Genomic DNA, 70,756 nt, shown 5'->3' on the forward strand with positions numbered 1-70,756 from the left:
CGTTATAATTATAAAAAATATTACATCAGTAGCTGGTATGACAAGGACATGTTATAATGACATCTGTGCTTGCTTCATATCCTGCACATAATAGATCCAAACAATTACAAGGAAAGTTGGGCAGAAGTTCAGTTATCATGTTCACTGCACAGGCCAGTGAGACTTCAAGTATGTCTATACAGTAATGTTAAGTTAGAATATAATACACAGATAATATAATAGCACAGATGAACATGGACACAGCATGGGCTAAAAATGAGATTATAAACCCTCCAAGACTGCTGGATTGGTCAGTGGTTGATATTTTGTGATGTGTCCCCACTGATATTAATTTGCTTTACTTCAATTAGTTATCGTGGACGACCTAGCTGTGCTACACTTGCTTCCTCAAAGTGCAGTGTATGCATATTTTTTTCTGTAAGTCATGTTTTATATCCAGCACTTTATTTTGCTTACTTTCACGTCTTCCACTTAGACGTGGGTATTATACAAGGATTTATAGGGCCAGAATTATGCCTTGGCCTGTGTATTGGTAAGAATAAACAAGTTGTAAATCTAATGCAAGACTTTTCAGGTTCTTGGCAATTGGGTGTACATGACATCAGTCCCATTTACACTAAGGCCAGTTGTCAGATCAGATGTATAATTTTACACCACAGTGGAAAATTGTCCTGGAGGCCAGATGTGTCTTGCAAGCCGTCAGCTGGGCAGGCTTTGTTTCATGCATTAGTATTTGTAACTCCATTTTACATTACAAATGATAGTATTTACATTCAATTCCTCTGAGAATTTATCTCATCTCACTTTGTGTTTGCGAGCACCAGATACAATTCCAAGGTGATATAAGTGATTTCTTTAAAATAGGACATACGAGCAGGTCATATTGACTGAACATTTTTATTTTAAATACCCAGAGTGTTTCAAAAAGATGGACCAAATTTCAAGTCACAGTAATTTCAAATTATATTTAGTTATTGAGGCAGTAAAACTTTGAGACTAATGCAGAGAACTGTTACGAAAAGAAGTAAATTTAATCTTTTGGATGGTATTTTAAAATTATTTTTATTCTGCCTTGAAAAGAATAAAATAGAAAATTTCAGTTGTAAGGGCCCTATGGTGATCACCTAGTCCAACTGCCTGACCACAGGCATTTTCTAAATCACCTTTACCTATCTTACTCAGCTCTAAGATGTTTAGAGGTATTCAGTCAACTTTGTTTTACAGTTCTGCCTTATGTGTTTCTAAGTTGGCATCAGTCAAAAAGCTGTATGCCCAGAGCTCCTCACTGTTGCACGTTCATGTAACGTCAATAAAATGATGTGATGATAACCTGTGGCTTGTTCTATTTCTCTGCATTTCCAGTCAGCATCTCTGAGAGGAGGGGAACAGCACTAAAAACTTGACGAGACACAGGTTTGAGAACTTGGCTTCATCATGATTCTCCTTTGACATCGAACAAATTGCTTATATTTCAGTGTTTGTGTTGTGGATAATTGCACTGTGGAGTAGTCAGCTGCTATGAAAGCAAGGGGGATGTTCTGGGAGACATGGCATTTCTGTTCCTCCTGTGCCAAGCAGGCAAGTTTGTAGAGCAGGATGCAGAAGACACAGTGCAGACTGTCTTCTGTACGTCTCCCATGTTCCCCTTTGCTGTTGATCAGCTACAAAACAGCTTTCAGTATGGAAAGTACTTATTTTGCAGTGAGGTACAACCTAGCTGGGAGTCAGTGCCACAGATCCAGGCTGCTCTTGAAGCCCCCTGCACGCCTTGTGCAGGCACAAATCCAGTCTTGGTCCTTAACCCCTGTTAGGGAAGTTTCTTTTCCCTAGGTTTCCCATAGCAGAGACTCGGGTTTGGATTCCAGAAGCTCTTCTTAAATAAATAATTGCAAGGTAAGTGAGTCAGTCGGGGCCAAGTGCAAAATCAGAGCCTGGCATCTCCCTGTTCTTCATCAGATCTCTTAATTTTTATCAGGGAGGCTGTCAAAGTTCTAACCTTCAGCTGCTATTTTACACCTGCAGAAAATAAGTTCTCAGCAACAGCCAAAACTTTCTTCTATTAGGTGCTGTTCTGCTCCTTGACTTATCTCCAGGGACAAAGCCCCCTTATCCTCTAGCTTGAGGACTCTGAGGCCTTTTTTACTTAACAAAGTAGAAACTTCAAAGGTTTGCAACTTGCAGAAGTTACACTAAGGAAACTTATGCTAAGCAAATTCTATATCAGCAGTTTCTAAAGAAGTTCTATAAGAATCAGTATACCAAATCATTCAACGGGGTAAGGCAGACTATTCTATAATCCGCCTGCCCTCTGCACTGCTCAGTGTCCAAGAGCTTTGTCACAGCAGCCATGGCACTTGCTTGCCCTCTCTGACCCATCAAGTCAAGGTGCTTTTCATCTGTGTGAGCGACTGATCAACCCGGCTGTGGGTGCCGTGGCACCTTCTGAGGGAGCAGGAACGGTGACCAACACCTGTGCCCTTGGCTGGGGCCACCAGTTACCTCAGTGAACAGCAACACCTGGGGCAACCCTGAGGATGGCACTAAAACCACGGCACGCACACACTTTGGCATTCGCAAGGTTTCAGGTTTTCCTTCCTGTATAAGCAGAGTGACCTCTATTAATCATAGAATCATTTTGGTTGGGAGACACCCTCAGGATCATCAAGTCCAACCATAACCTAACTCTGGCACTAAACCATGTCTCTAAGAACCTTGTCTAAATGACTTTTAAACACCTCCAAGGATGGTGACTCCACCACTTCCCTGGGCAGCCTGTTCCAATGCCTCACAACCCTTTCCAGAAAGATTTTTTTTCCTAATATCCAATCTAAACCTCCCCTGGTGCAACTTGAGGCCATTTCCTATCACTTGTTACTTGGGAGAAGAGACCAACCCCCTCCATGCTACAACCTCCTTTCAGTTATTTGTAGACAGCAGCAAGGTCTCCCCTCAGCCTCCTTTTCTCCAGGCGGAACAGCCCCAGTTCCCTAAACCGCTCCTCACAAGACTTGTGCTCCAGACCCCTCAGCAGCTTCGTTGCCTTTCTCTGAACTTTCTCCAGCACCTCAATGACTTTCCTGTAGCGAGAGGCAGAAAACAGAACTCTGGATTCGATTAATTACCAGTGCTTCCTACCCGAGGTGAGTAGCAGTGTTAATCGCTGCGCGGGGACTGGGGAACCCCCAGAAGCCCTCCGCTCTCAGCGGGCCCCCTCTCTGCGGCCGGGAAGCTGAGGAGCCGGCAGGCAGGACCGGGCGGGAAGCGCCTGCCAGGCTGCCACACGGACTATCAGCCTCAGCCCGCAGCTCTGGGGGCGGTGCCAGAGTTTGGCTCCGCCCCAAAGGGGCGGGACCCCCCGTGCCTGGTGCCAACAGGGGAGCAGCAGCGAATGCGTTTTTTCCCGCTCCCGGAAGCGGAGGAGCGCAAGCGTGGGGCGAGCTTCCGGCGGCCGTTGCCAGGGTGACGCGGTTACCAGGGAGGCCGCGCCGGGCCCGCCGTCGTGAGGAGCGGTGCGGGTTGGCCTCCCTCGCCCGCCGGTCCTCCAGGATGTTAATCTACCTGTACAAGAAGGTGCTCCTGGGACGTGGAGAAAAGTCGGGGTGGCGGAGGACAGGCAGCCCTCGGGGCAGCGGAGGGCAGAGGCTTCGGGGCGCTGAGGGGGACTCTCGGGCTGGATTTAATGGTGCGGCCGTGGGCTTGGGCCCTGCCCGGAGTGCTGCCCTGCCCCCTCCTGCCTGCTCCCTCTCGACCTAGGCTTGAGGGTTTGGTTTTCCTTCGGCCTTCAGCTGTCTCCTCAGCCACTGCTCGCCCCGGAGAGTCCGGACGTGGCTCTTCAGCTGGAGACCAGCTCGTAGCAAAGACCTGCGCACTGTGATTCCTCTCACCTGTTTTGTTGCTCATGTCACCTTCTTTGTGCATCTTTGAAGATGTCCCGTTATTATTATTTACCGCATATATATTAATTTCCCTTTTCTCAAGTGCTGCATTGGAGTTTCACTAAAGCTTGTAATGCTAATTGTCTGCTGTGTCTTTTTGCATGTACTGATCTGTCAATAGAAATCAGTTTATTTTGTTTCTTAGCACAGCTGTCTTTGAGATGTTCAAATAGAATACTTTAAAATAAAATATGAGCCTTACAACTATGTAGAAATACAAAATATTTCTTTTTCAGATTGCAATTCCTGGTAATGTTCGATTAAGATCTATTGCCTGGAGTAAGGACCAAGGTTTCATAGCCTGTGGTGGGGACGATGGGTTACTGAAAGTTTTAAAATTAGAAACACAGACAGGTAAATGAATATTTTATTTATTTATTTATTTATTTATTTTTCATTTTAAGAACAAAATCCACCACACTTGAGAATTCTGAAAGCATAACTCCTTCTTCAGGTTTCTTGACAATATTGCTAATGTTTTCAATCTGTACATATTTGTGTATTTGCATAAACATCAAATATGCTCTCACTTTTTTTTTTTAACACTCTTTTCCTCCAGCTTCTCTTATGTGGCACACATGGAATTTAACTACTTATTATTATCTGCTGAAGTTATCTTCTTATTTTGGGGGGGGGCATATGTTTCATTGTTATTCTTTTTGTATAGGCTTCCAGTTTATTTTGGAACTTATTTCATTATTTCTTGATTTTGTTTGTTCTACCGTCTTAATAATTTTAGGGAGAAAGCTGTGTAACTTTGTTTTTAATGAACATGTTTCAAGAAAAGGAAAATCTAACATGTTTTTAAAATCTTTTAAACCTTTGTTATTATAACAATGTGATACCCATGATTTTTGTTGTTATGAGGTTTTTTGTTTGTTTCACTGGTATTTTTTCCTGAAAAACTGCTAGATCATAAAGATTATATGAATTTGGATGCCAGAGACAATGCAAACACATTGAACTGAGCGGTGGAAAATTCATCCTGCAGTTACATTTTACATACTTTTAGGTGAATAGTTTGTTGTATTGAAACAGTGATTAGAGCTGCAGTATTGATAGAGACATAGTAATATGTATACTTAATTAGGTTTATTTTATAGCTATTTTTGTTATTTTTAGATGAAGCAAAAATAAAGGGAATTACAGCTCCTAGCAATCTTTCTGTGAATCAGCATCTTGATGGTCATAGTGGTAAGTATCATTGGGCATTTAATGAACATTTAATTAGAATTCAAAAAATAGAAGATTTTGTGAAGGTGGTAGCATAATTTTGCTGTAACTTTTTGTTATGAGCCTGAAATAAAGATTCTCAGTATTGAACTCAGGTATATAACAGCTTGGCTATCTATTTTTACCAAGTTAGCTGATGAAAGACCTACAGTCACTCTTTTATATCTGTGAGTGAATTACTGGGTGGAGAATCAAACTGATTTAGCCTTACCTCAGTTCTCCTGGCTGATACCGTGTGTGTGACACAGAATGCACGCTACACAAACCAAGCTCTGCTCTACCTGTTACAATTTAAAGTTTGCTTATGATTTTTGCAAGGTTGAGTCTGTGAACTTTGACATTACAGCCTCACTTGTGTTTTGTATTATCCAGGCTTTGCTTTTTCCAAATTATTTGATCCACACTGATTATCCTGAGAAGGAAGTATTGATTTCTATTTAAGTAGATGCTGCTATTTTCCTTCCCTTCCCTTCCCTTCCCTTCCCTTCCCTTCCCTTCCCTTCCCTTCCCTTCCCTTCCCTTCCCTTCCCTTCCCTTCCCTTCCCTTCCCTTCCCTTCCCTTCCCTTCCCTTCCCTTCCCTTCCCTTCCCTTCCCTTCCCTTCCCTTCCCTTCCCTTCCCTTCCCTTCCTTTTTTTTCATCATGCAGTGCTTCTGGAATAGTGCTTGCTAACTCTGACTTCAGAATGGTTAGTCTGGACATTTTAATCTGTTGTGTGGGACTGGGATATATTTTTAGGTATTTACATAAAATATCATAATTCATTTGCTCCCACACATTTGTTCACATACTGCCTTGGTAGATCACAGATAAAGAATTCTTTATAGCAGAAGAGAAAAACTAAACTGATGGGCAGTTGACGCTGGAATTGCTGAGTTAACCAAACAAAGATGTTCTACTGCGTTTAAAAAAAGAAAAGGAGAACAATTTTATTTTACACTGTACTTATAAAGTTTTAAACTCAGTACGATAAGATAAAATGAGAAACGAGACTAAAAGCTTTCTTAAGCATTTTTTCTAGTGACACATATGTGGATAAGACTGTGTTGTTTTTTGTGGGTTTTTTTGTTGTTGTTGTTGGCTTTATTTTTTTTTTTTTTTTTGATAGTGTCTTTGAAATTTGCTTATATGTTATGGTGGCCTTACATTTTCTTCTGCAGAAATAGAAGTGAGTTTGGTAAACTTGATCTCTGTTAAAAAAGTCTTTCTTTTCCCTTTATTGGCAAATTACAGAATGTGTACTAAGTAGGCTGCAGTATGGTATAGAGATGAAGTTTAGAGAGGTTAGAAAACAGGCTATAAAAGAATAGTCTGTGAAAGTAAAAACTGAATGCAGGGAAATTAGACAGTGAGGAATTAAACTCTTGCGTGGGAAATGCTAAATGTTTATCGTCTGTGGACAGCAGGATATGAAGAGGATGCTAAAATCCTTACATTATTTGAAGAAAGGGTCTTTTTATGAGGATTTGCAATTGAAACCTGATAACAGCCTCATTATTTTAGGAGCCTAGTTAAATATGATTGAAAGAATGAATTGTGAGGAATTGAGGTAGTGGATATTTTGAATTAATGTGTGCAGTTCTGAAAAAAAGATTACTGTTGCCTTAAAAAAATCCCTGACATTTGGGATAGTTTCAGTTGCATTTGTTGATAAAGTTTGTGACTGAAATGCAGAAAAATTGAAAGAATACAGAGGAAAAGGATGACCAGTGGTGAGGGCATGAAAGAGTGTGATGCTTGAGGTGGCCAAGTTCATATCCAGTGTTGAACTGATGAAATAAGATGCTGCTTAGAAATGGTTTGAAGATGATTCAAGTCAAGTCAAATATTTATGAGTAGGATCCCACATGAGACTCGAAGGTCTGAAGGAATTGTGTGTAGAGTGCTTTTTTGGGTAATTGTGAGGGAGATTTTGTTTTCAAAGTGCAGCACTACTGAAGATCAAACTACTAAGAGGAAGAAAATGCAAAACTTCTTGCTACAGTAGTTTTGTCAGCTTCCAAAGCTAACAGGTCAGAGGTGATGAGAAACTGTAAAACTGTGATTTGAGTTTTGTGTACTGAAGCAATATTTGGAGAGGATGTTACTCAAGTGGGTGATTACAGAAGCAAAAGGAACTATTTAGCAGAATTTTGGAAGAGGAAATGAGTGATACTGAAAGAATACCTAATATGAAATCAAAGTCAGCAGCGTATATTTCTGAAAAGCTCCAGGTTAATTAAGTTGGAAGTGGTGGGTTTTATTGACTTGTTTAAATAATGTAAATTTAAAAAATATGTGTATAATTTTCTAGGTTCTGTGAAAGTGGTGGCATGGAATGAACAGTATCAAAAACTGACTACCAGTGATGAAAATGGACTCATCATTGTGTGGCTGCTATATAAAGGTATTCTACAGGACAAATTAGAAATGAGATAATATCCCATGTTGTGAGAAATGTTATTTCTTTTTTTCCCAGCAATTTTTACACAATAATTATGTCTGAGTAGTCTGGGGGACACTGTAGCATAATCTTGCTAGAGTTTTACTGAAAAGGCAGAACAACTTTCTGTTTAATTCCTTTCCAAAACTTACTGCTTCTGCAGCTTTTTGTTGTATAGTATGTTGCAGAGTCATATGTAACCTACTGTTTCATGTTTAGTTATCAGCAGACCGTTCTCAGGTTTCTCCATTTCATTGAACACCTATTTGATTGCTTGGTAATTTTTATAAACATTTTATTTTATTTTATTTTATTTTATTTTATTTTATTTTATTTTATTTTATTTTATTTTATTTTATTTTATTTTATTTTATTTTATTTTATTTTATTTTATTCTTATTTACAACTTCAGAAATTCATATTGCTAGGAAATGTCATTATTATCCTATTTGCACATAATTTTACTATTTGAATTCAGTGTCTTGCATGTACCTTGTATCCACTAGAGGTTTATCAAATCAGAATATAACTCAGATTTTGTTCACTACTAATAGGTGCTTGGTATGAAGAGATGATTAACAACAGAAATAAATCTGTTGTTCGAAGCATAAGCTGGAATGCTGATGGACAAAAGATTTGTATTGTATATGAAGATGGAGCTGTGATTGTTGGATCAGTGGAAGGTGAAATTTAAGCTCTACTAATTGTTGTATTAGATAGCTTTTGTTTTCAACATTATGTACATAGTGGCTCTGTTTCTCTAGATAAATACAACTAATAGTTATTTTCTAATTGTTGCTTTTACTTCCTTTAGCTGTTTTTGTTTTCACATTGGTGGCTTGCATCCTATTTTAAATTTTGTGGTATGTTTACTAAGTTAAATCAATATTCTGTTACAGGCAATCGCATTTGGGGAAAAGACTTGAAAGGTATCCACCTGTCCCACGTGGCCTGGTCCTCTGATAGCAAAGTTTTACTTTTTGGGATAGCAAATGGAGACATTCACATTTATGACAGTCAAGGAAATTTTATTGTAAGTTCATGATGGTATAATAAAGGTATTATCTTCAACAGGCATAAAAACTTACTTCCTCTTAATTCATTTCTTGTTTGTTTGTTTCATTGGTGGACTTCAGTACTGAGAACTGGACAAGGTCTTGTACACAAAGTTTGTATTCAAGATTTATACAACTGCAGTTTTATAATGTAAATATTTATTTCTTTATAGCTGACAGAATATCACATCAACTAATACCTTTTTGCCTTGCAATAGTTATTGAAAATGTACAAATATTTATGGTAGCACTAACTGAGCCCTCCTTGCTGTGATCCAGGTGCACTCTTATCTTTCAGAAAAAGCTCTTACCTGTGTTACCAGATGTACAGGGCTAATTATTACAGAAGTAAACTTATTTAAATAGTATTCTAATTTGAACGCTTATTTTTTCAAATTACTTTTATATATTATTCTAGAGACTTTTATCAATAAAAAACAGACAGAGGGTTTCTTTTTTAAAAAAATCTCATGGCCAGGAGTGGTCTGAACTTACTTCTATTTTTTGCAAAGTTTCGGTAAGGTTCCTTGTGTGTTTTCTTTGTTTTTAAGTTACTTTTCAAAGAATGAAAATGCCAACATTAAAGTACTTCTTCGTAGTTAAAATATATGTTTACATATGTCTCATCCGTCATTGTATAAGGGAAGTTTTTCAAATTCTTAAAATGTTGAGAATGTGATAATTTTTCTTGACTCAGGAAAAAAAAATGCATAGACATCTGGTCTTCTGCAAGGTATCAGTAGGAATCTAAATTGTTCTTCTAAATAGCATGTTGTATGTGACTTTAAATAATTAACCCTTCTTTTCTAGGTGAAAATGAAAGTGAGTTGTTTGGTTAACGTAACCGGACCATTCGAGATCGCTGGGATACACTGGTATCATGGCACAGAAGGTTACATTGAACCAGATTGTCCTTGTCTTGCTGTCTGTTACCAGAATGGAAGATGCCAGATAATGAGAGATGAGAATGACCAGAGTAAGTACAATATGAGGGCTGCAGGTTACTGAGCTACTCTCAACCCAAAATGTGTACTCATGTTTATATTCTTCATGTTTATTCCTTAAAAACTAGATCCTGTTTTGATTGACACCGGTATGAGTGTAGTATGTATTCAGTGGAACCATTGTGGAAGTGTGTTGGCGGTGGCAGGCTCCATAAAAGCAACTCCTCAAGATGTAAACATTGTGCAGTTCTATAATCCGTTTGGTGAGGTAAAAATGTTTAATACACTTAAATAACTTAAATGTTTTTTTTTTTTTTTATCTTGGTATCACATACTGTGATACTGTGATATGTTTTGTCTACATGGTCATTACTGGTGGAATTTGGATGCCAAAATGTAGGTGTTTAGTGTGTTTAATGCGCTCTAAGGTATCTAGGATATCCACCTGAATCTGGAAAGATGACACAGGACCAGATTCCCTTCTAGAACAGCAAGTTAGTGCCCAGCTCGAAAAACTGAGTGCATCTCATAAAACACTAAATAATGAGATATGCCTAGTGTCTAACTTTGAACACCTAACTCAGATACCTGAGTTCAGACTGTAGTCAATGAGCGATTTGGAATGTTTAGGCAGCAGTTAAGATGCTAATTTAACATCTGGGTATCAAATCTGGAAGTACTTGTCTCTCTCTACTGGCTGTGTAGGAGACACAGGAATCTCTAGATTAGGAGTTTAAAATAAGGCAGTGAATGCTGCCCTCTATTTTTATGGAGTCACTAAAACTGAGAAAGCGGCATCTGGTATCAATAAAAGCAATGACTCAAAAACCTCTGAAAAGGTAAGCTGTTTCTAATCTTTGTTTGTCTGTTGGGGATAGATATTGTTTTGAATTTTTTTTTGTAGCACTTCCTGTCTTTTTTACAAGATGTTAAATATTAAACAGTCGAGGGGCAACTTTCCTATATATTTTTGTTCATGGTGCTACTTGTGCCTTACAAAGTAATTTTGGGTAATTTTACTTTCCTTACCAGTAATGTGTCTGGGAATCTGTAAGTTAATGTTGGGTATCAGCGTGAGGAAGTTTGTTTCTTGTACAGAGGAAGAAGTCACCAGTCCTGAGGTAACTGTGGTAATGACAGAACTGTGAGCTGTGCTGGGAAATGGGTTCAGATCCAATGTCATCTCTGGGGGTTTCCTTAGTTGGAAGCATTAAATGGAACCAAAGGTTTTGACAGTTACGTTGTTACATCTCTGGTTGCTGATGTCCTTCAGATTAACTGAAACAAGTGTTCCAGATTCTGTATCTAGTGTTTAGAAGTAAATTATTTAGATTTTTAGAATTGCTTTGTACTATTTCTGGTATTCAGGTGCTGACTTAACTTTTTGGAAGATGGTATCTTCTGTGAACAATGTGTGATGAGTATTTGGATTTAGTATTTGCATCTGATCAAAGATATGTAATAGGTACTAAACTGTTTAAGTTCATTGGTAAGAGTTTATTTTGGCACAAAGTTATGCCCTCAAAAGGAAAGTTGGATCTAAGCATAAGTATGAGTGTTCTGCTCAGTAAAATGTTTTATTATATATATGTCTTTACTGATGATTTAGATGAGGGGATTGAGACCATCATCAGCAAATTTGCTGATGACACCAAGTTGGGAGGGAGTGTCGACCTGCTGGAAGGCAGGAGGGCTCTGCAGAGGGATCTGGATAGACTGGAAAAAGGGGCTGATTCCAATGGGATGAAGTTCAATAAGGCCAAATGCCGGGTGCTGCACTTTGGTCACAACAACCCCCTGCAGTGCTACAGACTGGGCGCAGAGTGGCTGGAGAGCAGTCAGACAGAAAGGGACCTGGGGGGACTAATTGACAGGAAGCTCAACATGAGCCAACAGTGTGCCCAGGTGGCCAAGAAGGCCAACGGTATCCTGTCCTGTATCAAAAACAGCGTGGTCAGCAGGACAAGGGAAGTGATCCTTCCCCTGTACTCTGCATTGGTGAGGCCACACCTGGAGTATTGTGTTCAGTTCTGGGCCCCTCAGTTCAGGAAAGACATTGAAGTGTTGGAGCGGGTCCAGAGAAGAGCAACACGACTGGTGAAGGGACTTGAACATAAGACCTGTGGGGAGAGGCTGAGGGAGCTGGGCTTGTTTAGTCTAGAGAAGAGGAGGCTTAGAGGTGACCTCATCACTCTCTATAACTACCTGAAGGGAAGTTATAGCCAGGTGGGGATTGGTCTCTTCTCCCAGGCAGTCAGCAATAGGACAAGGGGGCATGGGCTTAAACTCTGCCAGGGGAAATTTAGGCTGGATATTAGAAAGAAATTCTTTACAGAGAGAGTGGTCAGGCATTGGAATGGCTGCCCAGGGAGGTGCTGGACTCGCCGTCCCTGGAGGTTTTTAAACTGAGATTGGACATGGCACTTAGTGCCATGATCTAGTAAATGGACTAGAGTTGGACCAAGGGTTGGACTCGATGATCTCTGAGGTTTTTTCCAACCCAGTCGATTCTGTGTTTCTGTGAGTCTGTGATTATTTAAAAGCCTAAGGTTATGCTAAATCTTACAGTAAATAGTAGATGAATATATCATTTATTATATACATCTATATTATTTGCAAACAAAAAGCTTCCCACAAATAAGTGCTCTGTGGGGCTAAGTTTATAGTTTTTGAAAACATTTTATTTCAGTTGTTTCCTTCATGCAGCTTCAAATTCTACAGCAAAATAAAGGTATAAAAAAGAAAGAAAGTGTATTTCTTTGCTAGCTCTTCAATTGTAAAGGGATATCTAACTGCCCTTCTTAGACTTTTTTTGAAAGGGAATAGAGCAAAGGAGAAAGTCCATTGCCTCACTGCAAATGGTGTGCCTCTGCAGCTGATTCATTATGCGCTTTTGACATAGATGGAGTTATACGTCTTCATTTGTTTAAACTATCAGCTGTAGTTTTAAGGGTGTTGTACATCAGCTGGCTGATATACTTCGAGCATAAGTGAAACTTCTGAGGCATGTCAGGTGTCAGTACAGTTGTAGAGTTTATTTTAGTAGTGACTGAATTTATAAAGGTGATTCGAATCACCAACCAAAGGAAAAAAATGTTTATGCTGTCATTCTGTATCTCTTATTTATTTTTTTATGTTTGAACTATCACTGGGTCATTTTTTCTTTCTCTCTGACAAAAAAAGAATTGAGGCAAAAGAACACTTTATGGTAATCTATGTTAAATATCTCATTCACATGTGTATTGTAATTTGGGAGGCATCATGGGGTAAAGAAGATTTATGTTTGGTTTTCATCAGTTATCAAAACTATTGTTATGTATTTTAGAGTAGTTTTCCTATGATAAATTCAGAATATTTGTCTTTCCTTTTTTTAAACAAGCATTTGCGCACACTGAAAGTTCCTGGCAAACAGATATCAGCCTTGTCTTGGGAGGGAAGTGGACTGAAAATTGCATTAGCTGTCGATTCTTACATATATTTTGCAAACATTCGTCCAGATTACAAGGTATGTAGTAATGTGGCACCGTAGCAATAAGTTTCCTGTTATTTATTCTCTTTCTGGATGGGTAGAAAAAGCAGCTTTCTCTAATACATAAATCAATGCTTAACTTATGGTTATTGCTTGATCAACACTACAGACTTGAAGTTTTAGTGGAATGTGTTTGTCTTGCTGATGGAATGAATTAGCCATTGCATTTTTGATGATTTTGTGATTTTATTTTCATTATAAGGAAACATGCTTCGTTAATATTAACAGAATTGGGCATGATTCTAAATGTGGTAGTAATTAGAGCTGTCATGTTGTCACACAACATGGACTCCAATGTTTGCATTGCTGTTTGGTTAAACTGAGTGGGCTGAGACAATGGCACTTATTTGAGCCTTAATTTTACTGTCATTTTTTTTGGTGGTGAACTACTAGTTTGAACAAGGAAAATTGTATAGAAACCTAAACAGCAGAAATGAACGCAACCTGATAAGTGTACTTTCTACTTGTATTTGAATTCCCAATGCATTTCTTACAAGTGTGTATTCAGCTAATTTTAAATAATGTTTATATCTTGCCTACCATATGGGGTGTTTTGTTTGTTTTTAAAGAATTAGGACTATTTCATTTAAATTTACAGTTTAACAAAAATAGTGATTATTGCCCAGTCTACACTATTGTGTACTTTTTTTTTTCCCCAACACAAGATATGTTCTTTAATCATCAATGTGTAACCACTGTGATTAAAGAGACAGAGAGTGCAATGTCAGGAACATGCTGCAGTTGTGTTGAAATGTATTGTTCCACTCATATGTGAAAAATCATTGGTCAGGGAGTTATAAACACAAGTCTGCTAGGAAGCAAACTCAAATAGTTTGTTGTAAATCTGCTGGAAAAGACTTCGGAAATTTGAGCCGAAAATTAATCTTGCAGGAAATGCTACCTAATGTTTATTCTGGGAAATGTGCAACAGCTGGAACACAGGCTTATTGCTTTTCCTTAAACTCATCAGTATCTAAGAGACTATGTGTATTTCAAGATCTGGCATAGTTTGCAAATGAATAATATTTTTGAAACCTTAGTTTTAGCAACTGCATGTGTAAGCTCTGACTTTTTTTTCCTTTTGCGTATTTAAAGTGGAAAAGGATGCGGTCAAATTAATTTATTTCTGCAGCACATAAACTCTTAACCTGTTGGTAGTATATTCAGTTTCAATGTTAAATATTTTTATGGTGAATGATACCTGTTGTCCTTCAATAAATAATACACATTACTACCTCTATCTTCTTTCTGATTATATCAGTAACTCCCTTTTAGGAACTGGATATTTTAAAAGGTGACACTCATTAAATGGTAGCAATTCAAAGCTGTCATTAGTTTAGCCTGGATTGGAATTAATGACCTGGAGATTAAGTGTTAGTATCACATTAACAATCTGCTGAATATTCCAGTTTCCTGTATTTTTCAAGTGTTATCATAATAAGAAAAAGGAGGTTCTAAAATAATATGACAGTAAAAACTATGAATTGAGCTGATCTTCTTTAAACTATTCATAGTTTGCATCTTATCTTTTTGGAGTTTTAGTACTAATTTAGGGTCTATAGCTCTAGTTACATTTCTTCAGGTATATATTACCTTGTTCAAATCTACATTGGATTTCACTTTATATCCTCATCTTCTGGCATCCTTTGCTACTTCTTGAAATCAGTTTTAGATTTGACAAACATGATTTACAGTTTACTGACTTGTTACCTCATAACTTACTCCTTTCATATAAATTTTGAATACTCAGAATAGTATAAGCTCCAGTTTGCATCTCTGGGAAGGATCCTGTGGGTAGTGTGCTCTTGGTTGTCCAGAAACTACCTTTATTCCAATCCTTTTATTTATTTTCCTGTATCCAACACGAGCTTGATTTTCTTGAAAATCCAAGTAGGTCATATTAGTTGGGTCATCTTCATTAGCATGCCTTTTGCCTCTCTGATAGATGATAAAAATAAATGAATGAGGTACAACTTCCAAGGCTAAAAGCATGATGACTGTCCAGTGTGTTGTATTTATCTATGTCCATCTAACCTTCGGGTTCTGACAATTGATTATCTTTCAGCTTATAAATCCGCCCTGAAAGTTCTTTTGCTGATACTTTAGTTTATTGCCTTAGTTTCATTCCTGGTAGAGTGAGGTAACCCTTCTGCCTAACTCTCTAACAAGCTTTCTTTTCTCATTAGTAAATGCTAATACAGAAAATTCTATTAGTTTTTCTACAATTACATCATCATCCTTAAGTGATTTGCTTTATATCTCAGTCGTTTGTCAGCTTCACCTCCTTTCTGACATATTTTCTGATTCTGCTGTGTTAGAAAGGGTTTTCGTTATTAATTTCTATAATTTAAGTCAGTTGAATGCAATAAAGTAGTACCTTCATGGTTTTTACAGTATATGGATATTCTATTTCTTCTTTTGCCTTTTTGCCCTTTCTCTGACTTGTTATGTGAATAATTATGTTCTGCTGGGGGAAGGGAGGGTTTTTATCATCTTACTAATGTGGAAGAGGTGATGTGAGTTATTATAGTGCTCCAACATAATTGCTTATTTTTGTCGGCTTCGGGAATTCCACTGTTTGAGGTGTTTATTATATTTCCCTTGGGAAATGAACTTAGGGTTTCCAAACCAATGGTCATTGAGCAAGCATTTTCATGGCAAAAACCATCATCACGGTGGGTATTTCTGTGTATGTGCTGAAAAAGGAAGAAACAAGGGGAAGTGAGATCTTGTCACATTTTGAGGTTGATCTTCCAGTTCTGATTGTGATAGGTTATTCTGCATGATGGGAAGGATTCTTTTGCCAGTTTAATAATATGCAAATAACTTATTACCAGAGCTCTGTTCACATACTTTTAATAAGTCAGGTCATTGTTTGGCACATGAAAACATTGAATGCTGATTGTGTATATGAAATAAGCACTTTCTGTCATAGCCATGAACATTTTATTATTGAATTTCTTATAATTTCTGATAGGCTTTATCAAAATTTTCTCTCATGGCAGTGGGGTTACTGCTCCAATACAGTTGTTTATGCATATACCCGACCTGATCGTCCAGAATACTGTGTAGTCTTTTGGGACACAAAAAACAACGAGAAGTATGTGAAATACGTCAAGAGCTTGATTTCCATAACAACTTGTGGAGACTTCTGTGTATTAGCAACTAAAGCAGATGAAAATCAACCTCAGGTAAAGTCTTTCATTTTTCACTTGAAATGCTCAGTGCTTTACAGCCAGAATAAGATGAAATGTAAAATTCTGACGCTGTCTCAGAGCGTGTCATTCAGTTGTCATTTGACAGACTGGCACTTGAATGGACTCAGTGTTTAAAAACAAAGAACCCCAACAAAAAACAAAGTAATAGCAAAAATGTGCAGAACCGATTAAGTGCCTCTGTATTTTAGCTTCTGGTAGCCATTAGTAACTTACTGAAAACCGCAGCCTTCTAGATTAACGTTTCTTAAGGAATATTTAGAACAGTTTTTCAAAGAAGAGGTAAAAGCAGGAAAGCATCAACAACATAACAAATATTTAATCAGCCAGAAGTGGAAAAAGGAGGAACATTTTAGGTGATATAAATCACACATTACTACAAACTGCTCTGTTTGTTTATTTATTTACCTATTTTAAATGTAGTGACAAATGATATGATAAAATTATCATTTGGATAATTTCTATTTGGTTAGCCTCATGCTAACTAACTGTTACACAGTTTTTCGTACTGTGTTCACCTCTGAATTATTTTCTGTATCACTTGTATATTGCTTACCAAGGAGGAGAATGAGACGGAGCCAAGTGGTGCAACGGTAAAAAAAATGCTTTAATGCTGCTTTTTTTGATTGTGCAATAAATGGTGTACTGTCACATGGAGTGAAAATACAGTATACATGGCCAACCATTTGGTGAAATTGAGGGCAATAAAATGAGAATTTTCTGGGATGTATTCTTAAAGTAGGAAACAAACAGTAGAGGGACTTCAGTGTAACTTTCTTTATCATAAATAAGTGATTTAATTTTAGCATCTGAAAATTGCAGATAATAAGCATCTTTCAATTCTTTCTAACTGGCTCCGGTGTGATTATTAACACTTTGGGGGGTCAGCTTTTAGGAAATGAAGTGAACAAGCTTATCCTTTGGGTAGCAGTTCATTAGAATTGCTTTCTAAAAAACAGGTTTGTTTTACAATAGATTTTGGTTATTAGAATTGTGATTTCAAGATGGCAGAATGCACAGCAATGGCTGCTGGGGCAAAAAAGACTTAATTTCATCAGGAACTGTTTAAAGGTTCTGCAAGTGGATGGGAATGTCAGTAAGTTACCAAGAACTTGCTGCTGATAGCCATAGCAAAGCCTGAGCTTTCTGCTTTGATCCACTCATGCGATGTAAACTCCCTTGTCCTGGCTCATGCAGCCTCTTGGTTGGACACTGTCACTCCATCACCCTGTGGCAGTCCCTGAGCTACTGACTTAGAGTCTCAGAAGTAAGTAAAAAGGGCATGAAAGAGAAAGTAATTAAAGAGTGAATGTTGGGGTAATTTACCAGAGAAGAATTGATATAAACAAAATGGAAACAAACAGTAAATAGTTTAAAAAGCCAGGTGTGGTTTCCTGCAGATGTGGAGGCTCAATGTATTTTTTGGAAAAGAGAAATTTGAGGATGCTGGTGGAAAGTTTAACTCATGCACAAAGAAATAAAACATTTTTGAGAGGTGTTTATTGGTGGCAGAACCAGAAAAATAAATTACTTAATTAAAAGAAATCCTTGTTCAGATTGTTTTCTTTGAAGGAATTGAGTTCGTACAGTAGCCGAAAACCTAAATTCTGCCATTCTCATGTGATTAATAAGCTGTCAGTCTGTCAGTTTGAAGGGTTAAGCTGTATAGTTGCTGTAGTCTGCTACCACAATTACATTAATTGTTCAGGACTGAAAGAACTATGAAGAACTAATCATCTTCCATTTCCTGGAGAGTCAGAATAACCGCTCTTAGGTGACAAAAGTTTTGGCAGCACTGTATTTTATTGTATTTTTTAAAATCTAAAGACTTTACAGTAAAATTTGCTAGTTCATTTCCACACTTCTCATTCAAGACTTTCTTATTTTCCCATGCAGTCATCATAAAGCTATCTAATCCTTGTTTTAGATCTAAAAAAATAAATTTCGTCAGCAAGCATACAATTAAATAAATTCATTGTGAAGCATTGGTGTCTAGATCAGTTCTTGTTTATTTGCCTTTTCCTGAGTTTAACAGACCAATCTGAGGTATCTGTGCTACGAAAGCCTTCCCTAGCAGGATTACAAGATGGGCAAAACTAATGAAAGTCATCAGTTTTGTAGTATCTGTGATGGGGAAGGGATGTAGCCTTATTCACAGTTCTCATGTTGTAGCCCTCTTGAATGTTCAAGGAGAAAAAGGGTCCTAACCTGTGGGAGCTACCAAGGCGATCTATTGCAGTTTATTAGATTATCCTTTGCATGAGCAGTTTGGAGATAGTTGAGACACTGAGAAATTGCTGGTGTAGCCTGCTATTAAATAATTGTAGTAAAGTGTGAGCCCCACAGACCAGGGGTGAGACACTGGCTGTGTTGCCCACATGTTACCTGTGGACCCTGCTGGTGGTACCTCCTGTGTAATTTTTTTTGTCAGGTAGATTTGCTCCTTCACTTACAACAGCTGGTCATTTTCCTGTTCTGTGTTTGTTTATAGCGCTAATTGCCAAATGTCTCGTTACTCTCATGCTTACGCTGCTTTATATTTACTGCAGTCACGGTCTCTGTTTTCTGTTGCTGATCAGTGTTAGATTGTGTGAAATGTGGGTTATGAGATACGTGTTCATAGAAAACCTTATACAGCTTACTAATTTTCAAAAAATGTGGTAGTAATGACACTTGCTTTTATTTCCATACAGTATGTGCTGGTTCTCTGCAATTCCATTGGCACTCCCTTGGACTCAAAATATATTGATGTTGGTAAGCAACTTGCAGTAGTCTTATCTGTTTGTTGTTTGTTTTTCCTAGACTTTATAATGAATTTCTTATGCAAGTCTGTTGTTCAATGAGGCAAACGCTGTCTGGTAAGACCCCTCGCATCCAAATGTCGTGACCTTCCTTTCTATATGTGGTTGTAACTATGACTTTATATTGGCTTGTCACTTCTACTTCGGCTCTCACTAAATGTAATAAACATGTAATCAGGGGTTCCTGTGTTACAAACTGTGATTTGTAAGATAGAAATGATGAGGAAAGTAAGATGAAGAACTGTAAGATAAGGAAGTAATAACAATTCACAGAATAATATAAGTAGAGAGGAAAAAAAAGAACAAAAATAGTTGAGATCATAGAGGTTATTTTCCTCAACCAGTGCTACTAAACAGTTTCATCATCACAGTATCACAGTATCACAATATGTTTGGGATTGGAAGGGACCTCAAAAGATCATCATATGTTAAATAAGTTTCTAAGTGTCATTTTCTAGCATTGTTCAGTTTTTCAGTGATAACAGGAAGAAATAAGTAGTGAGTCAAATATATATTGTAGATCATAATGAAAATGAAGAGTATCTAGCTCTGATGAATGAGTTTGACTTGTTTGTCCTGTGGATCGCCTATAAAGTATGGTTGGTACTTCTTAGTCTCATAATTTCTTTGTTAACTTGATTCCCTCTTGCCACCTTTCACAATAGGGGTGGTACGTCAGAATCTTAAGGAATAATTGCCCAGGAAATTCAATACCAATAATTTTACAATTCATAGAGGGAAAAGAACCAAACCAAACAACAATTAAAACAACAACAAAAAACCCCAAAACTGAGCACTGAATGTGGTGGGTGAATGATGTGGTGGGCGGTAGTGGTGTGGGTGGGGTGTCTGTTGTGTCCCCCCTGTCCCTTCCTCCCTCCTGATGAGATATCTACGCTGCATGTGCCTACTGTTCTCCTGGATTTACTTGACAGGTGGGATTGAGGCAGTGGGAGGGGGATTCAGGGTCTTACAGGGAGTAGTTAATCTCATTTCTACAGCTGACATGTAAAATAAGTTCAGTGAATCATTCCTGAAGGAGTCTTTTTGCTCTCCACTGGGTACAAACAAGCCCAGAGCAACCAGCTCATCTCTGTCAGATATGTCTAAAATTAGGTGAGATGAATCCCACTCAAACAGTCAAAATTAGCTGTGCATGTACACCTCTAACTCTGTATTTAAACTCTTGCATTTTTCTAGTGTTTATGTGAACTTCTGAAATCTAGCTGGGATAGTTTCATTTATTTACATTATAAACAAAGGTATCAGTTTCTTTATTATTCCCCCATTACAACCTGTCTCCTACAGCTGTCTGTGCAGAAGAAAATAATCTTCTCCAGTGACTGAAAACAGGTCATAGAATGTCCTCAGTTGGAAAGGACCCACAAGGATCATTGAGTCCAACTCCTGTCCCTGCAGATGACAACCCCACAGTTCACACCATGTGTCTGAGGACGTTGTCCAGTCTCTTCTTGAACACTGTCAGGCTTGGGGCCGTGACACCTCCCTGGGGAGCCTGTTCCAGTGTCCAGCACCCTCTGGGTGAAGAACTTTTTTCTTATGTCCGACGTAAACCTCCCTGGTACATCTTCCTGACATTCTCGCAGGTTCTGTCAGTGGTCACCAGAGACAAGATATCAGTGCCTGCCCCTCCTCCTCCCCTTGTGAGGAAGCTGTAGACCATGAAGAGGTCTCCCCTCAGTCTCCTCTTCTCCAGGCTGAACAAACCAGGCGACTTTAGCCGTTTCTCATACAGCTTCCTCTCCAAACCCTTCACCGACTTCATAGCTCCGATAAAGAGAAATGCTATTTAATTGAAAAATGCTGTTGTTGTTCCAACTGTATTTGAATTGTGCTGAAGAAATGAAACAATCTGGAAAAAGCTTCTCTTTGGCTTAACTAAGCTTTCTGCACTCTGCTTCTGTTCGCTCCAGTGTCAGAAGGACCGGTTCAGTGCACAGATATACAGTGCTCTTCCCTAGTGCGAGTTCATCTGTGAAAATCCTTCAGCCTCATAGATCGGCAAATACTTGAGGTTGGGAATATTTGCATTTTTAACAGAATTACAGAATGTTAGGGATTGGAAAGGACCTCAAAAGATCATCTAGCCCAATCCCCCTGCCGGAGCAGGAAAACCCAGATGAGGTTACACAGGAAGGTGTCCAGGTGGGTTTTGAATGTCTCCAGAGGAGGAGACTCCACAACCAACCCTGGGCAGCCTGTTCCAGTGTCTGTCACCCTCACTGAAAAGTTTCTTCTCAAATTTAAGTGGAACCTCTTATGTTCCAGTTTGCACTCATTACTCCTTGTCTTACCATTGGTTGTCACTGAGAAGAGCCTGGCTCCATCCTTGTGACACTCACCCTTTATATGTTTATAAACATTAATAAGGTCACACCTCAGTCTCCTCCAAGCTAAAGAGCCCCAGCTCCCTCAGCCTTTCCTCATAAGGAAGATGTTCCACTCCCTTAATCATCTTCATTGCCCTGCGCTGGACCCTCTCCAGCAGTTCCCTGTCCTTCCGGAACTGAGGGGCCCAGAACTGGACACGATATTCCAGGTGTGGTCTCACCAGGGCAGAGTAGAGAGGAAGGAGAACCTCTCTCGATCTACTAACCACCCCCTTCTAATACACCCCAGGATGCCATTGGCCTTCCTGGCCACAAGGGCACAGTGCTGGCTCATGGTCATCCTGCTGTCCACCAGGACCCCAGGTCCCTTTCCCCAACACTGCTCTCTAATAGGTCATTCTCCAACTTATAGTGGAGTCCTGAAAAACTTCTCTAGTCTCAGTAGTTCAAACATAACAAGCAAGACTTTCGTTGATGTATAGTGAACACAGGCAAAGATTCAACCTTTATTTTTTAATACATGCATCCTGTAAGGCTCCTTTAAAGTTAGCCCACCAAACTTACAGAAGGGATTGAAGGTGGAAGTGAAAGCCTGTAAATGCAACATTTTTGGAACACATTGTGCTGGTTTTATCATAGTTGCTTTCCTTTGAAGATATGTTTCTGTAGAACGAATTGAAATATTTATAATGCAAGGTCAATTTGTGTGATGTGTAGACATTTGTACACATTCAAGGTCTTAATGTACAGTACATCATGCTGTTTATCACAGCTGGAGCTTCTTTGCAGTAGGACGTATAGTTATCCCAATTTGACAGGGTGCTGAACCCAAGCAGCTGGCTGGCTGTGCTGAAGTCATAGAGAGAGAAGGCCTTGTAAAACCTTAAAAGCAAAAGACTTTTCTGTAAATTCTTTTAAGATTCCAGTTGGTGCATAATTTCTGACAAAATCATTATCCTTTTGTCCCATTTATAAATGAAAAAAATCAGCTTTAAATCAATTATCAGGTGAGAGTATTCATTAATAGTTTAAGATATAAGCAGTACAAAAGTAAAATTAACAAATCTTTTACTTAAGGTAATTGGAGAGGTGTTATTGACTTAGGAAAAACACATTATATGTCTGTGAAATTCTTTTTCTTTCTACCAAACCAGTTTTTCAGGCTAAAGCAATAAACTGCTTCATTGAGTTCTGTCCAGAAAATAAGTTCCTTAGGTAATTTTCCTTTTGAACTCTTGTTCTTGTTTGAGACTTCCAAGTGCCATCTTTCATAGTGGTTTAAAAATACTTAGATTGTTACTTTATTTGATTTTCACAAATACTTATGAAAAATGCCTTGTTATATAGTAGGATGTTTCTTAACAGACCACTTGGTATCTGTGTGCTCCTGCCTGTTCTTAAGTGAGTGCTTTTGACTGCCATGAGTCTAAACTATGGTTTTTGATTGGCTGTGATCACTGCAAATTGAACACACAATATCTTTGGTGTTTAGGAGACTGCACCTTATTGGAATAGCAATCACCTGGTGCTCTACTGAGCATAAAGATTTTCTTCCTCGAGATTTTGGTGCCCTGCTGGTCTCTGGGGCTTTGACCTAATAGGAAATAAGTAGGGGAGAAAAAAAGATGACTATTCTAGGGATGCTAAGTACCTGACAAAGTGTTTGAATAATGCTTCTAAGAATGCGTGTTAAGGCACAATTTGTACAAATTGTTAATTTATAAAATCCATCACTTCAACTTTCTTTAAACACTGATGGCTGGTTACACTTTAAAGCTTATCCTCATGTTGCTCTTTACTTTGTCCAAGGGCATTTTTCTTCCTGTGCCTTGTTTTTAGGGTCCCTCACAACAGCTAGTGTTTGGTAACCCATAAATTAGTCTTTTCTCCACTATCTAGTATTATTACATTCCATCCTGCTAAGGTACAAAAATTAACCATCAGTTTCTTCTGTGCTTGTTTCACAGGCTTTCTGTCAAAGGCCTTTCATGAATAACTAAATATAAACTACAGAAGGTTAAATATCTTGTTATATAATATATTTTTAATGGAAACATAGCAGATGGTACCTGCTAAGAAAATGTCACACAGACTGGGTTATATCATCTTCTTACATGCGCTTAGGAGCACTGACACGGTGAAATGTTGAGTTATTGTTCATGTGTGTGTTGGTGAAATGACCACAACAGCCTGGTCAACATACAGGTGAATTATAGGCAGAGCGCTGGGGTCATGCCCAGGTGTCTCACCTCCTCCTGGAGGCCTTAACAAGGGTGACTGAACCACATGTGAATCAGCACTTGAATTGCTGTTGAAGTTGGTCATTTTAAAGTAAGCTATAACTGGTTTTTAGTATTTCTTGTTATTTTGTAAACCGTAGTCATTCATGAGTTGTCCCATGTCCCATTCAGTTGGGACAGAGAAAACTTAAAGGGCAGTTATTTCACATGTTGGCATTGTTTTGATGGGATAGTGCATTTAATCCTTTTCAATATTTGATCACTGAAAAGTAAGGCACCTGTTTAAATGTTTTTCATACATATTTTCAAGGTCTGGAAATTAAGTATTAAGACGTTAGTACTGAAGTTAGCTATCTGCAAAATCAGTGGAGATGGCTGGACAATCTAAGAAGTCCAGCTTTAGCATGGAAAGCTGCCATGCACTGGAAATACTGAGCAGAGATGTCCAAATCTCTTCCCTCCTTCTGACTGAAGACACTTGCTTTTCTGTCTGCTTCACAGAGCACGAATTCTTTGAAGGGCACTGGTGCCCAAGCGAGCAGCACTTGCTGCTAAAATCAAGGCCACCGTATAAGATGATAATACTTCCCTACACTAAGGAAACTGGGTAGTTAACTCAGCTGTCTAGAAAGGGGTTCTAGATCTTGCTGAGCCTGAAGGAATTGAAATGAGCATCTTCCCTTTTGCAGGAAAGGACAAATCTCTTCCTTCTCTGCTTCAGCAACAGCACAGACTTGGAGTGGCTGGGGCACCCTCTCCTTGTATTGCAGCTGTGCTGCTTCGTATAGCTTTAGGAGTGGAGTGTAGCCCAATGATTAAGGTTCTGAGGTGAGAAGGGGAATTAGCATAGCATAGAGTATTTCAATTGGAAGTGACCTACAAAAATAATCTAGTCTCACTGCCTGACCGCTCCAGTGCTGATCAAAAGTTAAAACATGTTACTAAGGGCATTGTCTAAATGCTTGTTAAACACTGACAGGCTCAGGGCATCAACTACCTCTCTAGGAAGCTTGTTCTGGTGGTTGACCGCCCTCTGTTTGAAGAAATGCGTCCTAATGTCCAATCTAGACTTGGATTTTAACTTTTTTTCTTTTTTTCCACAGCTTTCTCTGCTAGTATTTTTTTTTGTGTGTGTGTTTGTTTGTTTAATGCCGTAGTTTCCCACATAGATAGTGCTCTTCCAGTTACGTTTTTGAATGGATCTGATCCTGATGATTGTGGCCGTGTGCTGTGTGTCCATCTCCCTGTGACTTCATATTTGGTTTAAATCTAATCATCGTGCAGCCTACTGTTGCTAAGAAGGGATGGCCCTGCTCTCTGTGCTGGCTGCTCATTCCTGCCCTCTCCAACATTTGTGCTTTTCTCTTTAATCCAACTTAAACTAATGTTTTCTTTATTTAATTTTGAGGTCAGTTAGATGAATGGACTGATCTAAATTATTCTGTGGTCAAGTTAGTGCTAGAACTGATAAAAAGGAAGTGGCCAGAAGATGTATCAGTGATTGGTATAAGGTATTTTTTGACAGCTACAATCAGTTTAAGTCTTAGGCATGTTCATAAAATGCCTAATTGATTCTGTTCCTCTGGATAAAGCATAGATGTGTTGCCATCATTTTTGATCACATAAGAGCTTAGGTGAACATCCTTTCTTCCCAGATCAGGGTACTTTGAGGTGTGCACCAGTGAGTAAGTTTGGGCTCCATGAAAGCCGTAGGCCAAATGCGGAATCACCTGGTGAGTCTGAGGAATGCCCATGGCTTTCAGATGTGGGCTTGGTTTGACGTTGTCTTGGAGTAAAGTGTTTAAACGTTGACTGAGTCCAAATATAAGGCTTAGTACTAGAATTTTGTGATTTGAGCAAGAGGAAACCTTTTTCCCCTCACAGATCAGGAGATTGTAATGTTTCATTTTTAAAGGATAAAAGTATTGATTATTCTGGCATGTACAGCTGCGAGGTAATAAAACAACAGAGCAAATACATGGAATTCATTAATGCTGTTAATAAAACAGAGAAGACTGCATCCCTCAGTTGCATGTGACTAATTATCAAAATGAATGTGTTATAAGTCTATGAAATACACTGAGTTGCATAGAATGTAAACAACTGTACTGCTCATTTATTAAGCATCATCACTAAGCCTTTTTATCCAGTATTTACATATATACTAAAAAGTATTCTAGAGCCATCAGGTATCTTATATAATCCTCTTGGTTTCAAAGAAATAAAATACATTCAACCAGTCTTCCCCCATCTGTCTCTTGTAGCACCGCTCTCCTTTATGGCAGGCTCATAGCTCCCCCCAGAGTTCTGTTCTGTGCTAAGATACAGAAAAACTGAGAATCACTCTAAAGGATCAGATTTTGTGTTCACAGTGTGTTAATCTGTATGCTTTAGTGTTTCACTAACAGACTGGGCTACACAGTTCTTCTGAGTATGCCTGTTTACTGATTTACTTGTAGAATTTGGAGACATTGGGGGATTTACTTAACAGGTTTCTACATTTTTCTATGCCTTCTTATATGCATTCAGTGGTTTTCAGAAAGATAAAACAAAGGATTGTAGAAGGAGAAAAAAAGAGAGCCACAATACAGTCAAGACAATATATTATAAAGAATGATCTAGTGGTTTGAGTGCAAATATATATATATATATTTTTTCTTTGTTCACCGAACGTGAACAGCAGGAATGAGATACTCAGATTATTCACAGATTCTAAATGGGTTTAGGCCTAAAGGAAAGAAAATGCCCTGCTTTCCTACACTGTGATCTTTGGATACAATAAAGACTAAGAGCACACTTTGCTAAATATTTAATTTGCTGCCATGCAGATAAAGAATTGTTATATGCCCCAGCTATTAACTAAGATACAAACAGCATTTATAGGTCTTGTCTAACTCAACATTTAGCTATTTTTAAGTGGTGCAAAAAATTTCTTCTAGGTTGTCAGCTTCTGAGTAGTCTTCCTTGTATTTATATTTGAATAATTACAAATATATCAGGTATGGAGGTATTTTATAGATCTTATTCGAGATTTGAGATGTTCTTGAACTGGTCATTAACCTGAAAATTCTTCTATGTGTATTTGATATCTTCTGCATTAGAACATCCAAGTTTGTGGAAATAATAGGGAGAAAGGTGTTAATTTTCGAATCAGAAGTTGTAAAGAATTTTCCTCTTCTTCTCAACAAGGCTACAAGGCCTCAATGAAATTTCTGAGCAATTAATGAAAACTGCTGCTAGGTTGTGTGTGGTGGTTTGTTTTGTTTTCCTTTTAACCTATGGACATATGGCTTCATCCATCTGGGAGAAAGTTTACAAATTAGCATCTAGTCCATTACTTTCTGCACTAATTTTACGACCATTTGGGTTTCATAACAGGGCCCTTGTTTGTCACAATGACCAAAACGCATGTGATAGCAGCTTCAAAAGGAGCATTTTACATCTGGCAATATCGTGTGGTCAAGAAGCTCACAGCAATGGAAATTAATCAAGTAACACGGACCAGAAAAGAAGGCAGGGAAAGGTTTGTCTTCAGGCTTTGTCATTTTTCTCCCTTTGTGTTGATATAATTAATGAAGATGAATTCTCCCATGCCTAAAATATGAACTCCTGTCTTCTCAATTTTCTACTCTGATATGTTGACTTGCAAGTCTGTAAGATTAAATACTACAGAATAGCTTTTCATAACAAATGTTTGTTATCCAAATCTCTTAGACTTTTTGGATTAGTTCCTGTTCAGTGTCTCCATTTGTTTTCTGCATCCTTCCTTTACAGAGCTCTGTGTCTTGATGCTTTTATTCCTCCCCCCCTTTTTCTCCTCCGTGCTCTCAGTTTCTAGGCAGGTATATTCCCTCTGGTAACTTCAACAGCTTCTTGTGTGTCAGTGACTGTAAAGACATAGTTGTCCATCCAGCTGGGTCTTCTCTAAATACACTTGTGTCTGATTGTATTTTTAATGTCTAATCCTGTATGGACTTTTATCCTCTAAAACTAAACAAGCCAAAGTCAACATCATCTTGCCTCCAAAATATTTCCTTTCCAAGTGTTAATTAGTGGCATTAACATTTCTGTCACCTCCATAGGCTCACAACTTTATTATGATTTTCTTTTGTGTTCTTTTGTGTTTCCTTCCATAGAGACACTATGGCATTTTTTTCTATAAATCTACCATCTCCTGTCAGTATATATCCATGAGAATGAGTAGTCATTTGTACACTGTAAATAACTTACATTGTTCTAGTGCCTGAATATCCTAGCCTTGGACAAGATTGTAAATTTGGAAGAAATACTGAAAAAGTAAATAGTTGTAATTCAGCATAAGCCATGATGTTTAGCCTTTTAAAATCTTTCCTAATGCCACTGTTTAAGGGAAAAGAGAAGTTACAATGAAGCATTGAATCCAGTAATACGTAAGTTTTGTGGATATGAAAGTGAAGCTCTTCAGAAGTTTGGAGAAAAGCCTGAGGAAATATGGAAATGCATGTTTGAAAAGAGACAATTGGTGTGGTTGATGGTTTGCAGGAACTTGTTGTTGCAGAATGAAAGTTTATAGATTATATGGGAATAGACCATCAGGGGCTGTGAAAGTGAAAGCCAGTACCATATCTTTATATCAGTACAATGCAGGGTTATCAAAGTGGCTACTGCTGGAACCTAAGAACAGACATGGCTTTTATTCTCTTTTATTCTCTTTACCAGTTGCTATGGTTTCTTCTCCAAGGACTATGATATGCTATCAAAAATGTTCCTTTCTTTGGACTCACTTTGTCTTCTAACTTTCTTTTTCTATAGGATTTATCACGTTGATGACAACCCTTCAGGCTCTACAGATGGACACGTTGATTACAACAGAGCTGTTGTAGTGAGTGATGTTTTTAACTAGTTTATTGTGGTGTCAATGGCAGCTTGAAAGAGAAATAGTTAGCATGGCTTTATTTATTTTCATATATTTTAATTCATAGAAGCGGTCATACTTAAACTTTCTTTTACTTCTGCCTTTTGTACATGAGTGTTATTTTTCTTCTCTCTGGTTAGGGCGTTGTTGCTGTGTCATTATGTATTATTGGAAATATACATCAAACTGTAGGGAACACAGTATTCTAGGGTCCAGTATGTAGACACCACCTTTCCTCTTGTTTCAAAGCGGTGCCCCTTATTTCAACAAAGTGTAAGCTTGTTGAAACTCAGCGACCCTTATAATCTTTTCTAGTACTTTGAGGCTTTTTCACTTTATGTGTGTGTGTGCACGCCCATGCTTGGTTTTGTACTCACCTGTACCTGAAATTAATTACAGGTCTCACAAGTCAGGGGTAGTTGCCACCTTGTGTTTTCTGTTAAACGCTTGTTACATTTTTGGGTTTATTATTTTTCTGGAGGAGGGGCAGGAGAAGAAAGGAAACTGTTAATATAGTTATTGTCATGATTGCCATAACAAGGGCTATCAGTGAACTGTTTTTATTTTCATGATTGCAAAAACAAAGGCCACTAACATCACAAAACATCAGTTTACTGTATGCTGACAAGGTTTGATAGCCCCTTTTCATATGGATACTTAGCAACATTCTTGTATATTTAAATAAAATTTATTTCTTTAGCAGTACATTCTTTGTGTGGCATTAAAACTGATATTGATATTGCTTGTATACTTTCAGGTAACAAGAGATCCAATTTGTGCAATAACAGCATCTGATAAGATACTACTTGTGGTAAGTTACATGATGAACATAACTCCTGATTGCCTCTTGTGCTCGTAGGCAGGAGATTCTTCTGCAATGTGTTCATAAGCGGTCTTAATTTCAAAACATTTCTGAATTTAGGACTTATACAGATGAAATCTCTTTCTAGATATCTTCAAAGATAACTTTAACAGGTTCTTCTGTTAACCTGGACTCTTTCTTTAGGAGGACTAACTCACTAAGAGCTTACAGTTTAAGTACAGACTGGTTGCCTGGGTTAGTACTTTTACAGAGGGTTTGATAAAGTCCAGGTCAGGACTTAATGCTGTAATCTAAGTTCTGGGAAGTCTCTCCTAGGCTCTATTTAAATGCACAAAGATTTACAAAGTTTGTCTATTTACATATTAATGGTATAATGTATGAGGACAGACAGTATCACATGTATGCAGTATGCTGTATACATACTAAAACATTTATGGCTTTTGCATATGTATTATGCATGAGGTATTGTGTCATGTCAAACAGCTCACGCTTTTTTTCTTCTGATCGCTAAAGAGTGATCTTATTAGATGAACAGACATACAGGTGGGCTTTAAAACAAACTAACTGAGCAGAACAAAGATAGAAGAACACTGTTTCTTCATTTTATCCATCTTTCCAAGAAAGGTCTTGATGTTTTCCTGTTTTCCTACTTGAGTGACTTTTTTTTTTGGTTGGTTGGTTATATACTTTGACTGGATTTTACAAAAATCAGAAAAAAGTGTGATGGTTAGTAGGTGACTATGGAATTCTGTTTGTGCTTGAAGAATAAGAATGAAAATATGAAATTAAGAGGATAATTAATCAGTGACTTCGGCTAAAAGGAAGGGAGGGAGAGTAAGTACCTTTGAGACTAGATCTGGATACATGTGCCATAGTACAGTGGTGAGGTTTTCTAACGCTTCTGACCAAATCTGCTTTTCAGTTTCTAGAGTATACAGATGTGAAAATGTCAAAGGTGAAAGGGGATTTATGCTGAGGATCGCAGGGGGGGTGGCTTTGGGGGCAGGTGGGAAAGAAAAGAAGAAAGTTTGGACTACCTTAAAGTTTAATATGGATTCATTTCCAGCATAAGGGTTAAACAGTAGGTAAAATAAGCTGGGTATGTTTTTCAGGCTACAGAAACACCATGAGAAGATAGCGGCACTGATAATTTTGATCTGGGATGTCGAACTCATTTTAGACTGTTGGCCTGGTGGTGTCTTGACAGGGGGCGTGAGTGTGTCATTTGGCAAAATAAAGATAAACCACATTGCTAATTAAATTTATTTACTGTTACTCAGTAATTTGAATAACCAGGGTATTTTACATCATTTACTTTTGAAGCTAGGTCAGGTCTTGAAGAAATTGGTGAGCATTCAGGCAGCGCTACATGAACCCAACTGTACTGCTTTCAGACCCGAGCTGATACTGTTGTATGGCACTGTTTGGGTGGATTTACCAGTGTGGGACAAGGATCTTTTCCTTGTTCTCTTTCTCTGTAACGTAGACCATGCCTGAGGGTTCGGGGGAATTGTTTGGCTCCTGAAACTGTTCTGTGGGCCGTATGTGGACTATGGCTTTTCATTTTAACATCCCTGATTTAAGCAGATCTGTAAATTGTAGCATCCTAAGAAAAGCATCTTGTTTAAATAGCAGAATTTGAAACTTTTAGGGTAATGACATTCCCTCTCTCCACTTCTGCTCTGTCATTTATCCAAAAACTCTTTTGTCTAGGACAGCATATAAATAAAGCCTTTTTAAAGAGTTTATTGATGGAAAAATTCTGTCAATAAGCACACATTGGTTTTCTCTAGGCAAGAGAATCTGGCACAATTCAGAGATACAGTCTTCCTGGCGTTGGTATCATACAGAAGTACACCCTGAACTGTCGTGCGTATCAGCTGTCTTTGAATTGCAACTCCAGGTAAGTTACAGATCTTATAGTGCAGGTATCCGCTTTCAAAATAAACCACTACACTTTGTGAAAATACTAATTCTATAAATTCTATGATTCTGTAATAATTATGTATTCATTTTACTTTAATAGTAAATATTTATTAATTGTTGTTGTTATTGATGGTTGATTAACTATTTATTTCTTACTAATTAATTACATCTGGCCAGTCACCAGATTGCTCTGAGACTGTGTTAGTAAAGCTGCCTTATGTTTTAAACTCTTTAGGATCTGTGTGAGAAGTTTAAGGAAACATAAGCATGAAAGTATCTTTGATTTATTAGATGAACCAAACATAAGCTTCTTATGATCATGACATGAAAATTGACAAAATTATGTCATAACCTGGAATTTTAGATCTCTAAGGCTTCCTTATCTTTCTGTGTCCTTTTAATGCCTGGAAACTTTGTTCATCCCTTGTTAATTTACAAGCTGTAGCTGCTGGCAATGCTTCTCGCAAGACTGGTTTTCCTAAGCTTCAGCTGTGCCAACACTGAAGTTGCTTTCTACTTAATAGCTATTTTTTTGCAAGAGAGAGCACAAGAGTCTTGGCAGAAAAGGCAAAAATATACTGACTAAAGAGGACTCATAAGACAATTTTATTCACTTCAAAATAACTTTATAATTTCAAATAAAATTCATAATGTGTGTGTAGATTGCTCACCTTTTTAGGTATTGACCAAAAGTAGATTGCTTCACTTAAAAGGCAGCGTGATCTAGTCAGAGCCATGTGCGTTTTGTTTTGAACTCAAGCTGTTTCCTTCCTGAATGACTTTGTGCTAGTGAAAAAGGCTCAGATCCCTAAGTGTTCTGAAGTTAATTTTCTAAATTGCTTTTAAAATTTTAATAGAGATTAAGGGTGTCTAAGTACTTTTCAGTATTTAGAATTGCTTTTAAAATGGCATTGTAATAAATACAAGCGAGTATGATTCATTGAATACCTGTGTAACTGGAAATTTCCAAATGTAAGCCTTTAGAGATTGTATTTTTTTCCCATATTGTAAATGACTTCAAAGATTAATTGGATTATACTTCATGTTGTCGGGGAAAAAAACCTACAATACCCTTTGTAGAAATATAAGAAATCCCATTTTAGAGATTAACAGTCTGCATCACCACACTGTCTTTTTAATTTAAGAATCTCCTTCATTACCTAGTAAATAATGAAAAACAATTCTATTCAGCTATCACTTTTAGGCTCTGTCAAGGGAAGTTTGGTGAAGGGCAGAACCTGTGATTTCCTCAAATCGATACCTGAAGTACTAAGTATCTTCAAAATGCTGGATGAAAACTGGGCTTATTTCAGAACTTTGCAGGGCCAGATCAGATGAAAAACTTCTTTGTGTGTCTGTGGTCTCTCTCTGCTGTGCAGATCCATGAAAATCACATGCATCTCACTGAATCTATGGAATTATACTGGTATTAGATTAAAGGGGAAAGTTGGCCTGAGCGTGCCAGTTCAGGGAAAGTATTTCAGATTTACAACCTTGAATGGTATTATTTAGCTGTCTTATTTTTCCTTCCTCTGTTTTTCTATAGTCGTGTTGCTATCATAGACCTTTCAGGTGTTTTGACTTTCTTTGACTTGGATACACGGGTGGTGGACAGTACAGGACAGCAAATGGTAGGCGAGCAGCTGAAACTGGAACGCAAAGATGTCTGGGATATGAAGTGGGCCAAAGATAACCCAGATTTGTTTGCAGTGATGGAGAAAACAAGAATGTATGTTTTCAGAAACTTGGATCCGGAGGTAAACATTAACATACCAAAACTACTCATTTTCCAAATTTGCTTGTAAGTTAATGGCTCTGTGTTGAATAGTGTTAATCTTGTGCTTACCACTCAATTAGGCAAGTGTTTATATAAATAAGCTTGCTTCTGGAAATCTCAAAATTTTGTCAGCTCTGCTGTGGGTGTGTTGTTCAGGAATAAATAAGTAAAATGAACTATCAGTCCTGGAAAGATAGAAATGCTGTCATATTTTTGTTAAATATATGAGAAATTTTCTGGAGCATATTTTTTGGTATGCTTTGGAATATATAAACACAATTTTAGTAAATATATTTGTAAAACACAGTTCAGTTGAATCTAAATATTGGCAGGTGTTCCTTTATTTTTTTCACATAATTTAGTTATAGAAAACACAGGGATTTTTAATTATGTCTGTATATGGAATTGTCAATAATGTTAATGATTTTAGTATATGTTTCCTGTTGGAAATGCAATTAAATCCTAGTTCAGAGAAGAAGGAAGTCTCTTTATGGATATAGATTTATTTAGGATTTAATCAGACAGAATACAAGTTCATTCCTTTGTAACTTATTTACCTTTAAGGAACCTATACAAACTTCTGGATATATTTGCAACTTTGAAGATTTAGAAATCAAATCTGTTCTTCTCGATGAAATATTAAAGGTAAGTTTAATTAATTCTATTTTGTAAGAAAACTTGGTGTCTGTGTTAGTGATTTGTACAGTAGATATGAAAATGAACATGACACAGAATAAAATTATGTTTCTCTCTGCTTCATTATGTTAGAATCCTGAACATCCTAACAAAGATTACATCGTCAATTTTGAGATTCGGTCATTACGAGACAGTCGAGCATTGATTGAAAAAGTTGGCATCGCGGAATCTTCTCAATTCATAGAAGATAATCCACATCCCAGACTTTGGTAAAAACTCTTTATAAGCCAACTTTGTTTAACCTTGTGTTCTTTTGTATTCTTTTCCTGTTCAGACAGATAGAGTATTTAAGTACAAAGCCTCAAAACCAGCCAAAGTAGTATACACTTTTAAACAGAATCCTTTAAAGCAGGGGTGTCAAACTCATTTTCACCGGGGCCCACATCAGCCTCGTGGTTGCCTTCAAAGGGCCGAATGGAATTTTAAGACTGTATAAATGGAACTACGCCTACATTTATACAGTCCTAAAATTCCATTCGGCCCTTTGAAGCCAACTGCGAGGCTGATGTGGCCCCCGGTAAAAATGAGTTTGACACCCCTGCTTTAAAGAAAGGGGAAAAGAAAAAGGTAACAGTGCCCAGCTGCAATGTGAAGGGCAGCTATTTTGAGAACATCTCTTCATCTGAATTGCCCCCAGAGGAGAATGAAAGCACTGAGGGAAGACCCAGAAAGAGCCTTGCAGTCCCCTCTTAGCCTGGTTTCCCCACCTCCTCTGCAGTTGGGGTGTTTTTACCAATTCAAGCTGTGTGGTGTTAAGATTTTCCAGAATGCCAGAAAGTGAGGTTTTTGTTCCTGAGCATTTGAGAATTCACGTTTCAGGAGGTGCTGAGCAAGTGTTCAAGACCCGTCAGCAACCATCTTAAAAAAGAACTTGGGGCCAGCACTTCCCCAGGCTCCTAGTTCTTGAATCCAAAAGTGTGGGCTGTTGTTAAATTGGAACTCTGTGATTTTATGAATGCTGTAGTACCTAGAATGAAAGGCGTGCTGTGGGTGTCACGGTAGTGCGTATGGGGTACAGGCTCATGACACTTTTTTGCTCTGTGCTGTATGAGCCCAAAAAACACAGTGCTCCCTGCTTTTAGGGACAAATAAATCTAAAGGAAATGAAAAAGCTGGCAGAAAGCTAACTTTAAGTTGGTTAAATTCAAATTCATCATAAATTGAGAGAGTATTTATTTATTTACATACTTTATATGGAACCTTGATGACAAAGAGCTTAAAACCCAGTAAAGGGAACACATGAGAATGGTAATAAGATGAGAGCAGTTGACTGACCTTGTAGCATTTTGGACTGGCCAAAAAGGACAGAAATGAGAAGGGCTGGGTGTGTTAATCACATTATAATGCAGCCTCTCAGCAGTAATCTGAGAAAAGGAGATGTTGGCGTGTTTAAACTAAACATGGACTCAGCTATTAAACTAAACTTGAAAAGCCTGCACAGCACACATGTAAGAGTAAACCCATGAAAACAAGAGTTCTGAAAATCTATTTAATACCCTGTGTCATAAGGGCTGGAAGAGTAAATGCCTCAGTAGATAATTTAATGAAAAGTCAGTAGCAGAAACTAAAACTTCACTGACAAGTTACTGGTTGAATGATGCCAGTTCTCTCTAACTTTCTGGAAGCTGTTTCTCCATCTGGCTCTGTTTTGAAGCTGATTTGCAGTATTGGATATCTGGCTTGCATCAAGGTGGGTTCAGAGCTCTCTGTTAATTCTCACAGTTCTGAGGCGAATTTAGAATTGCTGAAAGACAGGCCAAAACAACTTGCCTTGAAAGTCTGTCCCAAAAAGCATTTATTCCTATTCAGTTGTGCTTTCATTTGTAGAATGTACCTTCTGAAATACAAGATATGGTAGCCACATGTTGAAAGTTTCTCTTATAGTACTGTAATTTTACTAGTTTGAGTTTGTAGGGTAAAATTTAGTTTTGTGAGTCTTCATCTTTACTAATGTCTTGAACTAGCTGAAGATATTTGGAGTTTTGAAGTCATTCATGCTTTTTTGCTAGTACCATCTATTTATTAAATATAAAATGACTTGGATTTGAAAGTCTGTGTCTCAGTAAAAGTTTTATGTCATAAAATCACAAAATATATGTCAAATGCTGTTCACCTTGCTCCAAAATTGCCATGAACTTAATTTTCATTAGGCAAGGAAACATACGATATGTCACGTTTATAGAGAAGAGATGGATTAGAAGTGCTGGATATAAAGCAGATATATTCTAGATCAGAACAGGACAGTGCCCTTAATGCTGGAATGCAACCAACAGGATGATGTGTGTTGCAGATCAATTAAATTTCCCATACTGGTTTTCTCCTGGTTTCACTGGTGTCGGTATTGAGCACTTGAGCTGTAGTGATACTAACCTTGATTCAAAAATTGATTCAAAAGTACTGAGTTGATACTGCCAAAGCACAGCTTAGGTCACTGAGTACAGCAATAATACTATTGGTTTTGTCAGCGCCCAGCTGCACTGACTTTGTTTCACAGTGTCAATCAGACAGTCTAAATTTACCTAGCCTTAGTTTTGCAGAAAATTCTAGAGCTCATTCAAGCACCTGATGGATGTAGATTGGCCTGAAGGTAGGAATTTGCTATTGGAGAACTAACCGACGAAGTAGTACCAGTACAAGGTTTCCCAAAACGCCCTCCTCTCCCAGACTGCTAACTAGACAAGGAACATCCAGATGGATTAGAAGGACAACTTATTGTTCATAGCCAGTTTAGTTGAGACCTTCAGACTGAGGCTGCCATCAAGGCTTAAAGTTACGATATATGCATAGACAGAAATATCTAAATGGAACTGCAACACGTTTCACATAGGGCAACTGTGATACTCAAATCCTGCCCATTCCTCCCAAGCCATTTGGACAGCTGAACAAAAGAATATTAGCAATTATTTGAACATCTTGCCCTGAGCAAGTACTGGATAGATCACAGAATGTACTGGGGACAAACATACAACTGTATTAAGATTAGTTAGTAAGCAACACAATTGCAGTAACTTGAATGTCTTCTTTAAATAATGACTAGTTAAATGGATCCTCATTTGATTTACTTTATAAGCTGCTTTTCCATCTGCCATGTTTGTTTTTCACACAGGCGTCTCCTGGCTGAAGCTGCTCTTCAGAAGCTGGATCTACAGACCGCCGAACAAGCTTTTGTACGTTGCAAAGATTATCAAGGTATTAAATTTGTGAAGCGTCTGGGCAACCTGCAGAGTGAGTCGATGAAGCAAGCAGAAGTGGCAGCCTATTTTAGCAGATTTGAAGAAGCTGAAAGAATGTATCTGGATATGGACAGAAGGTAATTGCATGTAGTCATCTCAGCAGCAAATTAAAAAAAAAAGTGTTGGAAAAAAAAGTGCTTGCCTTAATAAGGAATGGCTGTTTTAGCACTGGGGACTCTTTAGTAGATTCTGGAAAGACAGAAAAGGATCAGATGGAGAGAATTTTGTGGTATCCATAGATAACCAGTTTTGTATGTAAATCAGTGCATTCCAAACTGTTTGCAGAACCTCAGCTGCTCAGGGTAGTTCTGTATTTCATAGATGTTTTCGCAAGTATTTTGCCAGTATTTCAACTGGGATGCCAAAAATACAAACAGACAATCTTAACTAATGCTTAATTTATGTACTGTTGCTCTTAGCTAGTAGCCAAGTACACATTCTTTCTAATTACATACACAAACAACAGAGTTCTTAATGAACTGTAATCTCTGGAGAGACAGAAAGGACTCTGGTTGAAATTGTGGACCAATCAATGGAATTTTTGCTCAGGAATGATAACAAACAAAGTAAAATTACAGTATTACTGGGAAATAGAAATTAGAGCTAACTAATTAGCTAGAGTACTGTCTTTACTGAAAAAGGACAATGAGAAATAATAAGCAGCAGTTGCCTGAGGTAGCCTGTAGGTGGTGGTCAAACATGGAGAAGCATGAATCACCTATGCACATGTGAAATTTTTAAGCTTTAATTAATAGAGCCATGAAAATATTAGAGAATGATAGAGAAAAAATGATGTTCTTTTATACTGTAAGAATGAGAAACCTTCCTATTCCCCAGTAAAGCAGGAGCTGGGGAGAGATGCATGTTAGAGCCTGGTAATGGAAAACTTACTTGCACATAATTAACTAGCCCATGGCAGCATGCTGGTTTGGAGAGGCTGACTGCACTTCACTCATACTGCAACACCAATTTTTAGGTAAGGCATATTCATTTTCACATGGCTGAAGAGAAATTTGGTCATTATAGTACTGCAGAAATCAAAGACTTTTTTTTAAATTTGACTGGCTTCTTCAACAGTAGAGTATCTTATTGTCCAGCTACAAGAATACAGGATTCTGTATTGGCCTTATGTGTCTCCTCACCACCAGCAAAAACATAATAAAGATCTACTATTAACCAGGCTGAAATAAGTCTATTTTTCAAATATTTTTTAGATAGATGCTTTTATTTAGCTGACTGCACTGACTTGCTATGGCCTTTCTTAACTCACTTGTAAGTTCAGGGTATTTTAAAAAGAAGTGTACATATCTCTCCCATTTATTTTCTATGCATCTGCATAATTATTTCTGTATGAAATAATACAGAATTATTCTATATGGTGGAAAAAACATGCCAGGCGGACACACAGTGGGTCATAGGCATGCATGAATAATAAAAAAGAAAGACTACTTCCGAGTCTTTTCTCCTTCATCCCAAGTCATCTTGAATCTGAAAGAGGAGTCTCTGAAATCCAGTTTATTACATCTCAGCCTTAGCGTCCGTTATTCACATTCCTGCTCCCGGGCCTTTCCTCTCATCCCCCTTTTGCTTTTAGCCTTCTGCAGCTGCTGCCATCTATTGTGGCAGTCAGCAGTGAAAGATATAGAAGGGTGTACAGAATAAGAGGAAATCTGAAGTAGCATCAACCCAACTGTCTCGCCAGCTGTTCATTTACCTCCTAACACAGGAGCGTGGCTGCTTGGGAAGTGTATACGTATGACATTACCTGTGAGCTTTCTGAGCATTTGCTTTTGTGGAATACTGTTTCAATTGTAAACAAGATATCTGGGATTATTGTGATACTTGGGGTGTAGATTATGAACATGAAAATACTTTCGGATGCTTTTTGCAACACTTTCATCAGCTATTTTATTGTATTTAACTTTTTCCTATTTTCTGTTTATATTAGAGATCTTGCCATCGGACTACGGATAAAACTGGGAGACTGGTTTCGAGTGTTGCAGTTATTGAAAACTGGCTCAGGTGATTCGGACGATGCCCTTCTTGCACAAGCACACAATGCTATTGGAGATTATTTTGCAGACCGTCAGAAGTGGTATGTTCTATAGAAGGAAATTACAAAGGAAATTATAAAACTGATTACAAGACTTAGGAGGAGGGACAGATATCAGGAAAATGTCAGGATGGGATGATTTTGAAATGATGAGATTTAGCTCAGACCTTTATGGTTCCACCACTGCATGTACCTTTAAACAGCGAGCTGTTGATAAACTGTCTAAAGAATGAAGGTGATGAAAATCTCCCTTTTGCCAGAAGTCTGTTTGCTTCAAAGGAGGGGGCAGAAAGAAAAATAGCAATGCACTTGTATTAGTCTGGATATAGAATGTATTAAAGAAAGAAAACCAACCAACCAGCCAAAACAGTTAAAAAAAAGAAGTAGGAGAGAATTATTAAACATCAGTGAATTTCAAAACTAACCACAAACTTTCTAGAATGCTTAAACCCACAAATATTTGAAAAGATCCAGAGGTCACTCTGACCTGGATCTGTCTCCAGCTATTGCCCAAACTGGGCAACCAAAGATTTTAGCAACAGTGAATGCACGTAGTGGTATTTCTCCAGAACAGATTTTGCAGACAGGTACTTACTGAGCCAGAAGTGATGTCTTTGTAGTTAATAACTTGCAGAGAAATTTTCTTCATGAACTTTTCTTGTAGTCTTCTAAGCCCACATAAACTTTTTAGCATCCAGAACACTCTGTCTCACAGAGTTCCACGGCTCCACTATGTAATGCAATTACCCAAACTATATTATCACAAAGAATCTGGGTCCCTAAGCAGTTAAGAACTTGTGATTAGATTTTTGCAAGTTGATTTTTAGATGCTTTAGGTAACTTTGGAGAATGGTCTTGGAGATGTCAGTGCTTGCGTTTTAAAGTACGGATGCACAACACTAAAGCCTTTTTCTGAAAGTTTAGTTAGTTGTAAGTTGCTGTTCATTGTCAGCCATGATCTGTGCAGATGTGGGCACACAGTTCTAAGATTTCTTGACTTCCCAATCTTACGCTAGTCAAAAAATCAATCTTGCTACTACTTCAGTGTAATGATCTCTGAAAATTAAAACTTCTAGTGCATTTTAGAAAAACAGTGAAATTCTAGCTACAAAAGCTCTCTCAAAGTTACCTGTTTAAAATAATATTTTAAATTTACAAATGCAAAAGGCTTATAGAATGAGAAGCTTCACATGTGTTTATATATCAGAAGCCACAACTTTTTTTTTCTTATTAGGTTAAATGCGGTACAGTATTATGTACAAGGACAAAACCAGGAACGTTTAGCCGAATGTTACTACATGCTAGAGGACTACCAAGGACTGGAGAATCTAGCTAACTCGCTTCCAGAGAATAACAAATTGCTCCCTGTAAGCAAAACCCAGCTTTGTATTTCCTTGTCTTATGCTCAACTATTTATTTACAATTTCCCATATTGGGAGGGTTAAGAAAGAAAGAGAGAAAGAATGCAGCATATGACCTACTCAAGCATAATGGTGTTACTTTGGCATTGATCTCCAGTATTACTGTTGTTTTCATACTCCATCATTCTTCCTTTCTCGTATTGTCCAGGTTCCCCAGAAAAAACTGATTATTCATCATACTTGATGGCCACATGGCTAAGTCATGATTCCCTGCTTCCTTCCCCAGATGGTGGCATTTCTCACTAAAACAGCTACACTTTATTGAGAATTCATGGCTGGAAACTTACTTTAGCTTTCATTTTGTTGTCTAGTCTACAGCGGGGGTTTTTTGCCCCAAATTCTTCCTGGTTGCTATGCCTGGTTTAACTTCTTACATGGTGGGAATGCAAATTCACAAGAAAAATTGAAGCTACTCTGCTGAAAGGAGGGAAAGTAGGTGGTATGGCCTGAAATGACCTACTGAGTAATAGCCAATTTAAAACTATTATATTGTTGATTAATGCAAAGTGCTTGAAAATGTCAAACATCCTCATTTATTGATATTTTCAGTTGTTTGAATGAAATAAGACATAGCACTTTGTTTTTAACATCTTCCTAATAGCAAAGTTGCATGAAATACTCTAAATAGTAAGAACATAGTCCTTCCGGTATGATTTGATTTGAAAGAAATGTTTTAAATAGCTTTTTAAAAAAGAAATCAGAAGCAGCATGTGAAAGGAGGACACTGTTCTAAAGATTTGCAACAGTGTGCGTTGTCTTCACATAATCCATGACGCAAACAACCCCTTAAACAACCCCTTTCCCCCAACTTATTTGAATTAGATTAAACAAGAATATAATAGTATTGCAGTTGTTACACAACGTACTAAAAATCTGGATGTGAATTTAACGTGATGCTGTTGCTTTTTGCAGGATATAGCTAATATGTTTGTAAGAGTGGGTATGTGTGATCAAGCTGTGTCAGCCTTTCTGAAATGTAATCGACCAAAGGATGCGGTAGATACCTGTGTGCATCTCAACCAGGTAAAACAGCAGCAGATAAGCTGCTTGACTGATACCAGTTTAACAGTGAGATTTCTACCCTAATGCCCAGATAAATACAAATCTTTGTTCAGTGTGTGATGATTTGTCATCATTTCTGGCAAATTCATCCTTCAGTGCTTAAGGCAGTTATCTGGCTAGTTACCTGGGATTAGACTACTGGAGGGACAAACCTATAAATATATGGAGGGAGGGAGTCCAGCGGTGGGCTACAAAGCTCATGAGGAGTCTGGAGCATCTTTCTTTTGAGGAAAGATGGAGAGAGCTGGGTCTGTTCAGCCTGGAGAGGAGAAGGTTGAAAGGGAATCTCGTCAATGTTTATAAAGATCTCAAGGGTGGGTGTCAAGAGGATGGACCAGACTCCTTTCAGTGGTGCCTGTTGATAGGATGAGGGGCAACGGGCACAGACTGGGGCACAGACTGAAGCACAAGAGGTTCCATCTGAATATGAGGAGAAACTTTTTTACTTTGAGGGTGCCAGAGCCCTGGAACAGGCTGCCCAGAGAGGTTGTGGAGTCTCCTCTGGAGACATTGAAACCCACCTGGACACATTCCTGTGTGATCTGCTCTGGTGAACCTGCTTTAGCAGGTGGGTTGGACTGGATGATCTCCAGAGGTCACTCCCAACCCTGACCATTCTGTGAATCTGCGACATGCAGCAGTGCTGCTGCTGTGTGTGTGTGTGTGTGTGTGTGTGTGTTAAATGTGCTCAGCCTACAGAGGCTGTGGATGGAATGGGAAGAAGACTGGAGAGTTTCTGGCTGCCCATTTTCCACATCCCCCTCCTTCCTTGTACAGATGCAAATGTATTTGTCCTTGCGTTAGGGTGTAGCTGGAAAAGAACTGATCTGAAAAATGATCTGTATGTTTACAGCTAGGGCTGTTCCCCAGTATGACTTACCTGTGCAAACGTTTGTGTCAACACAAGAGAGACACTGAAGGTGGCTATGAGGAACATATGGGCATGGCAGGACTGGCCTGTCTCTATGTGAACGGTTTCCTAGTTTCTGGATCTGAAGGGATATTAGGTATGAGATTCAGCTGAGTTTCTCAGTCCTGCCAAACTTTTGATCTGGGGCAAAAACAACAGCCAAACTGATGTAGATCAGGAAAATTCACAGACAAAATGAGGTGTATAGAAGGACAAGCATAGTGTTATTGTTTGTGCCTTAACTTTATGGACTGAAGTCTGTTCTGTGATTCTGTGAAGTTCTCTTTTAGACATGCTTTTGAGAGGCTGGGTTTTAGTAATGTCAGAAGCGTTGAAATCCATGTGTCCAGTTATGAACAGCAATGAAGTGATTTTGCAAAGCTTTTACCAAAGCAGAAGCAAGTGCTTTGTATGTGGTTTTGGACAGAGATCCAGCATTTGTTTCACAGGCCTGCTGTATCACACAGTTGGCAATGCTGTTAGCATTTGTATTCTCTTGATTTTTACTTTAGATTTATAATAGTGTGGTTCTAAATGGTTATGAAGTACTGCACACAAGTGTTGCAGACTATTCATGGATAACCAGCTTGTTCTGAGAATGTACTTGAAAAAAAATGAGTTTGATAATTGTCTGCTTTCATTTCTAGTGGAATAAAGCTGTGGAGCTGGCTAAAAATCACAATATGAAAGAGATTGGATCCTTGTTAGCCAGATATGCAAGTCATTTACTGGAAAAGAATAAAATCTTTGACGCTATAGAACTCTATCGTAAAGCAAATTATTTCTTTGAAGCTGCAAAGCTCATGTTCAAGGTATCACAGGTTTTATTTTTATGTCAAATAACTGGGTTTTTGGTCTATCTCATTATTTCCATGCAATTTTTATTTTCTTGGGGTTATTTAAGTGTTAACAACGTCCAGACAATAAGTAGATGTCATTATACAGAGCACTGCAAAGATGAATCCAACTCCCAAGCTGAAGTATCTGTATCTGAAATAGTGGCTCTGGATGTCCCCTGTAGCCAGAGGAGACTCTTGGGACACAAACCATCAGATTTAGAGACTTTCAGTTCAGAACAAGATGAACTGCACCTCAGAGAAGGTCCTGTTGCCACACATTGCCAAGTAAAGAGGTATAACTGACTGACCTGGGTGCAATGTCCACATTATTTTATACATTGTGTGGATTAGTTTTATCTTTCTTAGTTTTAAAAATAGCAATGTAATAAACTAGAAGTTAAATGTATTTATTCAGTTGGTACCTTCAGTTAGAAACTGCTGTGGGGTGCTTTCAAGGTAAAGATTTTGCTTAGATTTGATCTGTCTGCAGAGATTTCTCTACATAGCTTACAAAGTCTGTAAGAGTGATATGGAATTTTTACGGCAAATATTTATAGTAAATATATATATATATATATATATATGTATGTTACTTTTAAAAGCCACTCTTCTGGGAAAACCACCAGACATTGTTGAAAACTATATATTTCTTAAACTTCAGTGTTTAAAAATCACTATTTTCTTAGTTTATTTTTATATTAAGTCAATGGACTTATACATGGTTTGACTGATTTATCCTTCCCAAGAATCTGGCCTTATATACTTGTTAGTTAAATAAATATAGAATAATATGCATTCTTCACTTTTACATTTTCATTTGTAGTTCTGTTTGCAGTCAGAATTATTACATTCAAACGCAGAACTGGTTTTTGGCATGATTTCCTAGGTTTGTACAAGCATGCATTTGTCCAAGAGAATGAAGCAATTCTTGTAATATATAGTTTTTAAAAATCTACATTAAATTCCTTGGTTTCGTTTTTTAAGATTGCAGATGAAGAGGCAAAGAAAAGGACAAAGCCTTTGCGAGTTAAAAAGCTTTATGTATTATCAGCCTTACTTATGGAACAGTGCCATGAACAAATGCAGAATGCACAAAGGGGAAAAGCTAAGGGTAAAGGTTCAGAGGTACAGTATCTCTCTCTTCCCCCCCACCCCTTTCTGAATTCTGATATGTGCTACATAGTCCAAATAAATAAAGCTATCTTTATATGAGGCTATTATGCTTTTTAAATAATGCTTTTTCCTACTAAGAACAATGCTTTCCTTAAAGCAAGCCTTCCATGAAAACATATCATTTAAAGTACTATTTTAAACCGTTTAAATACTATGTATTAATAGATAGTTTTCTTCTGAAAGTTAATGAGTTTTTCTTGATGTTTTCACTGTAACAATGAAAGTCATACTAAGAAACTCCAGGTTGTGGTTTGTTTTGTTTTGTTTTTTTCTTCCCGTGAGACTCTCAATGTCTTGTCATTTAGGAATACATCTCAATCCCAAAGAGAGATCTGTGGTTAGATTAAGCTACGTTGGCTCTAATTTAGCAGGGAGATGGCTCCAGATATGGGGAAAGCAAATGGAAGAATTTTTCTGCTTATGCTTTCATCTTCATATGTACAAATGAAATAGTTTAAACAAATTTTTAAGAGATGTGGTGTTGAAATGCAATATTAATCTAAACTATGAACCAGTCTGCAGATGTGCTCAGTATATATTTGTTCACATGTATATTATATTTATCATTGCAAATCTGCACCATATGTTCTGCCTGTACACTGTATAAAATATCTAACAATGTTCACTTTAGGTCCATGTATTTATATTTTCCTTAGTTAACACAGACAGTGGTGTAATCACCAAGTGTAGAAAAGTTCTTTTCACATATCCTCATTTCCTGCTGTATCTGTTTTGTATAAAAACTACTTGTGATACTGCTTTGTTTTCAGACTGCTTCAGCTTTGGCTGGTTTACTAGAAGAAGATGTTCTTTCTTTAACTGATCGCTTTGCAGACAATGCTTGGCGAGGAGCTGAGGCTTACCATTTTTTCATACTTGCACAAAGACAGCTGTATAAAGGTCCTGTAGATGCAGCACTTAAAACAGGTAGGACTTCATTTCTAACCCTGTAAAGAAAATGTTCTGATTTTTACAGACCTGCACAGCACGTAATTTCATTTATAGTTGGCGCATTTTTCTATTCTTGCTAGATCCAAGGAATTTAAAACAAAACCATATAATGAATTGAATATGGCTGCAGAAGACACCTGGAAAGTATTTTCTTGGAGTTAATGCAAATCGAACTTACCAAATATCACCTGGTTAAACTGGACAGTCTCTGTAGATGTTCTCTTGACTGTTTTGTTTAATTCTTTAAATTATAAGACATGCCTGAATTTACATCAGACCTCCCTGTAGAGCTTCATAAAATATTTGTGGGAGTTAGAGAAGCAATAGTGCCTTATACTTAGCGTGGGTAATGAAGGTCCATTTCAAATACTTCTAACGTGTTAAAAAAAAAAAAGGTGTCTCAAAAAGACACTTCAATTTCCCAGTCAAATCCTCTTATTTTTATTTACTTTTTAAAAGTGTTGATTGAACCACACATGCCTCACAGTCATGTCAATGAACAGACTTTTTCTTCCATTTCTCAGCTCTTCATTTGCGAGATTATGAAGACATTATCCCTGCAGAAGAAATCTATTCCCTTTTGGCACTCTGTGCCTGTGCAAATAGAGCATTTGATATTTGTTCAAAAGCCTTTGTTAAACTAGAATCCTTGGAAACTCTTAGGCCAGAGCAGAGGCAACAGTATGAAGACCTTGCTCTAGAGATATTCAGGAGACATTCTCCGAAGCCTAACAAAAAATCTGATCTGGATGACTTTCTTGAGAGGTGAGTTTATATTTATAAAATACTGTAGTAACGCTGGCATTTGTTTTTTCTCCTATTGTCTGTATTTTGACTTTTAGCAGGTTTTTAGTGACCAAGTTAATTAGATGCTTTGCTGCTTAAACCAAATATTGGGCAAGCACAATGCAGGTGTTAGCCAGTTTGCAGAAAGGGTATCACAATATTTTATATGGGAGAATAGACACTGACTGTATGTGAGGAACTGGGCATAAAGATATAACTTCATCTTAATTTGAAATGCATGTGGACAGAGCACAGGAGCTGTAGGACCTTTGATACCGTGTCATGTGTCATTAAACTCATAATGTCGCTGTTTGCATCACCATTGTGGTGTGATGCAAACCTCAACAAGTGAATGTTTAACCATTATTAACCAGTAAGTCCCCAGTGTTTTGTGAATTACCTAAATTTACATGGTGTGAGAAGATGAATGCATCAGGTGAAAGAATTAGAATATGAAGGGCACACTTAAGGGGCGAGTCCTTGGAGTGGCTGTACCCACAATGGTGTCTTTGACATGCGTTTCCTGCTAACAGCATGGAACTTGTCAGTGTGGAAACTGATTGTGAGTCAATTTTCTTTTTAATGAACAGGATTTTAACCTGCCTTGTTTTATTTTACTATACAGATGTACTGAATCTCACTAGTTGCTTTCGTGTTGACTCTTCAGAGCAATAAATAGAATAGTAGTGCATGTGTCTAGGTGGACCTTACCTTTATGTGGCCTTCACTGCTTCTTTTCAGTTGATCTTTTGGATCTCTTCGTCCTGATTTATTGACTGTACAGTTCTGGGGCTGTGCATTGTGTGAGGTGTTACATGTTTTAATAACTTCTAATAAAGAAATGGTGCACATGCGAATAGAGAAGGAAAATTTTACAGAGGAGCATCACAAGTTTTGTAACTAGCTGTAGGCACACAATTAGGTATTTATGCTGTTTTGCAAATCTCCACAAAACAAGTCTTTGGTATTTTAAAACCATGTTTTCATTCTTTCAGCTTTATTTACTCTTTTTTTTTTTATTTTTTCTTTTGTTTTTAATAGTGGAGATGGGAAACTTCCCGTGTGTGTTGCAACGGGAGAGCCTATCCTGGAGTATCGGTTCTGGATGTGCAGTGTGTGTAAGCATTGCATGAAAGCCAAAGAAGCAAACAATTATAACTTCTGTCCTCTGTGCCACAGTACGGCATAGCAGAGGAGAAAAGACTGTTTATCCTCATATCTCTTATGTCTCCTGAAAATACTCTCTAAAATGTTACCCATGTGCTATATTTTAAAATACAACTCAGGTACTGTATTTTAACAGATAGTGCCACTATTAGAAAAGCATTTAAAAAAAAAAACCCAAAAAAACCCCAAAAAACTAAAAGCCCCACAAGAGAAACCTTGACTGGTTCCATTTATGTGAAGAAATGACTGTGCTAATAGACCAAAATTTTTTATTATGTTTTTTTATGAAGTTTTAAAGTAAAAAGATTCTTTTCTAATTGTAAATTGAGCCTTGTTTCAAAACCATGCAAATTGAATGTAGGTTCATCTCAATGTTTTACTATGAGAAAGCTCCATTTTTTTGTAATTCCACAGGAAATGATTTGGTTTTCTCAAAATTCCCAATTTTTTGAAGGAAGTAATTCCTGAGTTGAAACGCCACAGTAGTTGTGATAATAGTATTGTATATATTTTTCTACTACTGCTTTATAGAGTGATGGTACCATCTTAGGCTTACATCTGTTTTCTTTTTGCCGAGTGTATTTAAACCCACCATAGCAATAAAGGGCTTGCAAACATTTAGCAATCTGTGCCGCTGGTCTGCATCTGCGTTCCTGAGCTTTGCTGGTGTCTTCAACCAGTTCAGGAAACTTCTATGAACCTTCAAACTGGAATCTGGTAATGAGCTGAGGTTTTTTTGGTGTTTGTTTTTTTTTTTTAAGTAGCTTGAAGCGAGCAGCTGACATCTGTTGAACAGCTGTCAAGAGCTGAACTCTCTTCCCTGTTAGACATGAAGGTTTAAGGAACGTTTTACTTAGAACTGAGCTGTTTTATTGCTGGATATCTACTCTGCCCTGGTGAAGCTGCATCTGGAGTACTATCCAGTTCTGGGCTTTCCAGTTTAAGAAGGACAAGGAACTAGTGGAGGGAGTCCAACGGTGGGCTATGAAGATGATGAGGGGTCTGGAGCATCTTTCTTATGAGGAGAGACTGAGAGAGCTGGGTCTGTTCAGCCTGGAGAAGAGAAGCTGAGTGGGGATCTCATCAATGTTTATAAATATCTCAAGGGTGGGTGTCAAGAGGATGGACCAGACTCCTTTCAGTGGTGCCCAACGACAAGATGAGGGGCAACGGGCACAGACTGAAGCACAGGAGGTTCCATCTGAACATAAGGAGAAATTTCTTTCCTTTGAGGTGCCAGAGCCCTGGAACAGGCTGCCCAGAGAGGTTGTGGAGTCTCCTTCTCTGGAGACATTGAAACCCACCTGGACACATTCCTGTGTGATCAGCTCTGCTTTAGCAGGTGGGTTGGACTGGATGATCTCCAGAGGTCACTTCCAACCCCAACTGTTCTGCAGCTCTGTGGATTTGAGCCCAAGTGCTGAAGTGCTACAGGTCCATGTGGGCTCTGAGCTCTCCCCATGGTCCTTGACATTCTTGTGGTGGGTTAATTCCTGATAGGAGAGTGTGGGGCCTCTTCTGTGCTGCCCTTCATGGAAAGTGGTGCATCTCTGTTACACTTAGGTGAAAATAATTAATTTGGACATAAGTATTACTTACTTATTTTTTCTGTCCTGGTAGTAGGCTGGACGGGGCTCTGAGCAACCTGATCTGGCTGAAGATGTGCCTGCTCATTGCAGGGGGTGGGACAGGATGAGTTTCACAGATCCCTTCCGACCCAAACTGTTGTACGATTCTGTGACTCGCGCTTTTATTTTTCCTTCGTATCAATGTGTTAGGGCTACAAGAAGCACACAGAAAAATGGAAACTAAACAGGATCATTTTTATATGCTGGTTTTAACCTCATTTGGGACCTGAATTTGACGTTATCATAACCAATAGCCTGAATCACGGGCAGGAAGAGTAGAAGAGAATGTGATTGCAACAGCAAGAGATGACAATCCGAACCAGAAGGATACAGGGGTGGTACATTTCTTTAGGCCAGTGCTATTATGAAATGGTTATGACCACTTTGAAAAAATATTTATATTAACAGCTTTTAAAAATCATTTTTAGCATTAATGTTAACAATGATTAATCACAGTGTCTCCAATACGAAAAAATAAGGAATAAGGAAAAAAATAGCCAAGAATGCTACAGGGATTTGCCATTTGTATATGAGGCATTAATGTTCACAAAAGTAAGAAATCATTTAAAAGTGGCATTGATATTTTATTTAAATGCAGATGACTAATAAAAATTGGTTTGAATTGGGAACCAATTCAAGAAAATATACGCGTAAGACAAACACCAAAAGCGTAATACAGAAATGTGCTGTTCTTTGGGTGAACAGGATCAGCCCGTGCTGTGCCAGTGACGTCACTGCGGGCTGTGGCAGTGGCGTCATTCCGCGCTCCCCCCGCAGACCGTTGGCGGGGGCGGCTACCGGGTGGCGCCCTCTGCCCGTGCCCGTGACGTAACGCCGCTCCCGCCCCGCGTGACGTCACCGCGGCGGAGGCGCCGCCATGGAGCGGGAGTCGGTGGAGCTGCTGGCGGCGGCGCAGGCGCAGTTGGCGGCGCGGCGGCTGGAGGCGGCGGAGGAGCTGTACAGCCGGGTCATCGCCCGCGGCGCGGGGCGGGGGTACGTGCCGGGGCGGGTGGGGGGGGCGCGGAAACGGCCGCTCTCCCGCCGGTAACGGCCGCTCTCCCGCCGGTAACGGCCGCTCTCCCTCTGTTCCCGCCCAGCGCCGGCCGCCACCTCGCCACGGCCCTCAACGACCGCGGGCACATCAAGTACCTGCGGGTGGAGTTCGCCGCCGCCATGGAGGACTACACGGCCGCCATCCAGTGCCAGCCCGGCTTCGAGGTGCCCTACTACAACCGGGGGCTGGTGCTCTACCGGCTGGGTACGGGCCGCAGCGCCCTCGGGCCGTGGGGCCGTTCCCCCGGGTGACCTGGGCATGAGCCTTGACCTCCCGCCTGCCCGGGGCAGGGGGTGGGGGGCTCCCCCGGGGCTGTCTGACCCAGGATTCACCCGAAGCTGCAGAGCGATCCACTTGGTTTTACAGATGGAGGGGCCTCCCTGGCGCTGGCAGGGAAGGATGTGGCACCAGAAGTCAACGGTGACACGTTTTTCTCAAGTAATCACAGGATGTTTCAACTACGACCCAGCCCTGTGTGTGCAATGAGATATCCCAGTCTGCAGATACATCAGTTGAAACAGCACTGTTCAAGGAAAAACGGGGATAGTTGCAGTTTCAGTTTAGGAAGAAATTGCATTAGAGGTAAAACTAGCCAATTCTGAACGCTGCCATTAAACCTGAGGTAAGGCAGGTGCACCCATAATGAACAACAGCCTCCTCAACTTAGGGTGGGCTGTCAGCCACCTCTGGGGAATTTGCTGCCCGATTTTTTAATGTGCCAAAAGAAGGTGACACTGCTGCTCCTTCTGCTGGAGCTTGGCCATTGCAAAGTCAATACCCAGAAGCTGAGGGACTAGGGAGCAGTAGAACAGAGCCAGACCCAGAGTGTCAGCTGGGGAGCAGTATGCCTGGGGTCTGGGTTTAAGGCAGCCTGGCTATAGTTAGTGGCTCTTTCTCTTGGAATAATCTAGCTGAATTGAGCCTTAAGCCCATTTAAGGCTCAAAAATAGGCACTCTGGTTCTTGCTCTGATGACCTTTGACTTCCACTTGGGCCTCTGGAGAATCTGAATGTAGTGGGTCCAGTAAGTACAGCTGCTGGTTTTTGTTAGTGAAAGAAGTCATTCTTCACTTGTGGTCTGTGAGTTTGAGCAGTTACAGAAAGATAATTCGTTCTTCCTTTCTTTTCTTTTGGGACAGGATGCTTTGATGAGGCCATGAAAGACTTCAGGAAAGTATTAGAGTTAAACCCCCAGTTTGAAGATGCTGCTTTGAGTCTAAAACAAGCTATTCTTGATAAAGAAGAAAAAGAAAAGCGAGGTTATTGAAAATGCAGCTAGTGGTGCGAAAATGTTTTGCTGAACGCTTATGTGATTCTTGTTATTGATGGATGAAACACAACATTGTTTACATTTGTTGTGACTACTGGAGAAACCTTGTTGTTTGGTAAATAAGTTAAGAATGGATTATGATTGCAAAGTCAACTATTTTTGGATATTGTCAGTGTTCAGGAAAAGCATCATATTAGGTCTCTGTGCGATACTTGTACAGATTTTATACAGAAGTACTTGATAAAGACACTGGAAGCTCAGTAACAACAAATGAAATCTGTAGTTCTTTTATTAGAACTGTGTTTCTGTACTCTTTCTCAGATTGTTTTGAACTCCTGGGCAAGAAAAGTCATTATATAAAACATTTAAATACTTAAGATTTGAGCTTGTGAGGACAGTGGTTTCATAATGATATTTTTTGTGCACATTTAAATGTAAATTTGATGTAAGCTGAAAGTGCAATTCTTAATTATAAGGTGTTGTCCTTGAGATGCTATGGTAACTGATTTCAGAGTGTTTCTGTACTAAAAAACAAAGAAAACAAGATGTTTTTAGGTGACACCATCTGTACCTTGCAGGAGGAATGTGGTATAAGAATTCAGTCCATATGTTCGTTCACTCCTAGAGGTAGTTTTACATTATGTAAACAGGTAGGAACAGAGTATACCTATTTTTTTGTAATCCCATTGTGAAAATTAATAATTGAATTAATAAAAATGAACATGTACTTTTTATCTCACAATTGTCTGTAAAGAGCTTATAGTAGAGAGTGTAGTGGGATTGATCACAGTACAAATTGTGACTTTTCCTTTTTACTGAAAAGGTCAGTTGCTTGAAAAATGCAACATGAAATCGATCTGATTGAACTCAGGCAGCTTCATTTCTCACATGATAGGAGGCATCATTGCTGAAATCTACAAATCATCATTAAGAAACACCCATGAATGTTCAGAGCAGTACAAGTTCTAATAAAGGAAATACTCTGGTTGCCCACATGAGCATTAGGATTATTTTTCAAAAATAAATTATGCTGATGACAGTTCTGCTTCTTACAGTGAGTTTCTTTGTGGATGGTCCCGGAGCCTGCACAAGGGCAGGGCCTGGTCATGGTGGTGGAACCCTTTGAGGTGAGTCACGAGAACAGACATGAGCCCCTGAACGCGTCCCGTGCTGCCCGCCTTGGGCTGAAACTGCAAAAACCGCAGTGAGCAGACCTGGGGCGCGGGGCTGAGAAAACGCTGCGTTTACCTCGTGATCCATGGCACTTGACAGCAGCAATTTGGAAGTTACATAAATGTGATTAGTGACAGCAGAATGTAACAACGTACAGTTTGGAAAGCAGGCTGTGATATCATAACAGTGGCCGATTTTTAATCAAAAGTGTAATTTTGGATTCTCTGGATATATTAAGCACATGCTTTGTTTCCGTTTTTATATCCTAGTGGTCAGTTTCCAAAACAACACTGATAATATAAGGGCTTGGCGTGTTTCATGCCACCTCAGTCTCAAAAACTGAGAAATGATAACTCTTGGTTGGTGGTGAGGAGGTGCGCTAGAACTACACCTGCTGCTGACTTACCATGCCAAGAAAATTAAAAAGGTGGTCTAAGCAGTTAAATATGACCTGTGAAATTTTACTTTGAGAGGAGAGATCGCAGCTGTGGTTCTGCACAGGACACATTAAATTACAAGATGCAGATAAAAATCAAATTATTAACAGCAAATAAATACTTTAGAAAAAAAAATACTGGTAATAGTATCCCTTCTTACGAGCTTACATTGTTCTGTGAATGTTGCTCAATTAGTTATAATGCATCCATTGTTGGCAGGGAAATATTTCGCTGGACTGGGAGCGGTTTTATAGCAGATTCTCCACTGTATTTCCTTCGTTCTCCTGTAAAAGGATGAACTGTCACGGTGCATTTTGTCATAAACTGGAATTATGTCAAGGTAATCTTGGCCAGTGAGGTTCTCACACACATTTTCCCCTTTCACGTGCATGTATGAGTCACTTGGTTCTCTGGCTTTCTCACAAGACTAATTGGGATTTTCAGTCTGAAATTATTAAGTAGTACAGTGTAGTGTTCTTTCACTCAGGCCTGTTGAAAGGGTATAAACCACCATTATTGATATAAAAACCCCCAAAACTTGAAAAGGAGGATGTGTTTAGTAGCTCCCCCTGTCCTTCAAGGTTTCCCATTGATAATCCTTTAAAAATTAGAAGTCTAATTGAGAGTAGTAAAATTCTCTTTATGTAGAGTTTCCATTCAGACAAGCTCTCGGCTTGTAAAAGGTGCAGGGCTGTGTGCTTTGGATGCTTCGCAGTGCAGTGGTACTGTGGCTTCACACCTTCCGCGGGCTTTAGGGGTCGTCTCTGCCTGAAAACAATAAACCTCTGCAGAGTGTCTGGTCCATCCTGTGCCCGTGCCATCGTCCTCGCCAAGCGTTTGCTGGTCAGTCGTGGCCCTGTACCAGCAAATCCAACAGGTGCTTGATGCTGATGGGCATTGACCGTCTCTTTGGCCAGAAGTGTTCCAGATGTGAATAATTCACAGCCACTTTCCCAAGGTTTCCTACCTATAACCTCCTCTCTGAAAACCTTTGACTCTTTCCTTCGCACAATCTTCACTGGCAGACCCTCTGTTTAATTTGTTCCCTGTAGCTGGGATTAATTTGTAAACGAGTAACGCTGTGACCTGGTGGTTAACCTCTAAATTTACAGATAATACCTGATTTCTTCAATACGGAACAGGGTGCTTTTTTCTTCAATATCTAGAACAACAATCTCTAAGATCTTGCTCAGAGAACAAGGCAAGAAGTAATGTCATCACCCCATATTTTTTGCCTGGTACGTACCCTGTTTGTCCTGCCGAGACACAGGTGGAGGAGTTGGCAGAAAGGCAGGAAAATATGACAAAAGCCCAGGTTAGCAGGGCACGGAGCAGTGTTTCATATACATTTGGTGTGAGATGCAGCGTGGAGCATGAGGGGAGCCATTCCGAAGGGGAAGCTGCAGCACGTTGAGGAAAAAGGGCTGGCTGGTCAAGTGGCCAGAATATGTCCTTCCACATCCATTCCCTCTGAGTGGACAACAGAAGTAAGTCAGCATTAAAAACCTGACAAATCTTTGTCTGTTACAACTGAGGACTGCACTCCATACTGTTCTGTTTAGTAGCTAACCTTGGTAAAAAGTAAATTACTAGTGAAAGGTGCACTATTAACAAGCTGTGGGAAGGGAACACCTTTGTATCAGTCAAGCTCAGCTCTGCAGGTTGTGCTCTCCCCTGACTATCAGAAAGGGACAGGTTCAGAAAGAGGCAAGAACAATGTTCAAAACTGAAGATGACTAATAGAAAGATAATCTGTTTTCTTTTGTTGGTCTGTCTAATCCTTTTAGCAGAGACAGAGGCTGGATCAGTAGAACAGATGCAACCACAGCCTGTAACTTTTGTCCATGGCAGAAGGCCTGGTTGCTTTTTATAAAAAACGTTTGCTGTGAGATCCAGTAAAGGTGGAGACCCACTTGGCAGCATGCTGTGGTCATTTTTAGTTGAACTCCAGTCTGTCTCTGAAGATTAACTTATTCCAAGACTTTCCTTGTGTGATCCCTTTAGTCTATGAGCAGAGATTGGATGCAGCCACAGCATCACTTCCCACAGCTCATCGTGATCAGCTTTTTCATCATTTATGTCTTTGTGTTGCACAGTATGCATGTGAAATGCACCTGAAGGTTATTTTCATCTCCCAGCGAGGAGCAGCTGGTCCAGCCCTGCCACAGACATCACAACAGCAGGTTTCAAGTCAGGTTCACACTGCTCCTACGGGAAACTCTGATCCAAGGCGCAGTGCTTTCCAGGCTTGCGTGGGGACTCCTGTGTGCCTGGATCTGTGCATCTCTTGCACCTTCCTATTTCCTTTTTTCTGTGTTGGCTGAACAACAAAGGCTTTTTCAACTGCAGTAGTATGACCAGAGTGGTTCCTGAAAGCCTATATCCAAGGAAGAGTTTAAGCCCATAGGCTTGAAAACTGGGATCTAGGGCATGAGTTAAGTGTAGAAGCACCTGAGAGGAGGGCATGATCTCAGGAGAACCTAGACGTAGAGCAATATCCCATGCAATAGCGTGGCTGAATTATAGCTTGGGAAAGACATGCTCAGAGCTAAACGATGAATGCTTAACCCTAACAGATTTGTGTGAAAAAACATCATCTGCCATGAGCAGGAACCAAGATAGGAGGAGGCAAGAAACAATGTGAAATTTTTCTGGCTTATCTATGAGAATGTGTGAAACTGACGTACCTGTGGAAATGGGAATGCAGTTATGTCTCATTTCCTACCTTTCCCTCCCAAAGCACTTGAGGAAAGAAAGGTCTCCCCATCTACTGGGTATGGAACAGGTACGGAACACTGGTGGACTCATTCCTGGCTTCCTAGGGTGAAAGGGAAAAATCTGGGATATCCCACTTGCTGCAGAGGAGTTTACTTGAATCTGCCCTGCAAGACTGCAGAGGCAGCAAACCTTAGTGATACAACATCAGGCCTGCTGCTCATCTCTGTGGAACGGGACAGCGTCCCGTGAGCACTGGCAAAAGAAAGGCTAGCATTTAGTCATCGTGATTTAACCTTCGTCTCGGTTTAGAAATGCCAAAAGGACTGCTTTTTTAACAGGAAGTTAACCTAAACTGGTGAGTCCGTTAACATTAAAAGCGGGGAATGTGCTCTCTCGGAGGACGTGCAGGAGCAGTGCTCTGCACCGGCTCTGCAGTGTTGGCCGCGGTCAGCAGAGTGCACTGCTCGTACGCAGAGACAGAGGCACCTCCCAGGCTGCTGCTGGGGGGGTCTCGGGATCCCAGTACCCTTCGGATTGCTCTTTACAAAACTTAGTTCTTCAGTAGATACAGCTTTAAGACTACATTTATTCAGCCATCACCACAGGCATGACTGCAGCTTTTGGGAAGCGTGCCATGTACACGCACTGATCAGTGTGTGTCACCCAGCCGACCTGGGAGAACACGGGCTGTGCGAGGTGTGCAAACCCGCCAGAGACAGCACATAGAGTCACAGCATCGTTGGGGTTGGAAGGGACCTCTGGAGATCATCCAGTCCAAGCCACCTGCTAAAGCAGGTTCACCAGAGCAGATCACACAGAAATGTGTCCAGGTGGGTTTCAATGTCTCCAGAGAAGGAGACTCCACAGCCTCTCTGGGCAGCCTGTTCCAGGGCTCTGGCACCTCAAAGGAAAGAAGTTTCTCCTCATATTCAGATGGAACCTCCTGTGCTTCAGTCTGTGCCCGTTGCCCCTCATCTTGTCGTTGGGCACCACTGACAGGAGTCTGCTCCATCCTTTTGACACCCACCTTGAGATATTTATAAACATTGATGAGATCCCCTTTCAGATTCTCCTCTCCAGGCTGAACAGACCCAGCTCTCTCAGTCTCTCCTCATAAGAAAGATGCTCACATGTGGTTGTTATTACCCTACATTGGCATCCATGCAACTGCCCCCTCCTCACCTCTGTTGAGCAGCTACTGACGCTGCAGGCACACCTTCAGTTACAGTGTGAGCACATCCTGAGAGCGATTACAAGTAGTCATGTGTCTGGTTTGTCCTTGATTTCTAGAAAATAAACCTTCTGGTTTTTATTCTCTTTAAAAAGTGTTTTCCGTGGGCACAGGAAACAAGATACCAGGTGAATTGTCTGTTTTACTCATCTATATTCTCCCATTTTGTGGATTAGCCTCTTCCATACTTGGACAGGTGAAAGGAAAGTGGGGAACTAACAGGTTTCCAAGAAGTTTAGGTCAATATGTAATGTTAAAGACAAAATCCTGAATTAATGAGAAAAAAAGTCTGGTGTTGTGTTGCATGTGGAAGAGGCCTTAAGTAGCAGATTGCTTGGCTCTTTGAAGCCAGTGGTGGGGTACCAGATGGTTGTTGTTGCCCATTAGCACAGAGATGTTCTGCACTTACATTACTTTTTATGTATTTTTATTTGACTTTTCATATTTGCACTTTCACATGGGAGGATTGGCAGTCACTTTATGAAATATTATAACAAGCAGCCGTGATCAGGGTTGGAATAATTTTAGTCATCTGCAAGTCCATATTTCAACAGCTGGAAGAAACAAGAAATGTTATTTTGCAGCATTGGGTTGTTTTCTGGTAAGTTTTGTTTTGTAGCTGCTTCAGAGAGGCAACAGGTTACAACATTTACTGATCCTGTTAGCAGACCCTGGCACTTTCCAGTGCCGTAGCGCTGTCCCGAGTCTCACAGTCTGGTGTTTTCGTTTCAAGCAAGATTGTTCTGGTGGTCACTGGAAGAGGTAGCTCCTGTGTCCAGTTGCACCATTTAGGAATCGTCCAGTACAGCAGAACCTTCAGGTGCTGTTGGAGACACACAGCGCAGTGAGGAGCAAGGCTGGAGACCAAAGGCAGAAAAAGCCATAGCGTAAACCCAAACAATTTGGGGGGTTTAGACCTTTCAAAAGAATTTGGAACATGGTGGTGATTTATGTCTTATTGTTTGTTTTTTAAAATTTTGGATCCATTTTCTTTCAGCTGAATGGTGAGGACTGCTGGGGACAGTCCAGTTGAAAACCTGTTGAAATAACATCTGGTTCCAAAAGTGCCTGTTACAGCTCAGCTCTAACATGCCCTGCTCTACTGCTGGCATCTTCTCCAGAGCCATGCCACCTGTGTTTGGCTTGGCGGGTAGCTCTCCTTCTTCCCTCTGTTACAGGCTCAAACTTCGAGCAGGAGACTGCAAGCAGTGCCTGTTCCCTAGTTCTTGTCCCAGAACTTACTGTTCTAAGGTCTTGAAGGACAGGCCATGCATCACTTGTGCCACAAAGCATGGTCACTTCTCTAGGTGAGCACACAGGGCCTGGCGTTCTTACCAAATTCAGGTTACCTGCATCATCTTAGTTCTGGATCAACAATCCAGACTGGTCCAGCAAGTACATAGCCCTGGAGGTTGGCTGCACGGTGACCTGGAAAGGCTGAGAACGACACGCAGTGTATTTGTTTAGTTTTTCAAGAATATATAGGTGCTGCATGTTAAGCGGCAATGTATTAAAATATGAGCTAAAGGTAATTTTGCACAATCCATGTTCAAGGCATTTCAGATGCTAACACCAGAGGTTCTAACTCTCTTAAAAACACCAGGTCAGGGCTACTGTACTGAACACCTACCCTTCCTCTCCTTGCTTGAGCTGCACTGTCCTCTGCAGGGGCCGGCAGGTAGTATGCTGGTAGGAGAGCAAACAGTCACCAAGCAGTGCACGTACATCTGAGAAGAAGAAAAAATACCACTTGTTCCACATCAAATTGCTCTTTGCAGAGCATTGTTTTGTCTTTTGTCCACCTTCTGCAGAAGTTAGAGATGATTAGAGTTAGGCTTGTCTGGACACTTGCATGCGGCACCTTCTAGCTGAACCTGCTTTGAATTTCAAATTTGGTGTCAAAGAAGCCCTCGGGCAGTATGGTAACTGAAGAGTCTGAGACGGGAGAAGTTAAAACCTCACAAGCTGCAGTGAGGCTATGTATCAAAGCCAGACAGAAACTCAATCTAGTGCTAGATGCAGCTGCCCACTTCCCAAGCAGCACAAGCCAGAATTGCATCATGTTCGCTTCTATAATAGCAAGTTCATGAGTTGAACTGCTTATGAAAGGACAAGTAAAAAAATTACGTGGTTACTTAAGCTGCCCAGGCAGGGGTACCACCATTGCTCATATCAGTACATGGAAGCATTTGGACAACGCCCTCAGACCCATTGTGTAAATTTTGGGGTTGTCGTATGCGGGGGCAGGAGCTGGACTTGATGACCCTTGTGGATCCTTTCCAGCTCGGGACATTCTATGATTCTATGTGCTAGAGTCCACTCAACTGGCTGCAGAAGGAACAATGCTCAGGTCACCATCCTGGGTTCTCTTTGCTGTTTTCAGACTCGTTGAAGGAGGACAGAACCTCAACAGTATAAGACCAAACCCACATGCATCTTCTTCTCTGCCCATTGGGCTAGCATCTGAGGAAATGGCTGACTGGCTGGGACAGATGGCGGACAACAGAGCTGATCATCATGGGGATGTTATGGCATGTAAGCTGGCTTTTTTGTTCCAGATATTTGGAGTTGAAGTGAAAAGTTTGAAACACCATATAAAAGTCATATTTACATACCAAACTCTTTTGTTTACTCCAGTTAGTCCAATCTCAAAACTGTGTTGCAGAGCGGATTTGACAAGAGAACTAAGTTAAAGCTCCGCACCGATCAGGCTGCTTGGGTTGAATGCTGACTAGGTCCTAAGGCTGCAAGGTGTTTAAATTGGCTATATTTTAAATGGTTTTAAGAAGTTCAGAGGATGGGGTCCATGAGTGGGAGGTGAGCCTTTGACTTAATCTTACCTGTTCCAGTTGATGTGCCAGGGTCCTTACTGCTAGCCTTTTAAAATGAGAAGGATGTCTCACCCTAGGTCCAACAGCTACCGGGCAGACCTCTGCAACGTACACACTGCCTTTTATCTCACACCTATTTGAGAGAACAGATCAGCAGCTCTGGGAGAAACCAGGGCTTTGCTGTTGAATGCATTGGTTGTTCAATAACTACTTGCCCATCCACAGTGATGTTCCATCTTGGGCTGCTGTTGAAGTCCAGAGAGCCGGTTACCCAGCAGTTTTCCAGGTATAACTCTGCATCAGGGCTCTCGTCCTTCAGTTCCACCTCGAGAAACACAGGCTCCACAGGTCGCTTGAGTATTGCCACATTTGGCTCGTAGAACTCCACAAAAGAGTCATCTCAAGAAAATGTCAGCAGAATTTGTTGTTGTTTAATTTTATTTAAATCAAAAACATATTTGAAAAAGTTCTGATTTTCTTAGAAGGAGACTTACCTTTGGACACTCTGGAAATGACATTCAGGGCTTGTCTCGTCCTTCTGTATGCTGCAGAAAAGGAAATGTTAGTGAGGTTCTCTGTCAGGAAGCAGGTCATGTCTTAGCAAGAGAGCTCACAGCTGAAACATTCACATAAGTTTAAAAATGGATGAAGAGAATTGCCTACCCGATGAAGAGAATTGCCTACCCGCGGTGTTTGATCTTGCTACCATCGTACCCGAGCCAAAGTGGGGTGATGTGGATGGATCACTAGTGAAAGCACCCAGCACTAGCGTCTCTTTTGCTCGATAGTAGCACAAGACTGTTAATCTGTAATAGAAGAAATGATAACTTTTTGTGTTCACTTTCACTTTCCAGCAGCTGCATCGGTGTCAGTGAGCAGCAGCTCCTACCTGTAGTCTGGATCTCTTGTGATTGTAGGTACACTCTGCCCTGGAAGAGTCTCTTTTTCATACGAGATTTCATTTTCATAAACAATGTAATCGCCTTCAAACTGTGCATATGGGAAGCTCATTAAAGATTGAATCTTCTCAGGAGCTGGGGTAGGGGAACAAAAAAGAAAATGCAGGAGAAAGAGAGAGACTTTGAGCAGAAGTATCTGCTCCAGCCATGGGCTTACCCTTGCTGAAGTGCCACAGGTAGTGATATGGAACTTGAAGAAGGCATGTCCTTCATTATACTCTCTAGGCTTGCAAGAGCTATCCCTCAGTTTGGTTTTACTCATATCAATGGCAGGAACTGTCTTCATTTGGGCAGATACCGATATAGTACCATCTGGGTGGCATACTGAGGAAATCAGAGAGTTGGTTATAAACTCAAGGAAAGAATCACGGATCTTTTTATTGATTGATCACTTGTATAACTTACTTATAAATGCTGAAGAATTAAAATTGCAGCTAACAGAGAACATCTGTAAGGTCTCCATTGTTCTCACTTTCCTTAGGGCAACATCAAACCTTGCTTTAATTTTCTGAAAGGACACGTCCTGTGAAGGAGTTGATGGAAGAGGTCTCCTGTTAAGGCATGTGATCAATATGCACAAAGTTCTGCTCTTTAACTTGTGACACTTGAATACTAACAAGTCACAAGAATTAAGTAAGTGTGAAGACTCCAGCCTGTTGCAACATGGGGGCAGATGTTTTCTGGTATAAATTAATTGGTCACTGTCGCAGAGTGAATTTTGGCTGATTATTGTAGAATAGTTCAGATGTTTATTACAGCATCAATTTTCCCCTGCCATGTCTTAACATTTCTACAAAATGTTCCTTTGAAAGAGCTTCTTTCATAAAAGCTATATTGAAATATTGTTTCTGGCTCAGTGCAGCTGGGACATTTTGCCTCATCTTACTAAAAATACTGAGGAGTTTGTTGTTGAAGACTTGGTGCATATCTTTTAGAGGCAACTTAGCACTGCAGATTACATAATACATGGCATTACCAGAAGGGTCCATGTCCGATACCTCTCGTCTTACTTGCACTGGCTTAGAGTCCTTCCCTCTGGAGGCTTTCCAGTACATTTAATACTGCAGCACTACAAACTGTGCCTTTAGGACTGTGGATGCATGAACAAACAGTCCTACGTGCTTTAAAGAAAACGTTGCTATACAGTTCATGTACCTCATAGATAACTCCCGTGGCAAACAGTGGTATTTGCAAGATGAGGTGTGTAGAATTGGTAGCTGCAAGATACCCATTGGTAAGCACAATGAGTCGGTTCAGGAGCTTGTTACCAAGATACAGGTTCCAATACTGGTGCAAGCCAAAAGTAGGGATGGCCAGATACAGGTTTTCTTCATCACAGTAACCAACTGCTTCTGGTAGTTCTGTGTGAAGAAGGTGGAATGAAGTCAGCAATGAAGGAGGGTGATGATGTTTGGCCCAGGCAGGGATTTCCATGAGGGGTAAATTTTGCACTGGCACTGCAGCAGCACTCTTAAGTGTGAATTGGCATCATCTGCAGGGCTTTGGATGTCTCATGGATGTAGCAGCTCACAACTGGTGGGATCGAGAATCCTCATGCTTTAACAGTGGCCTGCCAGCTTGCTTTCAGGACTACTGCTTGTTTCAGTATGGCAAGCTGAGCTAGGTATGTAAATATGTTTTTTTGGTCAGCCTTCTTTGGGTTGAACCCAGAACTATTTCAAACATAACATAATACAGTGAGGAGACCCTGTCACCTTTGCAGCATCCAAAATCTAAGAAGTCTGAGAAAATACCCATCAGACCTCCTGACTGTTTCAATAACTTGCTAAGCACAGCTCTCAGTGGATCATTGTTTCCTTACAGAAATGCTGTTTTTGGAGTTCACAGCAATTTATTTGAGTCAGTTAAGTTCTACCCTGGACGCAGAGGCAGAATTACATTTGAGGACAAACTGAAACTCGTAGCAATGTCTGAAAGTTTTGCCAGTAGATGTATGTTCTGGTTATGAGGCATCTTGTTCGCTGAGTACGCAAGCCAACTTCTTTTACACACTCATTTTTATTGCTCTCAGTGTCTCGGGTGCAGACTGTCTTGCCAGTATGCAGAAGAGCTGCCATCAGAAAAGCAGCAAGTTGGCTATGTTACCAATAATGAGCTATTGAAGGGTGGGGTTTTCCCAAAAGCTCTCATCCTCAGCCTAAAGCCATTCTCACTGAATTCAATGAAAATCTGATCCATGCTGTTGATGCAAACCAGTTAATATCAAAGGAAAGCTTACCGATATCAGCAATCACACACTCCACCTCTGCAGAATGATACCAGAGTGTCATCTCCGGACCCACACTTAGAGTGTAGTTGACAAGGAGGGTGTATTTTGTTTCATTTCTATTCACATACTGAAAAAGACAGAAATATAAGGCTGCAGTAGCAATGGCTTCCAGCACAGACAGGAATGTATATCCTGAGCAGCACTAAGTAATTATTCCAACACCCTCCTCTCCCCTACAAATAGCTCAGTCTTCAAAAACATTGCTTCAGTTGGCCTAAAATTATTCAGAAATCTGGACTGGATTCAACAGCTCTTTCGGCCAAACATGAGTTATGGAGAGTGTCGTGCCTGTTCAGAAAATGGAGGCAGAAGTGAATACAATGGCGTTTTCTCTGTAGCCCACTGGTGAAACAGCTCGTAGAGGGAGATCTGGGTCCAAATTCTTATTCTTCTTTACTCACAGTATGGGCTGAACCCAGGAAAGTGAGTAATCAGTAAGACAGAAGGTGTGAGGAGATGCTATGTGAGATCCCTCTCAATATCATCATTTACTTCACTAAAAGTTCCCCCAAAGCAAAACCTGCTGCTCAACCTGAAATAAATACTTCTGTAAATTTTTGGCTTGCTTTGATCCTTAATGCAATTTAACTGTGGTTTGACTGCAGCCTGAAAACTATTTGCACAAGTTCTGATCCTGTGTGTTCACAATGTTGTTCCTTGTAAGAGAAAATAGCATCGCAGCTTGGTGGTAGAGGACTTGCAGTTATGCATCCTCCCACTAAAATGAGAGGCTGAATTCCCTGTGTGAGTTTATACTTTTTTACAAATATTTAGATTAGAAATGGAATGAAGCTTAACAAAATTACATTTAGAATGACCTGAGCCTGCCTGTACGTGCTTGCAGGGTGCATGGCCTGTGCTGGTGGTCAAATGGCCCTGCATGAGCAGTGGGTTCAGGAATTAGCTGGTGTTTGCAGGATTGCAATCAGTGATCTATTTTTCCCACACACTCCTGTTTCAAGGCGCAGCACTTAACAGAGATTTGACAAACCTCTTACTGCTAGGCATGTGCTCGGACATTAACCATGCTGACGGACACTAAAGTGATATCTCATACCAAATAATCACATTTGGTGCTGTTTGTCTCGAGAGACCTTGGGAGGGCGAGGTGGGGACATACAAGCCTCTAATCTTAATTCAGTTGATCTCAGACTCATTGACACCTTCATGATCAAGGAATAATTGTTGGTTAATAAAAAACAGACTGTGTTCTGAAAAGGGACTGCCCTACCTCCTCTGCTCAGCTGCTGGAGTGATCTGCTGTATCTTACCTCCTTTAGGACATATGGATCATCAAAAGAGACTTCCAGGATAAACTCTTTCATTCTATTAGAAATGGGAGTTTCATAAATCCTAAACCCATGGTGCTGTGCTTCTCTCAGGGTAAATGGCACATTTCCTATTGCAATTGCCACCAGAGAGACATCGGGAAGAAAGTGTCCAAATGCAATGTTAAATAGCCTTTCCTCTGGCAGAGTATCTGTAGGGAGAGAACATCAAATTACTGCTGATGTGGATCAAGTAACGAAGATGGCTGGGGTGGCCTCCCAGGCAAGTTCCAGGAAACTTAGCCAAGAGCCATCGCTTTAATGGCTCTGATTAATGAGTGTTTGTGTTCTAGTCAGATCTGAAATACTCTGAGTACATGAGAATTGCTTCAAGCTGGAGGAGATTAACAACAAATACATACAACTTTATAGAAAGTGGGTTCAGCAACTTTCGAGAGGTGCACTATGATGTGCAATGACTTTCCTATAAAGAAATCTAGAATCTAGTTCAGCCACATAAAATACAGAAAAGACATCATCATGTATGTTAAGAGGCTCCCTTTTCTTTGTTTATCAATTATTCAGACAGCTCCAAAGATGTTTCATGTCTTAATGCATTGGAAAATATTATTTAAATAACATTACTGCACCACTGGTTGGCACAATTATTTCAGTATGCTCCCAAGATAATGAATGCAGGTAGTTTTGGGGAGAAAATGTCACCAATGAACGCTGTCCTTAGATGGTTCTTCTCCCCAGTGTGGTACTTGTACAACACAACATCTTTATGCCAGGGTCCCAGTGCTTACTGAAAAAATCTGGATGTCAGTGTGGAAGAAATGTTTATGTTCTCATCAGCAACTTATAATTTTCATTTATACCTAGAATGACAAGTGATATAATAAAAGGTACATCCACTAAAGCTAAAGTGTGGTTTGTTTGTTTGTTTGTTTGTTTTTTATGATACCTTGAATCTTGACTTTTCTAGCAAATTGAAAGTGGGAGTTGAGTACACGATGGTCAATGTAGATGTGTGGCAGAGGTCAAATGGAGCAACGTATAACACAGCAAAAGCGAGAGATCAGTAAAAGTCAATGAGAGGAATGACTTACTGTTGGTAACTGTTGGAATTTGTGGCATGAAAGGTGTGGTGATGGATCTGATGACAGTATACTTTGTGGTTTGCCAGTCTGCAACTGTCCATGTGTGCTCCAAGAACAAGTCAATACTGTAAGTTACTCCATATACACCATCAGATATGGAGCTCTAGGAGGCAAAAATTGTGATTAAGTCCTAATTCCAGTAGCTCAATAGGGAAATTACTGAATGTGGTTAAAATTCTTACACTAGAAAGAGAAAATGGTATTCTAGTACAGTTTGGGGTTAATTTTGCAAGGGAAGCTTGTTTGTTTGCTTGGCCCATTTGTCTGGTCCATGTTTGGCTCAGATACTGCTGAGACTCTCAATAAGGAAGTATCAAGTTTGGGGAGGGGTTGTGTCCTCATTTGTATTTATTTTTTGCAATTTCTGGACTACCAGTCATGTCTCTCATCCTGTCCCATTTTGCTCAGAAAGCTTGTCACTGTTTCCAACAGTTCTTCAAACCCAGTTTGTCTGGTGTTACTATACATATAGTGGCATAAGTGTCCACTGACATACAAAAATGTGAACTTCTGAAAGGGATGAGTCAAAATCACACAAATGTCATCTTCACAAATGGAGCTGGTAAAGTGCCTTGTGAGAATATTGCCAGCTCCCTTCTGAATGTTCAGAGTCAGGTTGGATGGAGTTTTGAACAATCTGATCTAGTGAAAGATGTCCCTGTGCATGGCAGGAGAGTTGTACTACATGATCTTTAAAGGTCCCTTCCAACCCAAACCATTCTATTCTGTTCTACTGAATATTCTTTTGACACTGCCTCTGTACCTGTAAATTATAGATTGACAAGGAATCTACTATGACCAAAGCAGGTGGCTGCACCAAATCTACATACTGGGAACCAGTCCCAAGCTGAATCAAGCTGTCTGCCTGGAAATTGTCTGGGAAATTACTTCTTGACCCAGGCCAGAATTTTACCAGGACCAGTTTCATAATGTAACAATACAGAAAATTTAAATCCATTGCCCAGGAACCACTTCACTCTTAATTTATTAGTATATCTCACAGATTATTAAAAAAAAAAAAAGTCTCTCACTTCTATCATGTTTTGTTACCAGACATACTTAGTTTCTGAGTGTTTTCAAAACACAGGGAAGGAATATCTAGGTCTTCAAATATTTCTTTTATCTAAGAATTTTAAGCAGCAATCAATCACTATTTGGAATGATTTGGAATGATTGTGGTTGAGAAATGTCTTCCATTGTGTAGGCCGTCAAATGTGTTAGTGTGTGACAGGTTCGTACTAACCTTTAGCTGCCCTCCTTCTGCTCCGATAGGGATAGTTATTCCGATGTGTGTCTCGTTGTGCTCCAGTAAGTAGTTTTTCTCCTCTGGGTTTACTATGACTTGACCATCGACTCCCATTAGAATGTTTTTAGACATAAAGGTGGATTCTTGGACCACTAATGTGGGGATAACACTTGGCACAGTCCATGTTAGTGCAGTATCAGTGAAACTGGTGCCATCTGTTGAGTTAGATAGACAGTCCCAGAAGGAGAGGCAATTGGAATTACCGGTGACTCTTCACTATGCAGTGGCTGTTGTTCCCTGAGTCCTTGTCACCAGGGTAAGTTTACAGCTCTCACTACTGAAACACCCTGTAGGATATTAGCCAACTGATGGCTATATTGTCACAGAAACCCTGGTGGTCAAAGTAGACTTGAATTGTATTGGATGAGTAATTAATTTATTCAGAAGGACTGACAGTCACGGTCCCAGTTACTTGCTCTGTTGTCCTTCTGGTCCCAGAAGTTTTGCCTTAGTGGCAAAAGGAGTGGGGCACAGCCACCTGTTTGGGCCTTCTCCTTGAAATATGGGCTTCAAGATCACGACAACATAAAACACCCTCCTTCCTCATCAGTTTTTCAAATTAATACTGTTCTTCAGGAGACAAAAGGAGCAGCCACCACTGTTCTGTAAACAACCAGGCTAGTTCTGTCTCTCCAGAGAAGAGGACTAGGTGAATCCCAATGATGCAGAGCTGCATCCCCTGCATGCAGTTACATGAGGGCCAAGGCTGTGGGGTTAGTCCAGGGGAGGCTCCCTGGCCCTTCTGCAGCAGTTTTACTTGTCTCCAGTTCACTGTATCTAACATGGGGGTTTGAGAAACCAGAGATGAAGCACAGCACTGCATTGAGAACACAAGTAATGTAGCATCACAGCAGGGAACGTGTTTGTCCGGGACTAGAGCCATGGACTCTTAGCTCATGTTGCTCCGAGGGCAGCTTGTAAACCTCTTCTCTTACAGAGTAGGTCACAGGGAAGTGCGGAGACTGTGCTTTTGACTAGCTTCTTAGGCAGTTATTTTTGGTGAACAAAGAATAAATCCTTACCAACAGGACAGGAGACAGTCGTGTCAATCAGCAAAAGCAGCCACCGCTGCCTGTACATGGAAGTGGAAGTCACCATGTTCATATTTACACCACTGACCTGTTGGGATGCAGGCAGAAAAGGAGAACTGATGCCCTAGTGGCAGTGGAAAAGGCACAGTTTTGTGTCCGATTGAGAGAAACAACTCACCAGGCTGACATCCGACTCATTGCTGTGGTAGGGTGCACGGAGGTACACTCGGGACAGCGTGTTATTGAAGCTGTAGCCCAGTTTTCCTGCATCGCTTACTGTTATTCTCTTTCTCCCTGATGGAGAAACAAACATCAGTTGCCATAGCTGGTATGCAACATTTTGCGTCTGTAAGAGAGAGATGAGCTGCATGAGATCTCAGTCTAACAAAGTCTCTTAAAAAACTATGATATTTCCTTTTAGAAGCTGGAGTAACTGGAGTGGCACTGGACACTAGTAGTCCACTGCAGTCAAGAAACACCTTTGATATACATAAAAGTAAGGATTCTATAGCTCTTTAAGGCATCTTTAGAGATAGTCTTATAGCAGCCCTGGAAGAAACTTAAACTGGTGGCTTGGAACAAATCCCCTTGGACAAAATTCCTGTGCTGTTAATAAAATGATTTCTTTTATGCCTGTTGATTTCTGGAGTAGTCCAGAGGCCAAATGACAGACTACCTTTTATAATATATAGCCATACTGTGTCAAACATAAGAAAAGACGTACATCTGTACTGGTGTAGAACAGAGTCTCCTGAAATGCTAACCATTTGTGAGGATAGTCAAAAGGAAAATATGGGCATAAGGAGCAAGTAATACATAAGAAAAAGAATACTTCCCCCTAATACTTTCCAGCGTCAAATAATTTTCAGCTCAGTGACTCCTGAGCTATCTGTAGCTTCTTTGTATTTTGTATGTCTTACTGGATTTCTCTTCAGTCAATTTTTCCAGACTCTCCTTGAGATCAAGCAAGCTTTTAGCAGCAACAACATCTTTTGGCAAGGAATTTGACAGATTCACTACCCATTGTGTGAAGAACCACCTACCTTTGTTTGTCTTGAACCCAGTTTCCACTAATGTAACAAACATGTGTCTCTGTTCTCCCACCTAAATGTCTTTTTGCAGTCTAGAGCTCTAAGAAAACTTGAGAGGCTTTTCAATACTTGATGGCATTTTCACCATCTCCCTTTTTTTTTGTCAGAGATGGACCTACGCCCCAAGAATGACTCATGAGATCAGCGAGAAGAGTCAGGCTAGGAACTGTTAGGAAAGACTTGCCGTCATACCTCTGGCAGCGCTGACATCCACGCTACCGTGTAGTCATTTGAAACTGCAGGGACATCAGTCTTCACTGACACCTGGGGACACAGAGGAAATTCTTTGGGATCAAACGAATCTTTGGCAGTATTACAAACATGAGGAGCAGACAGACGGCTTTCAGATTTCTTATCCAGCATCTATTGGGATTTAGCAATTTACATTCACTGGAGATAAAGTGTTTCCAAAAAGGTTCTCGATAGTGGTAATTTCTGTGGCCTTAAAATGAAGGTTAAGGCTATGGCAATTGTGGTGGTGCATGTACAGTAGAGGGAAAACTGTGTATAACCAGGTAAATCAAAAGTCCTGTTTCATATCTGGTAAGCTGTAAACTAGACCCTACTCAGGAGACTTTCAGGACCATATGGGTCTCTCCACTGGAGGCACAGAGAAACAGGCTATTGGCTTTGACAGGGTTGATTCCCTCTTCCCACACAGGCTGAACACCTGGAAATGCAGGATCCCCAGTAGTTAAGGTAGATGCTACGGTTTAATGCTTGCCAGCATGTGCTGCAGCAAGAAGCAAGCTCTGGACACTGAGCTGGGAGTGTTTGCCCCAGACATCTATACCACAGTTTCAGTCTGTTGCAACAGCCAGATGTGACTACACAGCCTCAAGTCCTAGTAGGAGGAATATGTTTTCTTTGTCCTGCTTCTAGCAAATGCATACAAAAGGCAGTGAAGTTTGTTTTGTTCAGTGCCTTATTTCCACGTTAGTGTGTAGATGCTGGTAGCAGGCTGGACAGCCAATTCATACCTCTCAGCGGGAGGCAGGTTCTGTCTCACTTGTGATGTCTGAGAGTTGTGTGACACAGCAGGGTTGCAGCTCTGCAAACTCCAGGTTTTATTATTTCAAATATAAGGATGACTTTCTCACAGATGCTGCAGCACTTTATCACATAAAAATAAAGCTCTCATGAGCTTAATAGATTGGCCTGCCTGGATGCCGGTTTGCTTATAGTGGCTTGACTTACATAATCTGTACAGTTAACTGAATTTCACTGTACGCGAAATACCTATGACATGTAAATCTGTTAGTAATAAGCATCTCCCCGTACATCCTCTGCTGAATATCAGCAGGTTGCTATTATGCCTGGTACATAGTTCTTCCCGACTTCTGACGGGAGTTTGTGGAGGTTGTGCCTGGCAGGGAGCTTGGATGTAGCTTCGCCTTCTGTGGGAGAACTTTTACCTCCATGTAGTTTTCTTCACACACAATTTCTCTTGAAGCCCAGGAAGAGTAGGAGCAGTACATAGGGTATGTGTAGGTCACAGCTGCCCTCATGCTTGAAAATGAGGAGACCTTGATATTCACAGTTAGTGAAAACAGCTCGTCTGCCTGGCAAGAAAAAACAGGTGATTCAGCAGATGGTGTGGAAGGTCCCAGCAGGGGCTGTGTGGGACTGTCCATCCAGTGTTCTGTTTCTGAGAGGGGTTTACAAGGCTGAGAACACGTTGAGAGCTCTAGTGTCAGTTCCTCCAACATCTCACCCTGTCTTACTTAAGTGGTTTGTGCTCAGGGGCTTTCTGAGCTATAGACACGGTCTCAGCACTTGTGGCCTTTGCCTCAGATCAAATCTCAGCACTATTCTTGCCACGGTATTAAGGAACAGCTATTCAGGGGAATATCTGACCTTCCTCACTGTGTT

The 70,756-nt window shown here is 39.9% G+C and overlaps 3 protein-coding genes across 5 annotated transcripts in view; 2 read left to right on the forward strand and 1 right to left on the reverse strand.

Moving 5' to 3' along the window:
* The first annotated feature begins 3,393 nt into the window (after positions 1-3,393).
* Positions 3,394-48,056, forward strand: WDR35 (WD repeat domain 35). 3 transcript variants are annotated; one of them, XM_021293523.2, is made up of 28 exons: positions 3,394-3,570; positions 4,172-4,289; positions 5,058-5,129; positions 7,461-7,553; positions 8,144-8,272; positions 8,489-8,622; positions 9,455-9,620; positions 9,717-9,856; positions 12,968-13,093; positions 16,123-16,308; positions 16,893-16,925; positions 19,026-19,086; positions 27,103-27,247; positions 28,516-28,585; positions 29,376-29,429; positions 31,235-31,344; positions 32,914-33,124; positions 33,709-33,789; positions 33,913-34,049; positions 36,947-37,150; positions 39,022-39,168; positions 40,361-40,493; positions 41,460-41,570; positions 43,167-43,331; positions 44,343-44,483; positions 45,302-45,458; positions 46,007-46,247; positions 47,310-48,056. In XM_021293523.2, the coding sequence occupies exons 1-28, from the start codon at positions 3,547-3,549 to the stop codon at positions 47,455-47,457; spliced, it is 3,537 nt and encodes a 1,178-aa protein (XP_021149198.2). In that variant the 5' UTR covers positions 3,394-3,546; the 3' UTR covers positions 47,458-48,056. The 3 variants fall into 3 exon arrangements, with proteins under 3 accessions (XP_021149198.2, XP_064911891.1, XP_064911890.1); XM_065055818.1 differs by having other exon boundaries at positions 3,554-3,682; XM_065055819.1 differs by lacking the exon at positions 16,893-16,925.
* A 1,808-nt stretch (positions 48,057-49,864) lies between these two features.
* Positions 49,865-52,425, forward strand: TTC32 (tetratricopeptide repeat domain 32). The gene is made up of 3 exons (XM_065055827.1): positions 49,865-50,056; positions 50,161-50,321; positions 51,256-52,425. Exons 1-3 carry the CDS (start codon positions 49,941-49,943, stop codon positions 51,381-51,383), a joined length of 405 nt encoding a protein of 134 aa, XP_064911899.1. The 5' UTR covers positions 49,865-49,940; the 3' UTR covers positions 51,384-52,425.
* Positions 52,426-57,359: 4,934 nt separating this feature from the next.
* LOC102083981 (uncharacterized) overlaps positions 57,360-70,756 on the reverse strand; it is a 17,009-nt gene continuing 3,612 nt past the window's right edge. The window contains exons 6-24 of the mRNA XM_021293501.2: positions 70,300-70,446; positions 69,077-69,148; positions 67,972-68,139; positions 67,785-67,881; positions 66,700-66,917; positions 65,406-65,559; positions 64,297-64,505; positions 62,975-63,092; positions 61,891-62,096; positions 61,141-61,258; positions 60,893-61,059; positions 60,666-60,766; positions 60,461-60,582; positions 60,271-60,321; positions 59,992-60,175; positions 59,786-59,909; positions 58,576-58,672; positions 58,295-58,382; positions 57,360-57,768 (exon numbers count right to left, since the gene is read on the reverse strand). Of these exons, the coding sequence (XP_021149176.2) occupies positions 58,300-58,382; positions 58,576-58,672; positions 59,786-59,909; positions 59,992-60,175; positions 60,271-60,321; positions 60,461-60,582; positions 60,666-60,766; positions 60,893-61,059; positions 61,141-61,258; positions 61,891-62,096; positions 62,975-63,092; positions 64,297-64,505; positions 65,406-65,559; positions 66,700-66,917; positions 67,785-67,881; positions 67,972-68,139; positions 69,077-69,148; positions 70,300-70,446 (2,436 nt within the window). The 3' untranslated portion in view covers positions 57,360-57,768; positions 58,295-58,299. The remainder of the gene's footprint in view (positions 57,769-58,294; positions 58,383-58,575; positions 58,673-59,785; positions 59,910-59,991; positions 60,176-60,270; positions 60,322-60,460; positions 60,583-60,665; positions 60,767-60,892; positions 61,060-61,140; positions 61,259-61,890; positions 62,097-62,974; positions 63,093-64,296; positions 64,506-65,405; positions 65,560-66,699; positions 66,918-67,784; positions 67,882-67,971; positions 68,140-69,076; positions 69,149-70,299; positions 70,447-70,756) is intronic.

Source organism: Columba livia, chromosome 3 (assembly GCF_036013475.1).
Source record: "Columba livia isolate bColLiv1 breed racing homer chromosome 3, bColLiv1.pat.W.v2, whole genome shotgun sequence".
In the NCBI taxonomy this organism is placed as follows: Eukaryota; Metazoa; Chordata; class Aves; order Columbiformes; family Columbidae; genus Columba; species Columba livia.

Coding starts and splice junctions, on each gene's coding strand:
- WDR35 (XM_021293523.2), top strand. CDS start 3,547: ATGTTAATCTACCTGTACAAGAAG. Junction 41,571..43,166: donor CCTGTGTGCATCTCAACCAG/GTAAAACAGCAG, acceptor TTTCATTTCTAG/TGGAATAAAGCTGTGGAGCT. Junction 46,248..47,309: donor CTGGATGACTTTCTTGAGAG/GTGAGTTTATAT, acceptor TGTTTTTAATAG/TGGAGATGGGAAACTTCCCG.
- TTC32 (XM_065055827.1), top strand. CDS start 49,941: ATGGAGCGGGAGTCGGTGGAGCTGCTGGCGGCGGCGCAGGCGCAGTTG. Junction 50,057..50,160: donor GCCCGCGGCGCGGGGCGGGG/GTACGTGCCGGG, acceptor GTTCCCGCCCAG/CGCCGGCCGCCACCTCGCCA. Junction 50,322..51,255: donor GCTGGTGCTCTACCGGCTGG/GTACGGGCCGCA, acceptor CTTTTGGGACAG/GATGCTTTGATGAGGCCATG.